Below are 56,866 nucleotides of genomic sequence, written 5' to 3'. Positions count from 1 at the left end.
ATGGTAATGCTATACCATATGTTAATTGCTTATGGTTGCTATATGTCTTATTTTTAAAAATCTTAGCTTAAAAAATGAAATCTTGGCTTAATCAGTCATAAAGATATTCTCCCACATTTTCCTCTAAAAGCTATATTTTTTAAACTTTAACAGATCTGTAATCTATGTAGAATTAATCTAATCTCTCTATATGACCAACCTAGGCAATGTATTAAAAAGCAGACATTATTTTGCCGACCAAGGTCCATCTAGTCAAAGCTATGGTTTTTCCAGTAGTCACGTATGTGAGAGTTGGACCATAAGGAATGCTGAGCACCGAAGAATTGATGCTTTTGAACTGTGGTGTTGGAGAAGACTCTTGAGTCCCTTGGACTGAAAGGAGATCCAATCAGTCAGTCCTAGAGGAGATCAGTCCTGAATGTTCATTGGAAGGACTGATGCTGAAGTTGAAGCTCCAATACTTTGGCCACCTGATACAAAGAATTGACTCATTTGAAAAGACCCTAATGCTGGGAAAGATTGAACACAGGCCGATAAGGGGATGACAGAGAATGACATTTTCTGTCGGGTCGGCATCACCAACTCGATGGACATGAGTCTGAGCAAGCTCTGGGAGTTGATGATGGACAGGGAAAACTGGCGTGCTATAGTCCATGGGGGTCACAAATAGCTGGACATGGCTGAGCGACCAAATTGAACTGAATATTAATGTAATCTATATTTTATAGTCTTTTATGGTTTTTATGCATGATGTAAGATAAAGTTAAACACTTTTTTCCATATGAGTATCCAGATGGTATTTTTTTTAATTGAAAACAGTCATTTGTCCCATTGCACTGCTGTGTCTTGTTTGGCCTAAATAATGCCAAAGTATGTGTGTGGGTCTTTTTCTGAACTCTGTTCTGTTGCATTGGTTGCCTTATCTATCTTTGTGTCATTTCCACTCTTTTATAATTACTATAGCTTTATAATAGATCTCCTACTGGGTAGTGCAAATCCTCCATTATTGTTCTTCAAGATTGCCTTTCCTGTTCTTAGATTTCTGCATCTCCATATGAATTTAAAATATCAACCTGTAATTTTCTACATTCACAAAACCTGTTGGATTTTTTTGTTGCAACTATAGATTGATTTGGGGATTGCTGACATCTTACTGAGTCTTCCAAATCATGAGCATGATATGTCTCTCCATTTATTTAGATCTTTAATCTCTTTCTATCATGTTTTAGAGTGTTTAATACTGATGTCTTTTTTAACTTATTTTTTAATTGTAGCATGTATTCATGTCTTAAACATCTTTTAATAGATTTATTCCTAGGTATGTTTTATGCTATTAGAGTTGGTATAATTTTTAAATTACCTTTTCTATTTGTTTTTGCTGATATTTAAATACAATCTTTTTATGTGATGATTTTGTATTCATAGTTTGCTAAACACGTCCTCTTTTAATTTCATATTTGCTTCTTCTCTCTGACTATATAAGTATCTATCATTTGAGACTTTCAGCCTCCTTTCTGTACATGACTGTAAAATATCACTCTCTCCTGTCATAATTATTGAGTCACAAATATTTTTACTCTTATATCTTAGGCTATTTTTCTCTATTATTCTTTTTTATCTCTGAAGAGTTTATACTCATTTCTGTTCGTGAATTGCTTTTTTCTTTGATTTTTTTTCCCTTTTGTCCTTCTGATTTCAACTTAGCAAAAATGATGCTGTATAAGAAGCATCTTGGTAAAATCGAAAAGGCTCTAGAATACGTCTTAGAGTCTGGGATTCTAGTCTGAGCTCGTCTATAATATTCTTCAGGCTAGATTAGCAGAGGGATTTCAAACCAGTGTTCACCAAATCCCTAATATAAGAATTACCAGAGATGCTTGTTAAAAATACAAGTTCTTAGCTACCCCTTTAGATCTGTGTGTGTGTGTGTGTGTGTGTGTGTGTGTGTGTATCACCCTGGAAATTTATATATTGGTACATAAGTACATGTACAAATATAAATATATATAAATATTCCTAAGTGATTTTTATCATCAGGGAAGTTTAGTTTACATATGACAAGATTAGGATTCCTTCCATCTCTGATATTATTTGATTCTATGACTGCTTAGCATTGTATTGCCATAATCAATGAAAAATTTCACCTAAGCAAACAAGTATCAGAGAACCAATGCCAATATGCTAAAGTTTGGTATTTAGGGCACCTATGAGCACGAATGAGTTGGTGCCTTGCATACAGGTGCTATTCCATCTGCTCTGCTATACCAAATGCTATTTCAGAGGTACAAGGCCAGAGCAGGAGGAGCCATCGATATAATTAGATCTTAAAGGCATCTATGCCTCTAGTGGTTAACTTGACTAGTAACTTCTGACTGTTCATTTGTTTTGTATCCAGAGTCATTAACCAAACTAGGTCAGAAAGGGCAGTACTTCCTGAAAGAATAACTACAGCTTAATCATTAATGTCACAAGCAGAAATGAAGCTGGACTCTTCTTTGGGTAAAGGTTGACAGGAGAGAAATAGGATGAGGAGTGTAACAGAAGCTGAGAAAAAAACATGGTCAAAGTCTGAGATAGAGTTTAGGGAGGAAAGAGTAGAGTTTATCCTGATCTTATTTGTCAATAAATTACTCAAGTAGGTAATGTAAGAATTTTATGAGGGATAGAATCATAGGTTCTCATATTCTAAAAAAAAAATAATAATAATGCATTCTCCTATTTCCTGACTTCTTTTTTGGTTTAATCCTTATTTTTCTTATTTCTCTCTAGCCATTCTTTTCCTTTTCCTTTTGACTGACAACTAAATGGGTACCCATACTGTTTTGTTCTTTTACCTCTTTGACTTTGCAAAAATAATAGTTATTTAATAGTCATGTCCAGAGAAGGCAATGGCACCCCACTCCAGTACTCTTGCCTAGAAAATCCCATGGACAGAGGAGCCTGGTGGGCTGCAGTCCATGCGGTCGCTACAAGTCAGACACAATTGAGCGACTTTACTTTCACTTTTCACTTTCACACATTGGAGAAGGAAATGGCAGCCTACTCCAGTGTTCTTGCCTGGAGAATCCCAGGGACGGGGGAGCCTGGTGGGTTGCCGTCTATGGGGTCGCACAGAGTCGGACACGACTGAAGCGACTTAGCAGCAGCAGCAGCAACAGTCATGTCTGATCCTGTTCCTCCTCTGATAAGAACTAAATGTATTCTGGAGTCATTTGGAAGTCCATTCACTAAATATTAAGAAAAATGGTGTTTGTAATAGTACCTAGAAAATAACTGGTTCACAATTTTTACACAAATCAAATTTTATTTACAAATGAAATGATAGGTTCATCTTGAAGTAAGAAAGTGACAACATAGAGAATGAATTTTAAAAGAAGAATGATTCCCAAATGTATATCACTGAACTTTTCCTTTTGTTTTCTTTAGCTCCACCTCTTTAATTGCTTATAAGACATTTCCAGTTGAACTTTACTATGTTGAAAACAAAAAATTAACATTTTTTTGTATCTCTCCAAATTCACTTTGTAGATAACTTCCCTTTTCAATGCGTTTCAATTCTCCTACATTCCTATGTTTCTATTTCCATAGCTTCCATTCCTAAGTAATAGCCATAGGCATTACTGATACAAATCTATCCATAATAGCACAGTGAAAATTCCAGATCTGCCACTTGATGGCCACATGACTTTGGAAAAATTGCAATCTCTTGAGATATTAGTTCCCGTAAAGTGAGGATGGTAGTAAGAATAAGAACATGAAGATAATATATGTGTGTATACACACACACACACACACACACACATATACACACAATGGGTGTGTGATAAATGGCAGCTATTATTATCCTGAAATCAGTGTTTAAATCTGTGCTCCAGGCTATGTTCTAGGCATTATATTTCTAACTACTTTTCACTCATGTGCAGTTCTCCAGCATTTTACAGTATTTCACTTCCCTGTGCTTTACCTTTTACATGAACATTCTTTTAAACTAGTCTCTGAGACCCAATAGTTTTGTTTTTTTTTTTTTCATATAGCTTTCTGATTCGCAGGAAGCTGCTTAAGCCCGACACCCACAGGGTTAAAACTAGTTGCTGAAGCCACCCCCTCTTCCCCTCCCAGTCCCCCTTTTCACAGTAGCCTGGCAGCTGTCCCAACTGCCTACCAAAGCCAAATGCTTGAAGAGAGAGAGAGGAGCCAGCCATGAATCCTTTCCAGAAAAATGATTCCAAGGAAACTCTTTTTTTACCTGTCTCCACTGAAGAGGTACCACCTCGACCCCCCAGCTTTCCAAAGCAGCCATCTCCGGTGAGTCCTGGGATTCATCTCTGCCTCTGTCAGGAACAGACTTACTCTATTGGTTCTCCTCCTTGGCCCCTGGAGCTTCAGGCTGAGCTGTATTAGAGTATTAAAAACTTTTCTCTCTTGGAGTTAGAATGAACCTGTAAACCAGATCTAAACAGGAGTTTCTTTCAACTTAGGAGAGGAAGCAGCAGGAGGCGGTGGTCAGAGTTCTTCAGTGGGTATCCAGGACTTGGCTGTATTTCATTGTATATTCTGAATCTCTCTGGGGTGGAAAAAAAAGCACTTTGCATGTCCAGGGAAACTTGGCAAGTACTCCTTTCTGGAGAACTGTGTGTGATTGTTCTTTCTTTACCAAAAAAACCTCCAAAACTTCAGCCTTTAGTTTCCCCTGTACACAGAATCTATGCTGGACACCAAGAGAAGTTTTAGAATAGATCTAGTCTCTGTTATTGTGTTTCAGTTTATAGTGGGTGAAAGGACAGGGAAACAGGGAAGTAATAATGTTTTACTTTATATATTAATACTTGTTCAAACATTTCCCAATTCTTTTTTAATCCTCATATCAAAATCCTGTAAGTAGAGAGGGTATAATAATACTAGCCAGTATTTACTTAGTTCTTAGTTCTTAACAAGCAAAGAAGTATTCTAGAGGTGGGTAGTTTCTTTGGAATAACAAAACTGAAGTATAAAATCAGGTTTATTGACATGGCCTGGATCAGTATGTTAGCACAGTCAGTGACAGTGTTACATAGCTAGTAGAAGCCGTGTTAACCAAACTTCAGGCTATATAATTCTCAAGCTGTGAGCCGGGAAGGTAAGAAGACTATTCACTGTGTCTTTTAAGAAAGTTTTTTTTTTTTTTTTTTTTTAAGAAAGTTTTTTTTTTTTTAAATCGTACATTAATACATATTAATACTTTGGAGGGTTGTTTATATATATCCATATATATCTATGTGGATAAAAAAATGAACACATTAATTTATCAATCATTTATTTAGTTGTATATCTTCTGGTCCCAAATAATTTGAGGCTACTTACAAAAATGCATGTATGTCTTATTTATGAATAAGGAAAGGTAATAAAAAAATCTCATGATTTGATTGAACCAAGGCCACGTATCTCCATCCCTTTCTCATGTTGGTTGGGCTATTGTAATGAGAGGGATTTGTAGCAAAACATGATATTCCTTTTATTCCAACTGATACAGTGCATGAAATAGCATAGTCCTTTTAATGCCCAAAAGGATTAGCATGAAAATATTATAGAATCTGTTTCATAGAACAAATGGACATTTAATTTGAGAAGGTTTAAGAAATCTCTGCCAAAGGTTAAGGTGATCAATCATCTTAATCTTTAACAATCTGTATTGGGCTCTGTTCCTGGCAGGAAGCCTTCATATTGCTAGGATTCCTCCCAGCACAGTGAATGGGGCAAGTGGGGACAGAAAGGTTAATCCACAGTGTAGAGCTAAGCAGGGTACTGACATTTGACTGTAACTACCTGGACATAAAGTGTTCCAGAGGCCAACTCTTTGTTATGTTCCTAGAAAAAAGGATGGTTATTCTCTTGCCCGGTGCCCCAGGCTTTCCATTAAGTACCTGTGGGAAGATGAACAGGTCCTAGTGTCTATATCAAGAAATGCCTGAGCAGCTCCATATTAAATGTTTGAGGGACAAAGGAATATTTAGAATAGCTTCTTTGATTGCTAAATCAGCAATGCAAGCACTTTTAGTAGGATACTGGCTGTTTCATGAAGAGTAGGGACCATTGCTTCGCATGACCTATCATGGTGACATAAATGGTTTTTTCTGTTGTGAGACAGTATAATGGTCTAAATATGGATATATTGTTCATGCTTGAACCAGTGTCTTTTTGTTTCCTAGAAAATCTGTGGCTCCAACTATCCACTGAGTATTGTCTTCATTGTGGTGAATGAATTCTGTGAGCGCTTTTCCTATTATGGCATGAAAGGTAATTTTGTGTCTCCCAGTCCTACTTTTCTCCACTCTTCTCACCCCATGTTTGTAACAATCTGTCTTATATGCATTTATTTCTCTTATCTACATTTTACCTTCATCTAGCTGGTCCTTTCCTTTGGCGAAGACTTCCAAAAAATGCCTGGTGGGATTTCACCTTCTAACTCATACAGGAAAAGAATAGAAAGGAGTAGTGGAAACCAGAACACAGCCTATGAGTACATAAGTAGAGAAACTCATTATCAGCATTCCATTCTTAATTTTTGTTCCTTAGGTCTATGGATTATATTGCTGCTGGGAAGGAGAAGGAAGGAATATTAGATATTAGATAAAGATAACATTAGGCCATGTTATCTTTCAGATTGACCTAAATGATGCTATGTGCATGATGACTGAAGGGAGGAATATTGCAGTGGCTCAGTCTATAAAGCATCTGCCTGCAATGCGGAGACCATGGTGCAATCCCTGGATCAGGAAGATACGCTGGAGAAGGAAATGGCAACCCATTCCAGTATTCCTGCCTGGAGAATTCCATGGACAGAGAAGCCTCATGGGCTTCAGTCCATGGAGTCACAAAGAGTTGGACATGACTGAGTAACTAACACACACACACTAAGCATAGCCTCTTTCACCCTCACAACTCCGAGGGACCCTACTTTTGCTGCTCAGAAGTTACTACTGATAGGAGTGCTGAAGATCAAGATAACCTGCAAAGACCCTATCAAATGCTCTTTTACTCCATAAATCATTTTAATGCATCTACCTTGTTTTGTCTCTCTTTTTTTGCTTTAGCTGTGCTGACCCTGTATTTCCTGTATTTCCTGCATTGGAGTGAAAACACTTCCACATCTGTGTACCATGCCTTCAGCAGCCTCTGTTACTTCACTCCCATCCTGGGAGCAGCCATTGCTGACTCATGGTTGGGAAAATTCAAGTAAGGATGATGGGAGGTCACATTTCCAAGAAGCTTCACAGATTAAACGTGCAGAGACTATCACTTCAAGCCTCTTGCTTCCAAGCAAGAATATACTTGTGTCATCCATGATAAATAAGAATCTCTCTCAGACTGAAATATAGAAAGGTTTTGTCTCTTCATTATCAGTTTTTCCAATATTTTTATACCCTTTTCAGTAAGGAGGGGTTTTTTCTTGTATCTAATTTTAATCTTCTGTTCTGAAGTTTAAAACCAATTCTTGTTCTGATCTCAGGTGATAAGATGGCTACCCACAAGAAAACATATAATTAAATGTAGTAACTTTATATACTATCCATCTCTCCTTCAGACTGAGTCATTTCAACTCTTTTAGTATCTTCTTATAAGCCTTTCTTTTCAGCTCTTTTACTATCTCTGATTCTCTTTTCTAATCTCCTTCTGTAGGTTCTTTCTTAAAACTATAATAAATATTTTCATGAGTTAGACTAATAGTCTATTCATTTCAATATCTTTTAAGTCCCTAAAAATAGCACCAAGAGATGTTTGGGGATAATGTTATAGTTGTCATCTATAACATCATTCTCATGGGACAGAGATGGATCTCAGGTATCAACCACTTAGGTATTTTCTGTGGAGTTGTCATCTATGGAATTGTCTAAATTAGCATTTCTCAAAGTGCATTCTGTTGAAAATTTGTTGTATAGGATCTAAAGAATGTTATGTAGGAACATAAAGCTCTCATAGTCAAATAAGTTTGGGAAAATGCTAGACTGAATAAAGCTAAAAAGGTATCTTTACTGCATGATTTCTTATAGCCTTTAACATGCTAATTAATATTATAAAATCACCTAGAGAAGGTTATGACATGTAGCATTTCCCAAACTTGTTTGACTGTGGAATATTTTTTCAGGGTATCTTGTAGACCAAGTGTTCCAAGGAATCCTCCAGTAAACACTGGTTTCTATCTCACTTTGGCCTAGATATATCCATTATCTAAAGTATTTATTCAGCATCTAATGTAGTGCTACAGCCATAACACAGTACTAAATAGTTTCTTGACTTGGGAGAGAGATGGCAGGTGCCTGAGGTCTATGTGGGCTCCTTATGTAGTAGTAGTCGCCGAGTCCATCCAGATAGAAGGATGGCACTATATGCAGAAAAAAGCATAAGCCATGGTATGGTCTTCATTCAGTTATAGAATAAAAGATTCATATTTATAGTATTTTGATTTATTTTTAAAATGACTGCCTTGTAAGAAGTATAGCTCTGGGATTTGGTGAACAATAGCTTCCTGACTATTTCAGAGGAAATTTGGCCATCTCTCCTTGTACCCTCAATCTCAATCCTTCATGAGGTAATTTTAATTATTTTGAATTTATTTTTATTGATGTATAACTTAAAGTATACAAATCTGAAAGGCTTAAGTGTACAACTGGATGAGTTTTTACATATATATCACCATCACCTAGGTCACTCTCGTTAGTATCTTTGTACCCTCAATATTTCCATCTCTTGCCTTCAATTTCTTCTTCAGAGATAGTCTTGTCCTAGAAATAATGGCAAATATCTTATGGCTGTAAACAAAAAAAATTATTATTAACCTTTCTTTTTCTATCTTCTTTGTCTTATTATCACTACCTGCAAAATTTTAAAACAATCACTTAATATTTGTTGCCTTCCTTTCTTACTCTTCATTATCACTCCTTAGGGCAGAGTAATATAATGCAGTGCAGTATAATCCAGTTAGATTCAATTTAATTTCATCGATTTTAATTCAATAAATGTTATTGAGCAGCTTCTGTTTGTCCAAAGAACCGTGAGGGATAAGCAGATAAGACATAATACCTGCTTCACATTGCTCATGGTCAACTAGCTTTAGTACAAAACAGATTATGGTAAGTGCAATAATAGTATAAGTCATCTTTTTATCCTATTGAAATTCCTCTCCCTAAGATCACTGGTAATGAAGCTATCAAATTGAGTGATCTTTTGTAAATTCTTATTCATGTTGAGAATTTTAGTCTGTTTATTGCTCCTATATTCTTGAAACTTCCTGGGCTTCTCTAACACTGTATTTTCTGGTTCTTTTACTTTTTTGGATTCTTCCAAATTTGGCTTTTTTTTTTCCTTTTTGTTTACTTCACTCTTTCCTGAATGTAGGCATTTCCCCAGTGTATACCTTTTACCCTTTTCCCTTTCTCCAGATTTTCCCTTAGCAAGTTCCGTGGTGTCAATTTTAGCTATATGCTGATGTCTCCTCAAACTCTGTAATCTTAACCTATCACTCAAGCCCCAAGTGTGCACTGTAACTGCACATTAGAATTCATCTCCTGGATAATCCACCTTATCCTCTCTCCTAGCTACCCTATACTTCTACAACCAATCAGTTTTTAAATTCTACCAATTCTGTTTCTATATTATCTCATATTCCTCCCACCTCAACACTGAGTCACTAGTTTTGGTTGTCTTTAGCCTCTGAACTGGACTATTGTAATGGACACATGTGACGTTTTCATTGTTTCCCATGATCTTTGTTCATAATTGAATCCTTGCACTACTGTCAAATTAATTTTCCTAAAAGAAATCTCCATTCACATTACTACTCTGCTCAAAATTTCTGCTAACATGTTGTCTACTAATCCATCCAACTTACCTTTCTGCTCTTATTGTCTTACTTGCTCCCTTTCAAGAATGTCCAATAGATGAACCAAATACTAATATTTACCTAATGATGGCCAGGAACATCTCTTTTCTATGTCTGTTTGCATCGTTTCTACTTCATGAAATCTCTTTCTTCCCCAGCCTTCCACATCCAAACTCTTTAAGGCTCAGTTCACATGCCACCAATGCAATAGAATATCCTTTGCCCCTTACTTTTTACCACTAGCCAGAATTAATCTAATATGCTCTGAACTCCCTATTTCTCACCCTCACATGACAAATTCTCTCTTATAATAACTATGTGTATATGAATCTAATATCTTCTTCTAAACAGAAGACAAAGCCTCATTTGTAGTTTTTTATGCACAGCACTTAAAACAGTGGCTGGTGCATAGGAGGCCCACAAAAAATATTTCAGTTAATAAATATATTCATCCTCAGATGAACATAGGCAGAAGACTGAGGGTAGGTGTGACTTTTATTTTGTTGTGGGTATTGTGGTTGCTTTTAAAATAACAAAATTCTTTGAGGGATGAATAGGTATCTCTTTCAGAGGAAAGTGGGTTGGAGAAAACACGAATAACTTGTTCTTTAGGGATGTGTGGGGGTGTGGTGAGCTCACATGTCCAAAGACAATGATGACAACAACATGAACAAACAAGTATTTCAAACTCCTTTCCTTTTCTTCAGAAGTTAGCTTCTGCATGAAAAATTTCCTGTAACATTAGAAACATTGCTCATACCTTCAAACCACAATTTTCTGAATTTAGTACACAGCATATATTAAAGGTACTTCCTCTATTTGAAGTCCCAGAATCCTAGCTTTGTTAAGAGAAAATGGGCACCCATGGCCCCTGACTTTTGTACAAGGAACTCACTGTGTCAGGAGAGAGGTGAAACTTCCTTCAGGGCTACATGTAGGAGAGAGTAGCCAGTAGATACACAATGGAAAACAATTTTTTAAACATGGATACTGGGTTTTTACTGTTTCTATAAGTATCTACTGAGAAGGTTAATTACATGCTCAGATGCTATTTTTGATGCCAAATTGCTTTTAAGAGAGAATAACATTTTTAGTCATAGTCCCTGGTGTTGGTTTATACCTTGTGACCTGTGCCTGTCAGTCTGGTCTCCTGATCATGGCAATCACTAAAAGCCACTCTCTTAAATATGTTTTGCCAAATATACTTTTGGATGTCTTTTCTACACTTCCTCTTTATCTGACTGGGTCTGTAGCATATCCTTCCCCCTATCTTTTTTGTCTGGTTAGAGCTGACCCTCTTTATGCTAGGTCTCTTCCTTTCTTACAGTAGGTCTCTGCCTATTGCACATACTCCTCAGTTCCTAAACTCTAATTTAAAATGTCTCTGGCTTTTGATATTCTTATGGTGAAATAAAATTTAAAACTTCTTTCTTTTCCCTTTCCTTTTTCCACATTAACTTGTTCATAAAACTGAAGGAATGCGGTCTGTAAGAAAGAAGTTCTAGACCTAATTCTAATCCTAATTAGCATGGCACTTTAAAAATGTCCTTTGACTTCTCTGCATTTCACTTTCCTCATTTGCAAATGGAAGACTGAAGTCTGTCTGAAGCAGATCTGTGTCCTGTGGTTAGGACTGTAATATCCCCAATGACAACTGCATTTCAAATGCAGAGTTTCCAAGTTTCTCTTGACTTCGCTCTCCTTCTGTTAAAGTTCTCTGCTGTTAGCTTCCTCACTTATATTCTTCATATTTCTGACTAATTTCTTGAATCTTTCACCTAGAAGGTAGCTTGTTTTTCTTTTGAGGCAATTACACTTCTATCATTTGTTTAGTCCAACAATCTGATATTGCCCTGATCTCCCAACACAGACTATCACTCCAGCTTAGATTCCTTTTGTTTTTTCTCAGTGATGATTTAGCATATATCATCTATTTTGTGTTCTTAATAGCTGTCCTTTTCTCAGTCACTTTTTATTCTGTTTCTTTCTATTTATTCTTTTTATTCCGGTGAAGAAAACTTTTCTCCAGAAGACACTACAAGGCCTTTTAGGAAAGCCTGTCCCTTCCCTTTTCTTATCTCCTATTTCCCATTATAAACCCTCTAAGATCCTTTCCCTGCTGATCCAACCTAGGAATATTAGGCATTTAGAATGAGAAATTCACATTCTGAGGTTTCTGGCATCTTCAGCCTCTCTTTGCCATCTTCATTCCATTTTTTTTGGTATTCCACTTTAGCACATGGTACTTTAAATTTGCAGAAGTAAGCTATATAATTTCTAAGGTTCCTTCTAGTAGTAATATTCTACTTATATGTAAAGAGAATTCTGGTGTCCCAATATACATAATACACATTGTGTATTTGATAGCGGGCCATGTTTCAGTGTGTGTATCTCAATGTAGGTTCCTACTAGAATTCCTCACTCTTACACTTACTAGGTATCATTGAGATCTTTTTTTGAAAAACAAATAACATTTGGGGGGAATGGATACATGTATATGTATGGCTGAGTCTCTTTCTTTGCTGTGTACCTGAAACAATGTTAGTTGGCTATACTCCAATATAAAATATAAAATATTCCAATATAATATACTCCAATATAAAATAAAAAGTTAAAAAGAAAGAAAAACAACATAACAATAAGTCCCTATCAACTGCATGAGCTATATAGCACTGAACATTCTGTTCAAAGGCCATGGCTCCTTTCTTACCCTTGCTAAATAGTCCATGAGGAAACCGTGGTGGGGATTACAACAACCCAAGTGTTCAGATTAAACCCTTTACCTCTTTATCCCAGTGACTGTGTTTAAAGAAAGTTCTTTGTTCCCTTATTTTCCTGTTTATGTGATTCTTTCTCGACCTTTATGGAGTTCTACAATCAAAGACATTCCTTGGGAAAAAACCTCAGGTCAAACATATCCTGTTCTTCTGGTTCTCCTTCCTTAAAACATTATCTCTCACTACAGATCAAACCTGTTCATGATATATCTGTGCAAGATCAAGGATTTTCTGTGTGGGGTAGGTAGGGAAAAACAGAAAGCATGAGAAAAGAATGCCCCTAATGCTATAGGATGAAGAGTTACTGTCCCTTTTTCTAGTCTGTTTGCTTCATTCACCATTAGTATTTCTATTTGCATTTCTCATATAATTCTTTCTTCGGCCAACCCTTCCTCCTCCTGCTCCATTTATCCTGGCACTGAGAACAGTATGAACCCTGAGTCTGTATTGCCCAAATCTCTGAATTCTGTTTGTAGACTGACTGATTTAACTTTCTCAACAGGACAATCATCTATCTCTCCTTGGTGTATGTGCTTGGCCATGTGATCAAGTCCATGGGTGCCTTACCAATACTGGGGGGACAAATGTTACACACGTGAGTAAAATCATGTAAATCATGTAGATATCATGTAAATCATGAACCTCCTCATTGGAAAAGGACCACTTTCCTCCATTGGACAGGTAAATGTTTCATGCATTCATTATAGATGTTTCTCTGTCTTCTTACTAGAGATGTCTTTTTATTTTACAACCTATTATTTTATTATACCAAATTGGTTAAGGAAAAACATTTGACTAGTTGAACTCTTTCCTGCTTTATCTGAGCTCATTTGTTTTTATTAAATATTTGGGGACTTATAGAAATCTCAGTTAGCATCCTTTTCACAGAAACTCTACATATGCTTGAAGACATGAAAATCTTCATGCCCTCCATATTCCTTCACATGTTCACCCATCCACACATTGTACTTTAAGAATTTTTTTAAATGTTTGTGGTACTTCTTTATTTTTTTGTGTGGTACTTCTTTATAGTATATTGTAGAATTCATATTCAAAGCTTGAATTATTTCCATTTATGTGTAGTCCCATATATTCCAATTTGTTGTTATTGATGTTTATGATGCCAGAGAATCTTGATAGGTTCTGACATTTGTTGGTTGAGTCAGAGAGGATTAGACTTGTTCATGAAGCAGGTTGTATACATTTGTGTTTATAATGTGGCCAGACACGTATTTTCCAGTGAGTTAAGAATTTTGTTTGAGATTTAATGGATATTAGATACCTTATTATTGTTGTCCTATCAGAAATCACTGATATTTCTTCCATTAGTTACGACTAACTTAAGATTTTATTTTGTGGTTACTAACAATGTGTGGAATAAAGGTTCACAAGGTCTTTCTATTGACGTGCCCCTTTGACTATGACGATATTGAGAACAGAGTCTTAACTCTGGAGTTCCTTGAGTATCAGCTTCTATATATTGTACACATGAGGTAAATGAAACTATCAGGGACAAAATCTTCCCATGTAATGATACTTTCTGGCAGAAACTCAAGGTTTATGAAGATTGTAAATGCTCCTGAGTCTCTCCTAGGAGACAATATAGAAATGTGAAGGAGGTCGTGCCCTTGTACACATATTTTTTCTCTTATAGCTCTATATTCCATTTCTACAGTTGTGTTTAGTATCAGTATGGTTAGTACTCTCACCTTTCCATTTCAGAGTCCTGTCAATGGTTGGCCTGAGTCTAATAGCTTTGGGGACAGGAGGTATCAAACCCTGTGTGGCAGCTTTTGGTGGAGACCAATTTGAAGAAAAACATGTAAGAGTTCTGTCATTTCTGTGTTTTCAAGAATTAGAGCAGGCATTAAATGACAGGTAGCCATTTGCCAAGATTGAAGTGATCCAGTAGTTAGAACATATCTGAGTAGTGTTCAGTGCTGGATACTGATCATTAATGAAGAGAAAAACTGAAACATTTCAAAGGAATATGACCAGGGTGACAGATGGACTAAAAAGAGGCAGCTTAGGAAGAAAAATGGATGGAAATGAAGATATTTAGACTGGATAAGGTAAGACCTAAAAGAGAATGTTATAACTATCCCTAGATGCTGGAAGTTGCTTGTTGTTTAGTCACTCAGTCGTGTCCAACTCTTTGCGACCCTATGGGCTGCAGCACGCCACGCATCCCTGTCCATGGGATTTTCCAGGCGAGAATACTGGAGTGGGTTGCCATTTCTTTCTCCAGAGGATCTTCCCAAATCAGAGATTGAACCTGGTTCTCCTGCATTGCAGGCAGATTCTTTACCTTCTGAGTTACTACTTTTATATAGATATTGGGAGGATGTCAGAAGTTAATCCAAAGATCAATGAGAGAAAGCTATAGGAAGTTAGCTTTTCACTTGGTGGAAGGAAAAACCTCAAATATTAGTGAGTTCACTCTCACTTGAGGTATTTAAGAAGATACATGGTCATCACTTTGGGAATGGGAGGTGATGAATAGTTTGGAGATGATGTAAGCATCTCTAGCTTTGGGATTCTATGAAGGAGAAAATGACCATTTGGAATAAAACAGAATGAATTTTTTTGGATGATCCTGTCTTGATGATCATTCCTTCTTTTCCTAGACACTCTCCACTGTCCATGGCGGGGGCGGGGGGGGGGGCAGTATGAATAAAGGTAAAAACATACCTGTTAAGGAAGCAGTGACAACTAGGCAAGGAAAATATTCTTAGATCAACCAACATTTCTAGCTTCCTCTTTTTACCTCTCAGTTTTCCTTTTTGACTGTCTTCATGTATTATTCCCTCTTCTATAGCTATTTATCATGTTTCATTTATCATGTTTGTTTTTTACTCTCTGTTCTTTCCCTGTATCATATCTTCCTGAATTTCGCTAACCTTTCAGACCATGTGGGTTAGTTTATATTCTTTATCTACCCAAGGGTTCGTAGATTGTAATTGCTTGCTAACCTTAGAGAAATCACCAACCTCTGGCAAGTGGGATTCTATGCACAATGAATTCTACACATAGATGAATGGAGCAGGTTTAAAGGGGGACCAGAAGAGGAAGCAGAACACACCATAAATGGAAAGTGGAGATTGTGCTGATGTGTCAGGGGAGTCAGAATGAAGCACAGACATGCATAAAGAATAAAGTATCAGCAACTTTATTTGAAAGCTGCTTCATTTTGTAAGTGTTCCACAAAGATATTTCAGTAATAGGACAAACCCACTTCCAAGTTTCCACTGGCCACTGCCCAGCCCACAGACTTTCTTTAATAGTCTCTGGCCGACTTCCCATGAGCATTAGGTAAATTATTCTGTTTGATCAACAATTTACTCAACTGTTCCATATTCTAGTTCTATTCCTACCACACATTCCACAAAATCTATTATTTAACTCAGTCACTCATTCACTAACTTAATTCAGTTAATAAACATTTACTGAGTATAATATAAAACAGGTGCTATGCTAGTGATGCTTGTGAGGATTACAGAAAATAATAAGATTTTTTTTCTGCCCTAAAGGAACTCTCAACCTACTGAAAGACACAGACATTTAATACAGAGACTAATACCAGAATAAACACGTATAGGACACAGTACATAGACAAAGTATACAAGATGATAATTTTTGCCAATATAAAAGGGTAAAAAAATGTTAAAGATGATTGTACTAGGATGTGAAAGAGAAATGTTTATTTGGGGTCAACAAGATATGTGTTAAAATATCTAATATGACATTCACATACTATGGAGGCAGTATTTGAATCTGTGTATGTACCTCTTAATTAGTCTGAAGAGGTGGCGGGGTGGACCAAGGAGGTACATTGAACTGATGATTTGTCCTGTTTTGACTTTTTTTTTTTTTTTCAGGCAGAGGAACGGACTAGATACTTCTCAGTCTTCTACCTCTCCATCAATGCAGGGAGCTTGATTTCTACATTTGTCACACCCATGCTGAGAGGTTGGGATCTTTTCTAAGGGCCTCTGTATAAGCTTTACTCTGCCCAGCCAGAAATCCATTCAAGGCTTCTTACTGTCCATCTTCTCCTTTTATATGAGTTTGAAAATCTGAGCGAATTTCTTTTAATCTTGATTTGTCTGGCCCAAAAGAAGGATTATGGATTAGGTGATGGGAGGAAAGAGGATGGCTATGTCTGTGACCTCAAAAACCTGAGTTTATAGAACAGAACATCAAAAACTTAAGATTCAGGATTAATTTGGTTTGGTTTTTTCCTGTAGGAGATGTACAGTGTTTTGGGAAGGACTGCTATGCATTGGCTTTTGGAGTTCCAGGATTGCTTATGCTGATAGCTCTTGGTAAGTGCAGTGGGGCAAAGGAAACTAATAACCACTGATGCCTCCCACATGGAAAGCATGAGTAAGCACTGTACACAAACTAGTTTATTCAGTCCTCACACAAACCTATTAGGTAAGTGTTATTGTAGGAGTTTTCCCTAGACATTGTAGATAAATTAACTGAATAAAGTTAGAAGCCTAAAAAAAAAAAATAGTGCCCATGGTTATGTAACTAATAAGTTTCCTGAGAGTTTTAAAAAGACTGATCCTTGGATGCCATGTAGGACCAATTAAATCAGGATCTCTGTGGGATACAGCCTTGGCATCTAAAATTTTTTAAGTATCTAGTTGATTCTAACTGTAGTCACAGTTGAGATGTACTGATCTACATTGCAATATATAGTGAAGCAAAGAAAATAATCCTTCCTCTTGAACCAGCCTATTTCATCTGATAACTATCTGGTCACTGGAAGACTTAAAAATTCTTGGGGCCTTTTAAAGCTTCTAGGGTCAGCTGTTTCTGCCCTGCTCTGCAATGCTTCCAAGAAGTTTGCTCCTGAGCAAAGAGAATAAGAGAAGTTGGATAAGCAGGGGAAAACTGATGCAACTTAGATCAAATGGCATTCTCTTTACCACTGAGAAACCAGCAATGGAAGAGGAAGAGGAATATATGTGTTGCTTAGTTTACACAGTCTAAGGGGAAACTTGGACATGATTGTTTGTAATCATTGACCTGGAAACCTGTTCTCACACTGAGCCTTTGGGTGACACCCCCCTGGAGGATATCCAGTTCAAACACATAAAGGGCCCAATTAAGGATAAAGAGCCCGAGGCTCACTGTTCTGATTATTTTCAAATAGAGTTGGGGGGCTAGTAATATTACTCAGGCAAGTTGCAATTCCAATTCCAAGGAAATTTATGTGTTAGTCTAGGGCCCAGTGATAATACATTCTGCTTCTTTCTCTCTTCAAAGCCAAATATATTCCTAGTTTTCCTGATTAGTATTATGTCTTTTTCTCTGGATCATCGCACAATATTATTTACATTTCAGAGTAATTATGAAGATCAAAAGAGATGCTTTTGAAATGTTTACAAATTATGAAATGTTAACTGAATGTCAAATGTTAAACAAGTGTTAGCTGTCATCATTAGTTATTTCAGTTTTCTGGGTACTAATAAATCAATTCTCTGATTTTTCACTATAATTTAATTTATTTGAGTTTTTCACTCATTAATTCATTCAACAAACATCTATTTAATGAACATTTAATGTGTCAGATTCTGTGCTAGGTACTGGGACCATGTTGGTGAATTAGGTAGCTACAGAATTCATGCTTTCAAAGGATTTATTTGGTCCAGCAGGAAGAGGGAGACAGACAAGTAAACAGGATCTTTTAATATAGTATCATCACTGTCACAACTAGAGAAATACAGAGGAAGCTTTAAGAACACAGAGGGATACCTAAGATTTTGAGTCTCAGAAAAGCTTTGCCTAAAGAAATGATAGGGAAGGTAAGACCTAAAGCATTAACAGCAGTTAATCAAAGAGATTGAAAGTGAAACAGAAATATGGTATCTATAAGACAAAGGGTTGAGAAATAGTATGACATATTTGAAGGCCTTGAAGGAACAGAGGATAAAGAGGAGAAACAGACAGAAACCAAATAATGAAAGACTTTTAATTTATTAAGGAATTAGAACTTTATCAGAAGAATAGTAGGGACCTTCAAAAGAGTTTTAAATAAAGGAATGATTGTTAGATGTTTATTTTTCAGTGGTATTTCTGACTGTAATGTGGAAAAAGAATGGATTAAGGGTGAGACAAAGGATACTCTGTCTTGATTACTGAATTTTTGGTACTTCCTTAAATTTTGTGCTCAAGATGAGTGCCTACCTTAGCTCACCTTCTTCAGCCCTGACAGAACTGACAAACTTGATATGATTAGATATGTGAAAGTAAGAGAGAAGATAAGCCAGTACTGAATGCAGCATTCTGACTTGAGCAAATGGGTGGATAGTAGGAGTATGGTCTAAGGGAGACTAGACTTGGGGCAATACTAATGAATTTAGTTTTGTACATGTAACATTTAGATGTTTTTGGAACATTTAATTGGGAGTACCAAACTTTTAAATCTGTATTTATTTGGAAATACAAGTTCAAAGTCCAGAATAAATATCTGAGTTATAGATATAGAGCCAGAGCTATTAGTATACGGATAGCAGTTAAGTCATGAAAATAGATGGAATGACTAAGAGTATGATAAAGGAGAACAAGGATAGGACCTTGAGGAATACCAATATTTAAAAGACAAACAAATGAGCTAAGCACCAGGCATCAGAAATAAACAAGTTATGGTAAGTATTTACAAGGAATTTTGTTGTCCTGGTGGAAGATTAAGTTCTCTTAACTGTGATAAGTGCAGAAATAAAGATATCTACAAGGATGTACAGCAAAGGCAATAATTAAGTTGCACTGAAGCCATTCAAATAAAGATTCACTAAAGAAAAGTTGGGGAAGGGCTCTCCAGGTAGGGAAAAAAACTGCAAATGGAGAGGTAGAAAACAGAATGTGGCATTTTGAGAACCAGGGTGATTTCAATAATGCCACAATCATATCTTTAGGGGACAATCTCCATGGCATAAAGCTTTAGAATAATGTGTCAAATTTGTATGGAATGAGTCTTATTGTAATGAAAACTTAATAGTAATTATTTTCTCCAATATATAGATTGTCAAGTCTTGATGCATTTATATTATTAATATTAAAAATCAGTGTTAAGCATACTTTTATACAAGCCAGCATTTACTTATAAGTTATTGTATTTCCTTTAAGATGAAAATATGTTGACTCAAATTTTGTATCTGAATTAGGTAAAGGATTTGGCAGTTAAACAAACAAAAAAAGACAGGTAACAAAGGGAAAGCCTACAGATGAGACTAAAAATGAAAGCCCAAAGTGATAGTAGTTCTACTTGGATACCAAGAGGATTTCAGGAAGGGGATCATTCGGAGTAACAAATATTACTGACTGGGAAAGCAAGATAAGGGTGAAAAATGTCCATTAAATATGGTGACACAAAAGTCATTGATTTGACGATATCAGTTATGGTAGACTGGTGGAGTTTCAAGAATAATTAGAGCAGACCGGGAAGTGAATAAGATGAATGAAAGAGAAAACAGTAAGAATTTATAGCTAAAAGGTGACATGGAGTCAGGAGAGGATATTAAGCATGCTTTATTATTATTAGGAACACTCCAGTAAAGAAAGATGTTGAAGATGTAAGGTAAGACAGTATAATCAATATGAAAGCAAACATGGTAGAATTGTATTTACACAAGAGGAGGAACATTACCTTCATGTAACTGGAGAGAAGAGGGGATGGGTATGATACAAATATTAATAGATTTGGTGGCAGGAGTTGAGGGAGTTTTCATTTGAAGCTTTCTATTTTCTTTGTGAAGTAAGAGGCAACAATGTCTACTAGTGGAAGTAGATGTTAGAGAAATTCAAGGTCCCTACCCATCTTCTTCAGTTGAGTGGCCTTCAAATTTAAGTGTGACCTTGTCAAGTTGATCACCTGACCTTCTTTATAGCACCCCATTGTCACATTTTAGACCAGAATTCATAAGAATTTCAGCCCCTTTCTAGGATCATTATTAGTTTCAAGAGCTGTCTATTTCCCATCCAAAATTTTCTGCTTGTCCAGATACCTTTTTTATCTACCCACTTGTCTCTCAGGATTAGCATTCTTTATCTGAACATTTTTTTTAATCAACAATAAGAAGGCCATAATAAGTAGTAAAGCATGCTATTTGGAGAAGTTTGGGAGAAACTCAGAGGATAATAAAGAAAAAGTGGTGGAGTGAACCTGACAGAGAAGAATGGAGAAAGTAGAAAGTTAAGCTAGAGAAAAGTAAGGTAATTCAGGAGTTCTGGATGTAAGGATATTGGAGATTGCTACTGGTCACTGAAGAAGGCATTTTTGGTAGAGGAGCTGCTAGAGGGACATCTTGCTGGAGCTGGAAAATCCATTGAAGAGGAGAGTATATTGGAGATGGTACCAAAATGGAGGTTTCCACAAATTTTAGTTAAATTTAATACACTTGGGGAAAAAAACCTACTATTTTATAATTGTAAAAGTAATATCTCATTGCTGGTATGTGGAAAATGAAGTAAAAATAAGAAAATTAGATTCACCTACAGATAACTGCAGAGATGTAGTTAAAAGATAAAGATATGCATTGAGAGAGAATGAGCTCAAGAACAGAAATAAAACAGAGAAGAATTGTTTTAGGGATAATAAATAATGGTTAGAAGATACAGTGCCAATACAGAGTAATGAAAGGAAAAGTGGGAAGCAGTTGGTTGTGGGGAACTCTGTTGCAGATAGGGGTCACGTCTTTTTTATCTTTATTCTCAGTAGTGTCAGGCAAAGTGTGTGATGCAAGAATCAATGAATGAGGTACTTTATGGAGTAGACAGGCCTCAGTTCAAGAAGGTAGTTTCTGATCTTACCACCAAGCTGTAAAAAGGAATTGAAAGAGGCATAACTTAGCAGAGGTGGGTTGAGTGTGGGGGTGTCAGTGCTGGAAGGGAACACTGGGATCTAGAATATGTTTCTTTATCTGGTCTTAGTTACATGGGTGTGTTCACTTGTAAAAATTCATTAAGTTATACATCTATTATTTACTTGTTCTTCTTATATTTTAATACAATTTATTTTCATATCATTTAAAAGATTATATGAAACAAAGTTTAGTGATATCAAAAATAAATAATGAAAAAGAGTGTAGTTTCTGGCAATTTCGATCTGTGCAATCTTGTACAACTTGCTTAACTCCTTAATCCTTGATTTTTTTATGTGTAAAATCCTTTTCAGGTTAAATCAGTACTATTATGTAAAATGCTTGACACTTTACATATAAAAATAAACCTCCAAGAGATCATTAATGGTAATAATAACCATCAGGATAATAATGAATTTGGGAAACTCCATTTCAGGAGTTAGGGCTTATAGGTAGGTCTTGGAAACAAGATTTTAATTTGGCAGCAGATAAGGAGAAATGAACAAGGATTAAGAAACTACTTGGTGACCATTTTGAAAATACAGGGTAGAAGTTGTGAGGTCCTATACAAGTCATAGCCCTGGTGATGCAAAGAGGGGACAGGCAAGAGACACACTGAAGGTATAGGATCAGTGAAAGTTGATAATATATAGATGTAGAGATGAGATAGAAAAGATGGAGAATTCAGAGATGACTTTCATTTCTGTGATTACAGGAAAGTCTACACATTGACCATTTTATTTTTCTATTGCTCCCATAGTTTTTATGACTCCAAAGTCAGGGAACATCAGTCAGTTTCCACCCTTTATGAGATGTGTCAATCATTCCTACATTTCAACAGTGTGTCCCTTCATGTTGACAACTAAATGTGCTAAATGAGAAGCTAAGAACTTTGTTTATCTACTGCAGTTGTGTTTGCAATGGGAAGTAAACTATACAGAAAACCACCTCCTGAAGGAAACATACTGAATCAAGTGGTCAAATGTATCTGGGTAAGTTCATGAATTGTTTGCCTGCCTTTTTCAATCACAAGAAAAGAAATGCTGTTCTGAGCCTATAGGCCTTCAAATATGGGTATACACTTTTCTCAGTGACCTCTGTGCTGCTTCTGTGACATTTGGAAAGTGGGATTGATCAAACATCACTCGATGCCTCTATTTAACCTTTAAGCTAAAAATAATATAATCATTTAAAAAAACTGGCAAAAGTTTTCTGAAATGTAGTCATATATGTTGAAATTATATTTCAAATATTCTGAAATTCAATGTGTGATGAAATCAAAAGGTAAGATTAAGTCACTCAAGAGTATGTGTGTCTAAGGGAAGTTATAGTGAAATGGAGAAAGCAGGGGATGGGTTTTTTGTTTGTTTTTTTCCTCTCTTCTGATATCTATGTTCTGTCCTAGTTTGCCATTTCCAGCCGTTTCAAGAACCATTCTGGGGACAATCCCAAGCAAGAGCACTGGCTGGACTGGGCAGCTGAGAAATACCCAGTAAGTTGAACTGCAGAAACATCTGATGCCTCCATAGAGTTTTTCCTAATAACCAAACTGATTCCCTCCTGCTGTATTTGACCTCCTCTCTTACTGTTCTGGGCCATTTCTACTCCAAGCAAGAAATCCTTAACTGCCAATTCAGCCTATTCCTTCTTCCTCCTCTTTGCAGAAGCAGCTCATTATGGATGTGAAGGCACTGACCAGGGTACTGTTCCTTTATATTCCATTGCCCATGTTCTGGGCACTTTTGGATCAGCAGGTAAGAATAGTTCTTTTGAAAACTACCTCTTTTTCCAGCCCCTTCTCTCTCAAAAGAAAAGGGCTTCCTCTAATAGCATCTGTTTGCCGTAGGGCTCACGATGGACCTTGCAAGCCACCAGGATGAATGGGAATTTGGTGAGTAGAAGAGATTTTTTCCAGAGAAGTCTATCATTTTCTTTTTAATCCACACTAAGGAAAAATTTTTTTGTGTTTTTTGCCTAAAAAGTGACATAAGATTATACCTTTAGCATGAAGTTACTGGGTAGGCAAAGTGAGTCTTAAAGACAGAATCTTATCCTTGAAAATCAGAAAGGTAAGGATGGAAAGGTTTCAGTGTATACAGGAAGCACTGAGACAATAGCAAATGAAGTGATAGGGAGTGGATAGTGATAGGGAGTGGATAGGGAGCAAATGAAGCCTGGGGAATGGATGTTTCCTTCCAACTATGCCCCACCAAAGCTCCCCTCTTAGCTCAGTCAGTAAAGAATCTGCCTTCAATGTAGGAGACCTGGGTTTGATTCCTGGGTCAGGAAGCTCCCCTGCAGAAGGAAATGGGCACCCAATCCAGTATTCTTTCCTGGAGAATTCCATGGACAGAGGAGCCCGGCAGGCTACAGTCCATGGACTCGCAAGAGTCGGACATGACTTAGCAACCAAACCACCACCCTCAGGCACCCCAGGGCACAACAGATTGCTGCCACAACACAATTGGCCCAACCTCTCAGGCAGGGTTCACAGCAGGGATCCAGAGGTGGGATATTTTGTTCATGGATACAGAAATAATGGAAAAATTTTAAACATAATTTTCTCTTTAAAATTTTCATTCATTGACAAACTCTTCTCTCATTTATTCCTGCTGCCTAGATTATTGTATGCTCTCCTGCCATCTCACTTGTGGAGAAGGCAGGGTGGAATGATGCCAGGATTTTATCAGCCAATCTGTTTGGAGCTTGCCTAATATAATTTCATCTTTTTCCTTCTTCTGGCTGTCCAGGATTTACCATGGTTGTCTTCCTTTTGACCCTCTGAAGGGTCAAACTTTAAAAACACTGTGTGTCGATGGGAGACTTTATCCTAACCATCATACCTTTTTGTCCTTCACATCTTTACCGCCACGACTACAGTTACTGAGATTAATAAAAACACACTGACTCTATTCTCTCTCAAGTTCAAAAAAGCATAGTGCACAGAAAATAAGGTTCTCCCTTAGGCCCATCTGCATTCAGGAGCCATGGTCTAAGCCATTCCAGCCTATTCGCCCACATACCCTTACAAGGATAATAGTGGTCCTGAACCAAAGACCTGATGGATATTATCTTATGCTTCTAACCTGCTAATTATCAAGATTGTTGATCTAGGCTTTTTTTGTCTTTATGCCAATATCTTAATGTGATTTGTTATTATGTTTCAGGGTTTCTTTGTGCTTCAGCCTGATCAGATGCAGGTAGGAGACTTCTCTATATTCTTGGGTACTTATTTTTTCCCTTATCTATAACTTTATATGTAGTAGGAGGATTACCAACCATAATTTGATGGGTTTTTTCCTTCTATGCTGGGGAGGGCTAAACATAGCGATGAAAATATTCTCTCTAAGCCTCACAATTCTCTTTCATATCTTCTCTTAAGCAAGTAGCTAATGCAAAAACTCCAGGGAGTTTTGAACTCACAGGGAAAGTGTAAGCGTTGGATTTTTTTTTCCTCATCAAGTATCATGTTGTCAAAGGAAGTGTAACGCTTTGTTGTGTGAGCAATGAATTCAGAAGCCCTGTTTATTGGTGACTTCCAGTTATTTTTAACTCTTTGTTTTGTTCAACAGTCCCCAATTCCTTCTTCTCTCCTTCCTTTCTCCTGACCGTGACATTTTTCCCTTGGTTGTGAAACTGGATAAGATTAGAGCAAATGGGAGGGAAGAACTCCTAATTAATTGACAAAAAAACCGGTGCAGAGTGAAACTGGTTCCTTGGGATATTTGGAAGCTAACGTGCTATGCAGGGGTAATACAGTCTTGGGTGTAAAGGGACTGAAAGATGCAGAATCACTCCGTACATTGTATGATGAAAGTTTGTTTGGATGTGAAAGAGTATGCACACATGCAAATGAAAGCACATGCTCACACTCATGATAGAACACGTGTAACTAATTCTTTTTACCATCGTTTTACAGGTGCTAAATCCCTTTTTGGTTCTTGTCTTCATTCCATTGTTTGACCTTGTCATTTATCGTCTGGTCTCTAAGTGTGGCATTAACTTCACGTAAGTGCTCACTATGAACTTCCCAGGTGGCGCTAGTGGTAAAGAATCTGCCTGCCAATGTAGGAGAAATAAGGGACATGGGTTCGATCCCTGGGCCAGGAAGATCCCCTCAAAGAGGGCATGGCAACCCACTCCAGTATTCTTGCTTGGAGAACCCCATGGACATAGGAGCCCAATGGGCTACAATCCACGGGGTTGCAAAGAGTCAGACATGACTGAAGCAACTTAGCATACATGCACACAAGTGTTCACTACGCCTATGTTACTCCAAACTGACTCAGAATTTGCCCAGTTTGATAAAGAGTCAGTATCTTTTCTGCTCAGTAATGATTTATTTTGGTTTATCATCTTTCTGCTACTGTTTATCTATATTAGATTAAATGCCTATTAATACTACAGGATGGGAATTAGATCTAATTAATTCTTAACTTAGAGAGTCCAAATCATTAGTGCAGACTTACATATGTGATGTTGAAAAGTTAGCAGTACACTTCATGGAAAGTCAAAAGTATGTGATTAGTCTCCTAAACCAACTTGTTGCTTTGTACTTAAAAGTTGCCTCTTCAAAGAAGTCCAAAGTCTTTGATGATTAACTAATCCCTTTAAATCTCTTACTGTCCCTATGAAACAAATGAAGGACCTCATAAGAGTGGAGATAGAAACTGTTTTCCCCCTTTCTAAATAGAAGTGTTATTCTTTGTAAAGTTTGACAGAGGAGGGTGTTAAGTCATCTACAATTTCTGATTTAATAGCAATTTCCTTTTGATAATCATTTTATATATTCAAATAACTTTTTGCCATTTACTCATTCATTGAGCACCAAGTGCTTTGTAAAAGCACAAATCTTGCTCCTAAGGACTTTATTCTTTAGTAAGGGAGCTAGAAAATATGCGAGGTTATTGCACAAGATGAGTTATGTTAAGATGTTAAGCCTAAGAAGGGAAACAAAGTGCCCGGAAATGCAGAGATCGAAGAGAGTGGCCAGCGTCAAGAAAAACTTATAAAGAAGAGGAAAAGAAGGTAATAATATATAGTAACTGGTATATGGTAAAAGTTCAATAATTCTGGCTGTGTTACTATTATTTTTGCTATTATGATATAATAGATAGAAAAACCATCATAAATAAAGGTGGAAAAAATGATGTGTTACAAAGAACAGTTCAGTGTGACTCAAGTAAAGGTAAAAAGAAGGATATATGAAGGGGAGTACTAACAAATACTTTGAAAGTAATTGAGAACAAATTAGGTAAGCTTAGGAGGTTTAGATTTTATTCTTTAGTACCTACAGTTTAGGTATAATTGCCCCTGTTTCCTCTACAGATCACTTAGGAAAATGGCTGTTGGCATGATCCTAGCATGCCTGGCTTTTGCAGTTGCTGCTGCTGTAGAGATAAAAATTAATGTGAGTACAGTAAATCTTAAGCTCCATGAGGGCAGGATCATATCTATTTTGTTCATTTTTCTGACTTGTTCAATCTTGATTCACTGGGCCCTACCATAGTAGCTGTTTTACAGAAGGTGCATAATAAGTATTTGTAGCAAATGAGTAGATAAAAGAGTAGAGCAGCAGTGTAAAATAAAGTCCACCTCCCACCTGAATGATGTAGGAATTTCCAAACACCAGTATCCAAGATATATAATCATCTCTTTGATACCTTACCAAACACTCAGATACCTTTTAGCAGATTGAATAGTCACTATTGGGGAATGATGTATGGGGCCACAGCCAAGTCAAAAAGAATGGAATTTGTTACTTGGCATCAGTGCTTACGGGGGATTCCCTGATAGCTCAGTTGATAAAGAAACCACCTGCTATGCAGGAGACGTGGGTTCAATTCTGAGTTGGGAAGATCCCCTGGAGAAGGGAAAGACTACAGAAGCAGAAGATATTAAGAAGAGGTGGCAAAAATACACAGAGGAGCCATACAGAAAAAAAATCTTCATGACCCTGATAACCACGATGGTGTGATCACTCACCTAGAGCCAGACATCCTGGAATGTGAAGTCAAGTGGGCCTTAGGAAGCATCACTACAAGCGAAGCTAGTGGGGGCGATGGAATTCCAGTTGAGCTATTTCAAAAACCTAAGAGATGATGCTGTGAAAGTGCTGCACTCAAGATGCCAGCAAATTTGGAAAACTCAGCAGTGGCCACAGGACTGGAAAAGGTCAGTTTTCATTCCAATCCCAAAGAAAGGCAATGCTAAAGAATGCTCAAACTACTGCACAATTGCACTCATCTCACATGCTAGTAAAGTAATGCTCAAAATTATCCAAGCCAGGCTTCAATAGTACATGAACTGAGAACTTCCAGATGTTCAAGCTGGATTTAGAAAAGGCAGAGGAACCAGAGATCAAATTGCCAACATTGGTTGGATCATTGAAAAAGCATGAGAGTTCTAGAAAACCATCTATTTCTGCTTTATTGACTATGCCAAAGTCTTTGACTGTGTGGATCACAACAAACTGTGGAAAATTCTTCAAGAGATAGGAGTACCAGATCACCTTACCTGCCTCCAGATAAATCTATATGCAGATCAAGAGAAGCCACAGTTAGAACTGGACATTGAACAGTGGACTGGTTCCAAATCAGGAAAGGAGTACATCAAGGCTGTATAGTACATCATGTGAAATGCCAGGCTGGATGAAGCACAAGCTGGAATCAAGATTGCCGGGAGAAATATCAATAACCTCAGATATGCAGATGACACCACCCTTATGGCAGAAAGTGAAGAGGAACTAAAGAGCTTTTTGATGAAAGAGGAGAGTGGAAAAGCTGCCTTAAAACTCAACATTCAGAAAACTAAGATCATGGCATCCAGTCCCATCACTACATGGCAAATAGATGGGGAAACAGTGAGAGATCTTATTTTCTTGGGCTCCAAAATCACTGCAGATGTTGACTGCAATGATGAAATTAAAAGATGATTGCTCCTTGGAAGAAAAGCTATGACAAATCTAGATAGCATACTAAAAAGCAGAGACATTACTTTGCCAACAAAGGTATATCTAATCAAAACTATGGTTTTTCCAGTAGTCATGTATGTATGTGAGAGTTGGACCAGAAAGAAAGCTGAGTGTCAAAGAACTGATGCTTTTGAACTGTGGTGTTGGAGAAAACTCTTAAGAGTCCTTTGGGCTGCAAAGAGACAAACCAGTCAATCCTAAAGGAAATCAATCTTGAATATTCATTGGAAGGACTGATTCTGAAGCTGAAACTCCAATACTTTGGCCACCTGCTGCAAAGAACTGATTCATTGGAAAAGACCCTGATGCTGGGAAAGTCTGAAACAGGAGAAGGGGACAACAGCGGATGAGAAGGTTGGATGGCATCACTGACTCGATGGACATGAGTTTGAGCAAGCTTCAGGAGGTGGTGATGGACAGGGAAACTGGCGTGCTACAGTTCATGGGGTTGCAAAGAGTCAGACATGACTAAGCGACTGAACTGCTCTGATCAGTGCTTACTACAGTGAGGTGGAGATTCCTGCTCCAAACTGCCTTCAGAATTTTCAAAGCCAAATGCTCTTTAGAGGTAGAAAACTGTATCCTCTTGACTAGATAAACTTGGCTATCAAGATAGTACTGCAGTATATGATCTCATTGTATCTCAAGGGTGATTTGTTGGTAATTCTAACATGTGTTCTCTGTCCTAAGGAAATGGCCCCACACCAGCCAGATTCCCAAGAGATTTTCCTACAAGTCTTAAATCTGGCAGATGATGAGGTGAAGGTAACAGTGCTCGGCGATGAAAATAATACTCTGTTGGCAGAGTCCATCAAATCTTTTCAGGTGACGTATGGACTTAAGTGAGTTAGAAACATTCAGATTATGTGCCAAGGCAGCAGCATAATACAGTGGTTTATAGCATGCATTTGTTGAGTCGAAGTGCCCCAATCCAATTCCTGGTTCTGCCACTCTGTAGTTATAAGACCTTTAACAAGTTATTTGTATCTCTAAGCCTCAGTTTTATCATCTGTAAAATGGCAGTAATTTTTATGTCATAAGCTGTTGTAAGGATAAATATTATGTGTAAAGTGCTTAGCATAATGTCTGAGACATTGTAAGCTCTCAATAGGTGGTAATTTGTTTTAGCATTTCAAACTGCTTCCTACACACACCCTGTGGAAGAGTTTGGCTTGCATATTTTCACTACTATATTATACATATTCTGAAATATTCATTTAAAAATACTTTAATAAAATATGTTTATTATTGAAAATTGGGGAATGTGTCAACAGATATAAAATTCACCTATAAATCCATCACACAGATTAATTATAGATAGCAGTTTTGTATAAATGAATAAACAGATTTTTTAAAAGTGTTGAAACACTATATGCTGTATTGACTTTGAATTTTTCTTAAGATAAACTGCATGAAAAGCATTTTCCTGTGTCCTTAGATAAACTTTGAGTATGTGGTGTTAATGGATACATAATATTCCATTCTGTGGAAATATTACAGTTTAGTAAAATATTTCCTTATCAGTATTTTAATTATTATAAGTAATCCTGTAATGAACATCCTTACTCATAAATCTTTATTCGTGCCTATAATTTATCCTATGGTATCTTCCCAGAAATGGAATTATGAAGTTAAAGAGTAATGTTGAAAATATTTGATGAGGTCAACTGCCCTGGTTTACTATGAGACTCAGTGTTCAAGGTGGGGTAGAAGATGAATGTAACAGGCTCTTCATTCTCCAGAATATGCCACACTATTCCAAACTCCACTTGAAGACAAAAAGCCAGAATTTCCACTTCCAATTGAAATATCACAATGTGTCTGTCTACACTGAGCATTCTGTGGAGGAGAAAATATGGTACACCCTCATCATTCGAGAAGATGGTGAAAGTATTTCTAGCATGATGGTAAGTGAGGAATGGGCTAATTTCCAAATTATCTTAGAGTATGATGACTGGCTCATCAATATCTTACCAAGGATATATCTGATGATCAAATTTTATGATTTGATTATGATATGATTTTATGATTTGATTTTATGATCAAATTTTATGATTATCACTTCCTTCTAGTCACTGGTAACTGATTTTTACTTCCCTCTATTGTAGGTGAAGGATGAAGAAAACAAAACAACCAATGGGATGATAGCCATGAGGTTTGGATGTCAAGGAGACCCAGGCCTCTCTGTTCTCTTGAATCTGGGGTCTCTTCTGGGCTGTGGGGCTTCAGAAGAGACCCCATATTCTTCATTCTGCGGAATATGCCACACTATTCCAGATTCCACTTGAAGACAAAAAACCAGAATTTCCACTTCCAATTGAAAGATCACAATGTGTCTGTCTACAGAACTTCACATTCTGATTGTCTTGTATTAGGATGCGTTTTCCTAGAATGTCAGGAGGATTGGTGTCAAGGCATTTCCCCAGGGAATTGAGAGGCACAGATTCAAAACCAAGTCTTTTGGCTTGCTTTCTCAATGATAATCAAAAATGACCCTGTATCTATGAACACCCCTCTGTGCTCTGTCACATGGATTACTTCTACTGAATTTTATGCACTTATCTTGCTCTTAAGAAAAAAAAATTAAGCACTTCACTAAGTGATCCTCAGAGAGAAATTTAGAAGTAAATATTTCTCCCTTCATTACTGGAAGTTGAATATCTTTTATAGTTACTATGTTTTCAAGGTAAAATTTAAAATGAACCTATAGAGGCATCATGGTTTAGTAAAGGTAACATACTTGGTTTTGAATCTAGCAAAGGTTGAAGGTCTTGTTAGACACTCTGGCACAGTTACAAAGATGAAGCCCTGAAGAGGTCACTTGCTCACAGGGGCAGGAAATAGACAGATGCATGTGCCTATGGCCATGAAGATTAGATGGTTGCTATAGAGAATAGCATTTTAGAGGAGAACTTTTAATGAAAAATTTGAATTTCACTGAAGGCTGGAACAGTCATAATAATCTGCCTTTGCATGATTTTCAGAAAAAGTAAACAGATCAAAATATGTCTTCCCTGGGTCAGAGAGCAATGGAAACCTCCAGTAAAGGATGAAAGGGAGCAATTTCTAGGTTAGTGCAGGATGATCTAAAGTCCAGGAATCAACATCAACGGTTTTAGAGGGAACTGCCCTTCTAATCCCATGAGCCAGGGACTAACACAAATGCTATGAAAAATTGAAACGGAACGATTTAGGGGCTCAGGTTCAAAAAATTAAAAAGATGGTTCTGGAAGAGTTCAAGTTTGTCTGAAGACCCAAAACAATGGTAGCTTAACCTACTGTGGGTTGGGAGTCTGAGTTTTGTATAAAGCAAATCAGACTTCATTTATAAGATAAAGCATAAGTTTTATATAAATACTAATCTGTATTTATATATACATAATTATTTTCCTTTTTGGAGCTTCAGTTGATGAATTCCATCATTAAAAAACAGAAAGAAATTGGGTGCACCTAAGCTGGGTTACTGAGGAGGCTCAAACTGCCATGGGTGATCATGATAGTGTCATCCCAGTTGAGATCAGGTGATGATGTGGCAGACAAAAAGCTAATACCTGAGAAAAGAAAAAGATAGGGACAGCTAAGACTACTAATTACTTATGTGTGAGTTCATTTATTCATTCAGTTAACAATATATATCATGTACCTTTTACGTGCTAGCCTCTGTTCTAGGCACTAGGCATATAGCAATAAACAAAACAGAAAAGGCCCCTGACCATTTATCAGGTGGGAGAGTTTGTCTAATCTCTAACAATGTCTCTACCCTTAGGTTTGTTAACACTTTGCATGAAGAGGTCAATGTCTCCCTGGGTACAGATGCATCCCTCATTGTTGATGAAGACTATGGTGTGTCTGCTTACAGAACTGTGCAAAGAGGAGAGTAAGAGCACTACCCTGTGGACGTTTTACTTTCATCAACAACTGACTTTTAAATACTTTCTTTGTGTATAAGTGGGCAGATTAGGTATAGAAGTTATACCTAATTATATACCTAATATACCTCAGCTAATTGTAAATATACACAGACTCCTCTTTTGCAACCTTTCACTCCTTTCCTCAGTCTCATGTTGTTCTGCACAGACATATTGAGACCATGCTTGTTGTGAAGGCTGTCTCTTGGAGGTTTGCCGGTTTATTATTGGCTCCCATTCCTGCCCTTTTGTAACTCCTATTAACACCTTGTTACTTTGAGCTTATCCTTTCAGATTCAGTTTTAGGCTGTTCCACTAGTTCATAAGATTCAGAAAAGAAAAATTCATAAGATTTAGATGAGAAGACTTAGAATCTGAAGTTCACAACAGAAAGCAATTTGTACCTTCTGCATTCAGGTTTAAGGTTAAAAAAAAAATACCCAACAGGCAATGAAATCTCAGATCAGAGGTGGAAAAAGCCTTGCAAGACAATAATTTACTCTAAGACTCCTCAAAGAGAAATGGTTGCTTTGCTGCTTGATTCACTATCAGTAGAGAGATGAAATCACTCTTTCCACCAGAGATGGAAGTGCTTTTCTAAATTGTCATGTTTATTCTAACCTAAATTTGTCCTGTTGCAGATATCCTGCAGTGCATTGTAGAACAAAGAATGAAGATTTTTCGCTGAATTTGGGCCTACTAGACTTTGGTGCAATTTATCTGTTTGTTATTACTAATGTAAGTATCCCATGGCCATCCTCACTCTTTCCTTCCATATATCTGTATCTATATAACTATATCATATCTAAACTTATATATAATATATATCTATATGTATCTATATCTATATGTGTCTATATATATATCCTGGATCCAAAGAAGACTCTGTGGCAAGATGGTATCACATACTTATCTCTAGTGTAAGGTGATAGCTTCTATAGTGACTTTAGAAAAGCTACTAAGGTCTCCAGAGAGGACTTAAAATAGATAACATTGGCAGCAGGCATAGGATCTTGGGGAATGGTAGACATAATTTATCTTGAGTCATTGCTGTGAGGTGACATGGTCTGCTCCAGTCTCATTATGGCACCAAGAAAACAAAAATTATTTTGGTCTTCTTGACTGACTTCACATGTGGTTCTCCTAGCTCCTTGGAAATTGATCTGCTAGTATATCACAGTCTGAAATACCAAGACTTGTAGCAAATGTCAATCTTTACACAAAGTTTGGGGGATCAATTAACTGTGGCCCATCAAAAGCAGTTGTTCAGCCATCAGGGTATTAGACCTCTGATGTCAATTTTGATTCTAATTTTATTCCATTACTTTTGGCATTGTATTAAATATAAAAAGTACATAGTGAATAAGAAAAAGATGGAACATTTCTAGAAGGGTGATAATAATCTGCAACATTTTATTTATTGTAATTAATTTAATTAGCATGACATTTTTGGTATGCCATTTTTTATTACAGCCTTATTGAGATATAATTCATATACCATACAATTCACCCACTTCAAGTATATAATGGTTTAAAATGTATTAACATATTCAATACGCATTGTATGTTCAAAACACATGTAGGATATATTTTCAATAATATGTATTCAGTAGTGCTTAAAAATTCAGAGTTGTGTAATTTTAGAACATTTTCCTCATTCCAAAAAGAAGCCCCATACTCATCAGCAGTCACTCACCATTTCCTCCCAAATCGCTTACCCCTAGACAACTACTTGTTTACTTTCCTTATACACTGGCCTGTTGTGGACATTTAGTATAAATGGAGTGATATACTATGTGGTCTTTTGTGTCTGGATTCTTTCATTTAGCTTATTTTTAAGGTTCATTCATATTGCAGTATATAACAGTTCAGTTCAGTTCAGTTCAGTCGCTCAGTCATGTCCAACTCTTTGCGACCCCATGAACTGCAGCACACCAGGCCTCCCTGTCCATCACCAACTCCCAGAGCCTACCCAAACTCATGTCCATTGAGTTGGTGATGCCATCCAACCATCTCATCCTTTGTCATTCCCTTCTCCTTCTGCCCTCAATCTTCCCCAGCATCAGAGTCTTTTCAGGGCATATAACAGTACTTCACTTCTTTTTATTGCCCAATTATATCCCATTGCATGGATATAACACATACTGTTTATGTATTCATCAGTATATGGACATTTGGTGTTTTCACCTTTTGACTGATATAAATAATGTTGCTATGAATATTCATGTACAAGTGTTTGTGTGGGCATATATTTTCACTTCTCTTGGGTATATAACCAGGAGTGGAATTGTTGAGTCACATGGTAATTCTGTGTTTAACCATTTGAGTAACTGCCATGTGCTTAGTCGCTCAGTCATGTCCGACTCTTTGTGACCCTTTGGATTGTAGCCTGCCAGGCTCCTCTGTACATGGGGATTCTCCACGCAAGAATACTGGAGGGGGTTGCTATGTCCTCCTCCTGGGGAATCTTCCCAACCCAGGGATCAGACCCAGGTTACCTGCATTGCAGGCAGATTCTTTACCATCTGAGCCACCAGGGAAGCCCTTTTGCAAAGTGAATGCACATTTATCATTCCCATGAGTAGAAAGTGGCAATATTCTCACATCTTTGCAGCACTTATTTTTCTGTCTTATTAATTATAGCCATTCCAGTAGGTGTGAAATGGTATCTCATTGTGGTTTTGATTTGTATTTTCCTGATGACTAATGATGTTGAGTACCTTTTAATGTACTTATTGGCCATTTGTAATCAGGTTTGGAGAAATGTCTATTCAGATTCTTTATGCAATTTCTAATTGAGTTGTCTTTTAATTATTGACTTGTAAGGGCTTTCCAGGTGATGCTAGTGGTAAAGAACCTGCCTGTCAATGCAGGAGACATAAGAGACATAGGTTCGATCCCTGGTTGGGGAAGATCCCCTGGAGGAGGGTATGGCAACCCACTCCAGTATTCTTGCCTGGAGGATCATGGACAGAGGAGCCTGGCAGTCTACATTCCATAGGGTTCACAAAGAGTTAGACAAGACTGAAGCAACTTAGCATACAAGTATTCTTTATGTATTTTAAATATAAGTCCATTATTAGATATATAATTTGCAAATATTTTCTCCCATTCATAAAATTGTCTCTTTAACTTTCTTGATGGTGTCCACTGAAGTACAAACACTTTTAATCTATATGATGTTCAATTTATCAACTTTTTCTTTGGTTGCATATACTTTAAGTATTACATCTAAGAAACCATTGCCATATCTAAGCTCATGAGGATTTATGCCTATATTTACCTCTAAGTTTTATTGTTTTTACCTCTTACATTTCAGTTCAGTTCAGTTCAGTAGCTCAGTCATGTCCGACTCTTTGCAACCTGCAACCCCATGAACCGCAGCACACCAGGCCTCTCTGTCCATCACCAACTCCTGGAGTTTACCCAAACTCAAGTCCATTGAGTTGGTGATGCCATCCAGCCATCTCATCCTTTGTCATCCCCTTCTCCTCCTGCCCTCAATCTTTCCCAGCATCAGGGTCTTTTCAAATGAGTCAGCTCTTCCCATCAGGTGGCCAAAGTATTGGAGTTTCAGCTTCAACATCAGTCCTTCCAATGAACACCCAGGACTGATCTCCTTTAGGATGGACTGGTTGGATCTCCTTGCAGTCCAGGGGACTCTCAAGAATCTTCTCCAACACCACAGTTCAAAAGCATCAGTTCTTCAGTGCTCAGCTTCCTTTATAATACAACTCTCACATCCATACATGACTACTGGAAAAACCACAGCTTGACTAGACGGACCTCTTACATTTAGGACTTCTATATGTAGCTCAGTTGGTAAAGAATCTGCCTGCAATGCAGGAGACCTGGGTTCGATCCCTGGGTTGGGAAGATCCCCTGGAGAAGGAAATGGCAACCCACTCCAGTATTCTTGCCTGAAGAATCCCCATGGACAGAGAAGCCTGGTGGGTTATAGTACATGGGATTGCAAAGAGTCAGACATGACTTAGCAACTAAATCGCCATTTAGGACTTTAATCTATCTTGAGTTAATTTTTGTATATAGTATGAGCTTGGAGGTTAACTTTATTCTTTTGTATGTGAACATCCAGTTGTTCAGCACAATCTGTTGAAGATTCTTCTTTTCCCACTAAATGGTCTTGATATTTTTGTCAAAAGTCAACTGACCAAAAATGTGAGGGTTATTTCTGGAGTCAATTCTATTTCATTTACCTATATATTTACTCTTGTGCCTACACCACAATCTCTTAATTACTGTTACTTTGTAGTCAATTTAAAAATCAGGAAGTAGGAGTCTTTCAGTTTTGCTCATTCTTCCCTTTCAAGACTGGTTTGGCTATTATGGGTTCCCTGAATTTTCATATAATCTTAGGATCAGCTTGGGATCAGCAGCCAGCTGAGATTTTTTTTATAAAGATTGCATTGAATTTATGAGGTGATTATGAGGAGTTTTGCTACCTTAACAATATTGTCTCCTGGCCAGTGAACGTGAAGTGTCTTTCCATTTATCTTAGGTCTTCTTCAAGATGTAAATATTTTCAACAATGCTTTTGTACTTTTTAGAATATAGGTTTTACATTTGTTTTGTTATATTTATTCCTAAGTATTTTGTTCTTTATTTTGCTGTTACTTATGGAATCATTTCCCTAATTTCATTTTTAAATTGCTCATTGGAAATATGTAGAAATACAACTGACACTGATCTTATGTCCTGCAACCTTACTGAACTCATTTGTTAGTTTTAATAGATTTTTAGTGGATCCCTTAGGACTTTATACATACAAGATTATGTTATCTGCATAAAGAAGCTTTACTTCTTTCAGTAGATGACTTTTACTTCTTTCTTTTTTAGTGAAGTGCTCTTGCTTGAACCACCAAGAAAATATTGAATAGAAGAGGTGAGAGTAGACATCCACTTGGGGGAAAGCATTCAGTCTTTTATCACTGAGTATGTTAGCTGTGGGGTTTTTATAGGTGTCATTGACTGGGTATCAGGTTAAGTTCCCTTCCATTCCTAGTCTGTTGTGGTTTTTGTTTGTATGTTTTTTACTAGGAAAGTGGGAGGATCTGTGTCTACTGAAAATCATGTGATTTTCTATTGATATGGTGCATTAATTGATTTTCTGCTGTTAAAGCAACCTACCTGTATTAGTTTTCTAGGGCCATGGTAACAAAGTACCACAGGCTGAATGGCTTAAAGAACAGAAATTTATTGTCTTACAGTCATGAAGGCTAGAAGTCCAAGACCAAGGTGTTGGTAGAGTAGTTTCCTTCTGAGAGCTGTGAAAAAGAATCCATTTCATTTAGCTTCCTTTAGCTTTTAGTGGTTTTCTGGCAATGTTTGGTGTTGCTTGGTATATAGAAGAATCACCCCAGTCTTCACTTTCATCTTCTCATGGAATTCTCCCTGTATGTTTGTCTATGTCCAAATTTCTCTTATGAAGACACCGGTCATATTGGATTAGGGCCCACCCGAGTGACCTCATTATAATTTGACTAATTATATCTACAACAACTAACTCTATTTCCAAATAAGGTCACATTCTCAGGTGGGTAATGGGGGTTTGAATTCAACATATGAGTTTTAGGGGGCCACAACTCAATTCATAACACTTGCATTCCTGGTGTTATTTCAGTTTTTCTCTGTTCTGTCTATAGTATACTGCTCAAGTTAGAGGCTGTATATATTGTTTCTGAATGTGAGGATCTAATAAGCATCTAAAGTAGAGATCAAAAAAAAAAAATAAAATAAAAATAAAGTAGAGATCATAAATTAGAGGTTCTGAGGGCCCAGTTCCTCATGTAGTTCTGTTTTGTCTGGTTGCAGTCTTGACAAAAATGATAATAATTATTAATTGACAATATTTAAAATGCAAGCAATTTCACCAAAGAAACTGATTTCTTAACATTTCTTTGTTATTCAATCAGAAAAATTTGTAACAAGTATTACCATGTCACTTGGCTGGTGCTATAGTGGCTGTATGCTTTAGACAGTTTACCATAGTCTGTATCACTCCCATTCAGTCTACTTTGTTTACTTAATTATTATACTGTCTGTGAGTATTTAAGAATGTGACTTTTATTTACAAGCTAAGGTCATGGTCTTCTCTGAGGCTAAGAAAACCCAAATATATGCCCAGTATTATTCACAATATCAATGAAAGCAACACTTCCCTTACTACATTTTGAATGCAGTGACTCTGACTCTTATGAAGACATCAGTCATATTAGATTAGGGCCCACCCCAATGATTTAATTATAATTTGACTAATTATATCTGCAACAACTCTATTTCCAAATAAGAAAATCAAAGGCATTTCAACATCAAGAACTTTTTATTTCAGGGCTTTTGAACTTCATATTTTATCTCTATTTTTAATCTCATGATATATCCATGTATTACGTCTACTATTTAATAACACCTGCTACCTAAAACTTGGTTTTATCCCTATAAAAATATTTAATTTCAGAAATTTCATTCCATTTATTGTACAGTAAAACCAAATACAGCTGAGAACCTGCATACAGTAAAAGTAGTTTTGGGGAAAAAAGACTGTAGAATCATGTATATTTGGTAACATTGATAACAAAAAATTGACCCTGAAGATTCTTTTTGACCAAAATTTTATAGAATTATAGCATCTTTTTGACAAAATCTTTATGTATACATTTGAGTTTAAAAATAATGGCCAGAAAATAAAAGAAAAAATAGCAGGTGGTATTTGATATTGGTATTTAAAAATTGATCGGGAAAATCTTTAATGTAAAGGTTACCAAGAAAATAATTTATTCTGATAAAGTAATTTTAGTAAGATATTTAAATGGAAAATGTTAGAAATATTTTAATTGTACTTAACTTTTTAAAGTACATGCTTTTCTGATAATTGTTCATATATCAGATGCCATTTTACATTTAAAATATTGACCAGGATCAAAATATGCAGTAGGTCAAAATGTTGGGACTTCAAACTACAATATTAAAATAGTCTGCCATTTAAGGACTCTGTTATAATGGTATCTGATTGACTGAAGCCAGGCAAGTGAGTGGAGTGTTACCAAAAGGAATTTCAAAAACCTGAAATTGTGTAGAAATTGCTCAATCTCTTCATGGTACAACAAGAATGACAATAGTCAGGAGATGGATGTAAGATCATAAATGCTATAGGCCAGGAATATTTACTCGAGATTCCTAACAAGCCCATTTCTTGTTTCCCTCACTAAGAGAACCAATCAGGGTCCTCAGGCCTGGAAGATGGAATACATCCCAGCCAACAAAATGTCCATCGCATGGCAGCTACCACAATATGCTCTTGTTACAGCTGGGGAGGTCATGTTCTCTGTCACAGGACTTGAATTTTCTTATTCTCAGGTAGGTTTTTGCAAGTGGAAAGTGGAGATGGAACTACTGCTCAGAGGATGGAGTTTTAATCCTGACACTGCCTCACTTGGGGCTTCCCTGGTGGCTCAGATGGTAAAGAATCTGCCTATAATGCAGCAGGCCCAGGTTCAATCCCTGGGTTGGGAAGATCCCCTGGAGAAGGGATTGGCTACTCACTCCAGTATTCTTGCCTGGAGAATTCCATGGACAGAGGAGCCTGGCAGGATACAGTCACTGGGGTCACAAAGAGTTGGACACAACTGAGCAACCAACACTTTGACTGCCTTAATTAGGTATGTGACCATGGCCAAGACCTCTATAGTTTTTGGCTTTAGATTTCTTATGACCCTGAACAGAGTATCAACTTGACTCCCAGGAACAATGCAGGCTGGATCCCTATGCTGTTTGGGATCCAGAAAAGGATACTGAAACATTAAGAATAAGGACTATGGAATCAAACTGCCTATGTTCAAATTTTGGCTGAAAATCTATTGTGTAACCTTCAGCAAGTGAATTATCATCTGTCTAATGCTATTTTTGTGTAAAATAAGAATAGTAATAGAAATTATCCCTTAGGGTTTTAATGAAGATTATATGACACAATGATTTAAAAGTTTCAGTTAAGAGCTTCATCTTGTTGTTACTATGAACATTATTACCATTCCCTGAACTGATGTGATAGCTGAACTTGTGGGGGAAGTTCAAATCTGGAAGTTGGGGTGGGAGAAGTTTTCTGGGTAGATGCATGGTATAGGAGGGTGGTATAGAGAGTTTCTTTACTCACAGATTTGTGTCTTCTCTAGGCTCCCTCTAGCATGAAGTCTGTACTCCAGGCGGCCTGGTTGTTGACAGTTGCATTTGGGAATATCATTGTGCTTATTGTGGCACAGTTCAGTGGCCTGGCTCAGGTATGTACCTAGGAGAAACAGGAGCACGTGTCTACCCAAGGATTTCCCTCCATCTTCCTCTGCTGCCCTTCCCCGACCCCTCTGTCTCCCACTTAGCCCTCTGACCTGAGATGAATTAGACACAGATTTTGCCAGGAAAAGAGACATGTAAGTTGCAATAATGACCACATAGGTCCATGTGAGTTGAGGACAGTGAGCCCTGTCTTCTCCTACCAAAGCTCTTCCTACACTGCTGACACTGGGTCAGTCTGCTCCTCGGTCTTCATCTTAGAAAGATCAGTTTAGTATCAGGTTCTTCATATTTTTCTCTTATATGTATTTCTTCCTACAGTGGGCCGAATTCATTTTGTTTTCCTGCCTCTTGCTGGTGGTCTGCCTGATCTTCTCCATCATGGGATACTACTATGTTCCTTTAAAGCCAGGGGATGTTCAGGGGTCAACAGATAAGCAGACCCCCCAAATCCAAGGAAATATGATCAACCTGGAAACCAAGAAGACAAGGCTCTAATGGTTCCCTACACTCTGCCCAGACCCCAGTTCCTGACTCTGGTCTTGGCCATCACCATCTTCAAGCATTTTTCACTCCAGCTTGGTTGGAAGAGAGAAATAGCATCATATCCGAGTTGATTGCCTCTACTTTTCTCCCATGATAGAGGCAGGACTAGGTTTTTCAGTGCATTACAGGAAGGCCTCTGAAACTCTATGTCTTCCCATCTGTCAGTGAACTCAGTAAACAGTGTGTAGCGTTGCTGAAGCTGACCTGCTGTCTCCAAAAACACAAATGTATAATTGAGATTGGTCTCTGTGGTTATCAAAGTTATGTAGGAATTCTTTTACCTGCTATTTAGAACTGATTGTCCCACTCTCTAAAGTGCTGATTCAGGGGCAAAATTGCAGAATTAACAGAGAAATGGTATTTTAATGTTCTTCATTAGCAGTGTAATTGTACTGTTTACAAGGACTTCAAGAATTGGTATGTCTAGTGTGATCTGGTCCAGGACCTGCTTTGTCAGCTACCTAGGTCTGATAAGACCTTAGTAAATTTTTCAGTATAGATAGTAGGAGAAAAATTAAATTTTACTAACACACAGGAGATGATATATCTTTCTGATAATTAGTCTTTTACCTACTAACCCAAATGCCCTTTCTCAGTACTGATACATCCTTGGAAACCAAATTAAAGAGAATAAACATGGTTCTGGAAAACAGAACAAGTATAAACTGTGGAAGTCCTGATAAGCCAGTGTTGTTGTGTACACTCTTCTTAGGGACTACGTTGTTTCAGCCCTACATCATACCGTTCTGTGGACAACTGTATAGAAGACACTAATTATAACTTTCCAACTCTGTCTTTTCAATGTTGTTAGGCGAGGTTTTTCTTATTATCACATTGTCTTGCTTATTGCAACAAGTATTTAATAACAACAATATTTGGCTCAGCTGGTAAAGAATCCACCTGCAATGTGGGAGACCTGGGTTCAATCCCTGGAAGATCCCCTTGAGAAGGTAAGACTACCCACTCCAGTATTCTAGCCTGGAGAATTCCATGAACTGTATAGTCCACGGGGTTGCAAAGAGTCAGACACAACTGAGTGACTTTCACTTTCACTTCCATTTTATTAGTACTTCCTTTGGCCTCAAAGCAGTGGATCAGTTTTGATAACTTTTACTGTTTTGACAAATTTTAAATGACTTGTTTATTTTTTTTTAAAAAAGTTATCTTAACACTCTACGTTTGAGCTTCTAGAATGGCAATGAAGGGCATGGTCGCATATCAGAATTCTAACAAAATCTGGGGGTTAGAGTGGTAGAACATGACAGGGTTTTGTTTGCTTGTTGCTGTGTTGGTGAAAAAAGTTGAGAAATATTACCTTACACACAATGAATGACTCAGTGGACAGACATGGGAATATCATGATTCTACTGTGTATTGCTGGGGGACAAGTTCAAACATTTCCATTAGTTTTGCTCCATTATTCTCATCTAGAATTGTTTTGAGTCAGTCACATTGTAAACAAAACAAAGCAAGTTGCTCCAGTTTCCCATGCTTTAATACTCTAGTTTCAGTTACCAAGTTTTCAGAAATACCGAAGTGAAAGCAACACTATCCATTTTCGACAGGTACCTTAATATGAACTTGACTGTGCTTCTTCAGAAGATAATCTGTTCATTTTTGAAGTAGCTTTAACTCCACCTATTCTATGAACTACTGTCTCAAAAGATATTAACAGTGCTCTGTGAATAAAAGTTTCTATGGTTAAATAAATTTTGGAAATGAAGCATATGATATCCTCTTCTTAAGACTTATTAAAGACTATATTAAAGATTCTAAGAAATGCTTCAGTAAAGACATAAAACACCTCATTTAGCCTCACATGGTATAGTGTTCTGCAGAACATGGACTTGGGAAAAACTGGCAGGCAATTCTTCCTTATGCTGAAGTAAAAGCTTCTTTCTTTGAAACCCATTACCATTGGTTCTTTCCTTTATGGCTAACAAGAATAAGCATAAACCCCTCTTTTATGCAGCAGACTTTTTGCTATTTGGGGAGAATTTTCATGTCATCTCCACAGTCATTAAGTATTCATCAAACTGAAGATTTTTAGTTTATTTCATGGCTCTTCACAGAGCCTAGTTTCACAGTTTCACAACTGTTTATCCAATTCTGAAAAATATTCTTTGCTTGAAATTCAATGGTAGATAAGAATCCCTCTTAATATGTGTTATCTGAAGCCAAATATGTACAACATTCCAGAAGAGGTTGGACCAGAAGAACTAGAACCTGCCTTTCTCCCAACAATACACTTCTGTTTTATGCAGCCTTAGGTAACATTAGATGTTTTAGGCAACTATATTACAATATAGGTTTATGCTTTAAACACATGTTGGTTAAACCTTTAAAATTTAGAGTTTTTTAAAATTCATTTTTGAGTTTGACTTATTCTATTCATCTAGGTGTTAGGGAAAAAAAGATGAATAATCTGCTATACCTGTGTGCAAGCTTACCTCACTTATCTTGACTGGCTGTCTTAGAGACTACATGGGGCTTGAGAAAGTCATGAGTATTGAGGAAGAGCAATATGGACAGTACGACAGGACTGGAGTAAGTCAGTCAAGTATGAACTGAAGCTTTGTGGCCATGGTAAGACATTATGATGCTATTCTAAGTCCCATATGAAACCATTGGAGGTTCAGAACACGGGAGTGACATAATCTGATTCTCTCAGTTCACTGGTTGCTAAGCACAGAATTGTCTGTAAGTAGGAAATAGTGGAAACAAAGAGTCTAAGTAAAACATGATTGTCATTTGGACAAGGTGGTAGCAGTGGAGGTGGAGAGAAGTGGTTTGACTTGGAATTTATCATTAAGGAAGGACAGACATGAATTGAGTATGGTCTACATACATGATTTGAAAGAGAGAAAGAAATTCTGACAGATTTGAAGGCTCAAGTAATGAGGATGAATGATGGTGCAATTTTCTGAGACTAGGGAAGACTAGGGTAAAAACTCATTTGGGGTATTAAGTAACTACGAGTTTTGTGCATGTTGAACTTCAGATCCCAATAGGGTATCCAACTGGGGCTGGGTATGTAAACTTGAAAGTCATTAGCATATAAATGGTATTTAAATACATGCCATGGGAGGAGATAGCCTAAATGTCATAGAGAATGTTATAATAAATGTTATACAGAAGGGCTTCAAGGAGTACCCCTGGAGTTTCACAACATTAGAGATCTAGAAGAGGAGGATCCAGAAGATTATGAGAATGGGTGATTTATTAAGTAAAAGGAAAACCAGGAGAGTGTGATTTAATTATACATTCTTCATTACAATTAGATAAAACTAAAATGAAAAAAGAATTTTTTTACCTAAAGGAAGCACATGGAAACTTGGGTTCTGATAATTTCTATGTAAGTTTTCCTGAATCCTTTTGCTTCCATGGCTTAATTCAATGTAATGGGCCTTTTTTTTTTTTTTTTTTTTTTAAACCTGAGAGACATAATATCAAAAGCTATGGGAGAACTAAATGGGAATAGAGTCCTTACTCTTAAGGAGCCTGCAGAAGGAAGAGAAGGCATATACATAAATAGCTATCATGTAAATAAAAACTAGTGTAATAAATTTCATTTGTTTAGCAATTTACTTTTCATGTGCAGTATTTCAGTCCTGTTTACTGAAGACAAAATGTCACCTATGCCAAGGAAATTACAAAATGTTACAAAAATTCATAAGGAGAGTTTACTTCTGGCCACAGGAATTGAGGAAGGATTCATGGAATAGATATTGTTTTAGGCTTCACTTTGAAGGTGACTAGAATTTGGACATGGAAATGAGGGATAAGAGAGCATTCCAGGTAACAAGGTTCCAACACAAGCAGAGGTGAAGAGGCAGGAAAACACAACATTTGGAAAATGATGAGTAGCCTAATTTGTGTGGAGCAGAGTGTGTGCATGGAAGTAGTGGGAGATAAGGCTATAGAAGTATGTATGTTGGGAGTCTTCCACATCCATAGACATAAACATTAACACCAATTCTTTGACACCTTTTTAAAGTGACAAATATCTCCATTTTATTTTAGCTGGGGTAACTCAGTCATCCTCAAACTCAACTATATCTTAAAGCTTCCTTTGGTCATCATTTCCTCTCTGTTTACAGAACTTCTGAGTCATTCACTACTGGTGAGTCTGCTGGTGACAAATTTTCTTAGTTTTTCTTCATTTAAGAATGCCTTTATTTGCTCTTCATTCCTGAAGTATATTTTCCCTATATATAGATGTAAGATATACAGTTTCTTTGTTTTTCAGCACTTCGAAAATGTTGTACTACTTTATTTTTGGTTTCAGGTTAAAAAAAAACCTGCTATCCAGGGAGTAGACGCTGCGGTCATGAGGTTTCAGCTGCACAGCCTGGGTAGAATCACTTCGCATAACCAACTTAACATGTCAAAAGATCTGCTGTCATTTGAACCATTTTTCCATTATAGACAATGTGTCATTTTCTCTGCAACTGCTTTCAAGATTTGTTTTTTTTCTTTTTCTTTTTTCTGGTTTTTTGAAGTTTGGTTAATGATGTGTCGTGGCTTGAATTTTTTCTTTTAGTTTATCCTTTTTGTGATTCCCTAATCTTTTTGAATCTGTAGATTAGTGTCTTTCATTGAACTTGAAATTTTTTCATCCTTTGACTATTTCTTTCAATAATTTTTCAGCCCCACTCTCTCTCTCCTCTGCTTCTGGGGCTCTCATGACATAAATGTTAGATCTTTTTTTTTCTTGTCCCACATGCCCCTGAGTCTCTGTTCATTTGCTGTTGTTGACAGGATAGCTAAGATTAATCTGTTTTTCAGTTTGCTGATTCTTTACTCTGTCATCTCTAGTCTACTGTTGAGCACATCTAGTGAGTTTTGTGTCATTTACTGTAATTTTCAGTTTCATAATTTCATTTTTATAGCTTTATTTCTTTGCTGACGGTTTCTACTTTTTGTTTCAAGAATGTGTGTAATTGCTAGTTAAAATATTTTTACAACTGCTGTTTTACAGTCATTGTCAGAGAATTCCAACATCTGAATCATCTCATTGTTCAGTTCAGTTCAGACAATCAGTCGTGTCTGACTCTTTGCGACCCCATGAACCACAGCATGCCAGGCCTCCCTGTCCATCACAAACTCCCGTAGTCCACCCAAACCCATGTCCATTGTGTCGGTGATGCCATCCAACCATCTCATCCTCTGTCATCCCCTTCTCCTGCCCCCAATCTTTCCCAGCATCAGGGTCTTTTAAAATGAGTCAGCTCTCTGCATCACGTGGCCAAAGTATTAGAGTTTCAGCTTCAACATCAGTCATTCCAATGAACACCCAGGACTGATCTCCTTTAGCATGAACTGGTTGGATCTCCTTGCAGTCCAAGGGACTCTCAAGAGTCTTCTCCAACACCACAGTTCAAAAAGCATCAATTCTTTGGCACTCAGCTTTCTTTATAGTCCAACTCTCACATCCATACATGACTACTGGAAAAACCATAGCTTTGACTAGACTTTTGTTGGCAAAGTAATGTCTCTGTTTTTTAATATGCTATCTAGGTTGGTCATAACTTTCCTTCCAAGGAGTAAGCATCTTTTAATTTCATGGCTGCAGTCACCATCTGCAGTGATTTTGGAGCCCAGAAAAATAAAGTCAGCCACTGTTTCCATTGTTTCCCCATCTATTTGCCATGAAGTGATGGGACTGGATGCCATGATCTTAGTTTTCTGAATGTTGAGCTTTAAGCCAACTTTTTCACTCTCCTCTTTCACTTTCATCAAGAGGCTTTTTGGTTCCTCTTCACTCTCTGCCATAAGGGTGGTGTCATCTGCATATCTGAGGTCATTGATATTTCTCCTGGCAATCTTGATTCCAGCTTGTGCTTCCTCCAGCCCAGTATCTCTCATGATATACTCTGCATATAAGTAAAATAAGCAGAGTGACAATATACAGCCTTGATGTACTCCTTTTCCTATCTGGAGCCAGTCTGTTGTTCCATGTCCAGTTCTAACTGTTGTTTCCTGACCTGCATACAGTTTTCTCAAGAGGCAGGTCAGGTGGTCTGGTATTCCCATCTCTTTCAGAATTTTCCACAGTTTATTGTGATCCTCATTGTTGGCATCTGCTAATTGTCTTTTCTCATGAAAGCTGTGATTTTCCTGGTTCTTAGATTGGTGAGTTATTTTCAATTATATCTTGTACATTTTTGTTGTTAGACTCTGCATGCTACTTAACCTTTTTCTTTTTTGACAAGAATTCACCTTTTTTAGGTGTACTGCTCAGGTCAGGTAGGGGGTGGATTTTCGGCTCCCCAATGGTCCTATGACAACCCTGGCTCCTATGATACCAATGAGTACTATCTCATTGCTGCTAGGTTTAAAGTTCAGCCCCCTTCTGGGCCCCATGGCAGCAGAGTGGGGACTAGAGTGCCACTAACACCACCCTTTTCACCTCTTGCTACTGGGTGGGTGTTGAACTTCTGTTCTCTGATGAGCTCTACTTAAACTAGGGATGGAAAGGTGGTAAGAATGGAGAAAGTGGACAGCCAATATGCCCACTTCATTCCATCTATTTGCGGCCTGGTAGAGGAAGCAGTTCAGCAAACCTCTGGGCTTTCCAACACAAGGGCAAAAAGGAAAAAAAGTGCTGACTTGTATCAGCTTCAACCACTTCCTTTTGCTTCCTAGCTTATAAGGGGTGGAAGCTCTCAGCTCCTTGCTTGGTCATGCTGACACTACCCTAGCGGTAGTGGAATTAGAATACTGCTTGCTACCACCGACCTTGCGAACACCACGCTAGTGGGAGAATCAGATTCCAGCATTGGTTCAGAGATCAAAGTTTAACTCCCTACTCAGTCCCATAGACACCATAATGCAGGTGTTTGGCTGCAGTAGGGTTGGTATTGCAAAAAACTTTTTCTATTCTGCTATCTTGTTCTTTTTCTAGTTCCTTGGCTGTGTGAACACTCATTATGGAGGTCTTTTTTGGCTGCACCATTGGTGGTTCCAGTTTGTAAGTTCTCCAGGATCCTGGCTGAGATATATAGGAAACAAAAGAAAACCTAGGGATTCCTGTGAGTTTACTTTCTAAAAACTCAAATACAATGTGATTGTCCTTTTGTTGACCTTTCCTTTCTTCAACAGTCTATACTAGAGGTCTTAGTAACAATGAGATTAATGCTTGGCATCTAGGAAGGGTTTATAAGGTCTTGTGCAGTCCCTGAGAAATTAGGAGTCCTGTATGGTGGTACGTAGATTGTGCTGCAACATGTAACCTAAGTGGCGGCATGAGTACTCCTTCCTAGGTTATGCCATACCAAAGAAAGCCAGAACATTTGCCTTTAACATGTCAGGTTTCTGCATTGCTCTAGTGCCCTTAGAGGTGCCAGGACTCGAGATGGACTTAGTTCTAACTAAAGGTAAATTTCTTATTGCTCTGGTTAGGGAGACAGCTTTGTATTATTACTACAAAAAACATGGACTCCGGATTAGTAAACTCTACTTTGAATCTCTATTTACTACTGTGGGTATTTTGCAAGGTTTCTTAATATGTCAGAGACTAAAGTAAATGGTCATAATAACTGTCAATAGAGTTTCTCAGTGAAGAGACTAAAACAAAATGTGTGCAAAGCATTAAGAATACACAAAGTACTCCATAAATACTACAATCCACTATGTTAAGTTTTAATCTGTAAGAAAGTTCAGGTCTTCAGTAAGTCAGAACCTTACTGGTGTAAACCTGCAATGGGCTAACTTCATCTATATTTTCTGCAGTATTCAATTACAGAAACTCAAAAGGAGTCAGAATTCTATTAATGAGGCCCAGCAGGCTCTGAGTCTTTGATATTAAGTTCCCTAAAGACTAGGATCATATCTTTTATTTCCTTTATATTCTCCACAAAATTCTCCCTGCCCAAACCTCTCTCTTAGAGAACCTGACCAACAACAACCCAGAAGAGGGAAAGCCCTGGTAATAAGTGACTCTACTATCCTTGGAGTTTGGACCAAGGGTGAACATTGCCCAAGAAGGGCTCATCAAAACCTTTCAAGAATTTAGAATGGAGACAAAGGTTCAGGGAGTCAGATGGTGTAGGACACTCAGACTGAATGATGTGTAGGCTTTAGGGGGTCAGTGGTGGTGGCAGTATGGCAAATTTTGTGTGAGCAAAAATTACACAGGGGCAAGATTAGAATCCTGTAAAAGAATGTGGTCAGCTGAGAGGACAGATGAGCAAATATAGAGAGAAAAGTTCAAACATGAGGACACACAGCTTAGAAGTGAAACAAAAAGAGCAACAGAGACAAGAACAGAAAAGAGGATAGACATCCAGGGGCAAGTGAGAATGAAAAGGGAACAGGATAGCAGGAACACAGGAATTGGAATGGTCATTCTAGGAGAATTCAGATGACTCTGGGATCTGTTAACTGCAGATACCAATGAACTCTGCTGCCAGAAGTCTAGTCCCTTTACCGTTGACTGATGGTGCCAGCCTCGCTTGAAGATCCTGAAATGACCCCACTTGAGGTGATTACCAGGAAAATGAGGCCAGTTCATTCCCTGCCCAACTCTCCTTTATTGCCTCCACATCTTCAGTGAGAGGCAGATCCTAAAATGCTTGTGGTGCCAACTACCCAGTCAATTTTGGGAGCAAGAGCCTTGCATGTCAGAAGAGTTATCAAATTGCATTATTGCTTATCAGCAAAACCCTGGTGGAATATACATGGAACTCAATTATGAGGGCATTACACTAGAAATAGAGGGAAAGAATTTCAATTAGGCTAAAAATATATACTGGAGTGGGTAGTAACCCCTCTCCAGGAGATCTTCCCAACCCAGGAATTGAACTGGGGTCTCCTCCATTGCAGGCAGATTCTTTACCAACTGAGCTATCAGGGAAGCCAAAAAATTATTATATAGGTGAACTTACCAGAGATTCTGCATTCAATGTACTATCAAAAGCAGTTGGTAGAGTTCTAATTATTTTATCATTTTGTAGATTGAAAATTACATTTACTTCTCACCTAGGCTGAGCTGAGATGCCAGGAATCCACAATAGAGGAAGGAATAGAAAGATTTAAGGAGATGAGAATGCCAGAGTGGATTTGTTATGTATTACCCTCTCAGTTATCCCTACCCCAAGGACCTGGTATTCATAAGAACATTGAGAAATACATTAATGAAGGTAATGCCAACGTATTTGAAACTTACCACAGTGGCTGTCTTCTGTAGATCAGAGATGAAGGTGGAAAATAATGATATTGAAATAGATTCTATGATTTAAATAAGGATGATGACAGCATGTAGTGGCATAGATGATACAGAGCATCAAATTACCAGAAAAAAAAAATTGCCCTGGTTATTTTAATAGGCAGAAGGGCTGGTATGTGTAATCATAACAGTTTGACCCATAGGAATTCTTGGTGCTGAATAACTGATCACAGGTTCCCTAGATCTGAAATAAGGAGAGTCATCTTTGTTTATCTGGGTAAACAAGTTTCTCTGAAGTAAAGGCTCTTTGGTGAGCATTTACATAGGACCTATCTCACAATCTGAGTTCATTCTGAGAAATCCCTTCACATATCTCCTTCTCCAGATCAAACTGTTACTAGTCATCAGTATCTTGTTCATGTCCCTGACTATCCTGCCAAGTCATTTGTCCCTGTCCATGCTTTAGTATAAGAGCTGCTCCATAGGCCAGCTTTCCTGCAGGCAAAACGAGCAATGAGATGTCCTACTTAAAATTCTGTCCATTGGATGGAATTTCCTATTCTTTTACTGAAGGGCTGCTCTTTGGTGGGCCTGCTGCATTGCAGAAGTCATCTCCAGCTTTCATGCAAACCTGTGTATAAATCAGGCTCAGATTTTTTTATTCTTCAATTAACTGGCCTTGGAGAACACTCCACGTGGCTTAAGCATAGAGTGAGGGCAGGATGGCAATGCAATGGGAGTAGCACACCAGGAGTGAGAGCTACCTGCTCATCCAATTTACACTTGCTCAAGCCCAGTCTCAAATATACCACATGATTCAGGAGTGTTATTGGGCATGCCTGACTCTATGGCTTGGTAGATCAGACACAATTCATGTGGGGCAGCTGGTGTTCTACAGTCAAATGAGGATTCAGTCTCTACCACAGCCCTCTAGCAAGTCAAGAGTTCTCTCTCAAAATGAGGATAATTACCGTTCAAAATAGGCACGATTTTGCTCAAAACCCCTATGAGCCTCTACTCTGAATCTCCTATCAGGGCTTTCACAGAATTCATACAGCATCTTTATCAGTCACAGGTATTTTGCAAACTATTGGTCTCACTGATCACAAATGATCATCTATCATTCAAACTAGGACAGTCTTGAGAGTAAAAGTGGACACTAGTAATAAACATATTGGTATAACAGGCATAAATTAAAACTATCTTGAGATATATGACCATCCAGTCATAAAAGCCAAGTAATTAATTTGTTTACTAGATATTTGTGACCAGCCAGAGTACACACTGAAAGATGAATCCAGGAAATTTTGATACCTTTCAATTCTAAGATATCTGGGATTAGCCTATTGAACTTCAAGGTAAGAAATTTTCAAGTATTCAGGCAAAAAAAGGAAATAACTAGTTCCTGAACTTGGATGATGTGTTATAACAGATTACTTGGTTTTATACACCAAGTTCCCAATTCAGTTACTATAAAACAGGGCCTGAAAATTTGTATTTTAACATATTCCCATGTGATGTTAATGCTGCTGGTCCAGGGACCATACATTAAGAACCAGTGATCTTAATAAGAACAAGAAAAAAAAAATCCCAAATTGTCATGCTTTTCCACAGCAACACTCAATACCAGAAGACAATGCAGCAGTTGCTAACATATTCTAAAGAAAAAATTATACCAAAATATGGTTGAAATTTTAAGACCACTGATAGCTTTCATAAACTTAAGACTGCCTGTTTGAGAGAGAACCTCTTGCAAAAGCTGTGTGATGATGAAATCCAGATAAGAAATGATGAATAAAAACAAAGAACTCAGGAATGGAGAAGCTCACTAATTATGAGAATGATGATTGTAGAGAAGATTATAAACTTTGATAAAATAATACTTACTTAAATACAGATAGAATAACATATCTCATCTCTAAGTGTTGAAATATATAAACCAAAATTTGAGCCTCTCCTTAGGAAGGGCACCACTTTTAGTTTAAAAGGAAACTAAACAAGATCAATAAAATGTCCTAAAAGTACTTTCTTTATTCAGACACTATGTTGTAATTCACTTTTTATTCTGATAAAGGAATCTAGAGAGTATAGTATATTTAGGACCTGACAGTCTAAAGAACAGTTGTATTTACTAACTAACTGAGGTTCAGATGAGGTTTTCATGAATACAAAACCTGACTAAGCTCTACCTTACCTACAATTTCTCAGCAGTATTTACCTGCTAGTCAAGGTAAGAAATTACTCTTGTGCTGTCAAACTGTCTTAATGTCTCATCTGAAATGTAAATCTTTATGTGTGTCAAGAATTGTGAAATATGTTTGAGATAATGAAAAGAAGTATGAACACCTGACTAGTTCCTGTCTTGATGTATCAGATCTTAAAATGAACACTAAGAACTCTGTGTCCATGACACTATCCCAAGAAAAGTGCATCATTTTACTCTACAGTTATTAAAGACCAGAATAGCTTTTGATTTTTTAAGATTTTAATATTTCAAAGTATATTTCCAAAATATTATATATAGATTTTTAAAAAATAAAATATAGCCATTATCTAACTAAATAATCATGATTCCCTGATTTTATCAAACATCCAGTCAGTGCTCCCATTTCCAATTTTTTTTAACTTTTAAAACTTTATTTGAATTAAGATCCAAATAAAAGCCACAAGTTATAATTGGTTACCTTTTAAATTTCTTTTCATCTATGGGTTTCTACTTTACCTTTTCTCCCCTTCACAATTTATTGGTTGATGAAACTATGTCAATTGTCCTATGAACTTTCCATAGTCTAGCTTTGCTAACTTCATTCATGGGGTGGAGTTTAAAGTTCTTCTGAGTTTCTACAAATTGGTAGTTGGTGATCCAGGGTCAAAATGATTCTTGCTTGAATTTTTGGCATATACATGTAATATGTGAGGTTATGATGAGCCATTATGATAAGGTACTTAATATCTAGCTGTCTCTCCTTTTGATATGTTTACAGTGATGGATAATCTACTAAAGGTTCCAAAACAGCATCATTCTATCATACCCTTTTCATTTATTAGTTGGAATATGTTTATAAAGAAAAATTTGCAGCTTCTACTCTATGACTGCATGAGGGGAGAGACCATGTTATTTAGCTCTCCACCACACACTCAGTGTCTAAAATAGTGCTGAAGCACAGTAAATGTTCAATTAGTACTTATCTGATAAATAAATGACAATTTCTCTGCTTCTTTACTTCTGGAAAGTAGGGTGAAAAATTATTCTAGATAAGAGTGTGTGTCACAATAGGAAATAAGAAATGGATTACATTCATAATTCTTTTACTAGCTATGTAATTTTTTATAAAGGCCATTAATTTTATCCATGTTCTGAATATACTGTGGTATAAAAGTAATGACAACAGCAAAAAGTTGATTGCTACAGTTACTTTTCATAATGATGAAAGTATTTTCTTCCTATTATTCTAGCATATCATTAGACAGGTGCTTAAATAGACATGAACAAACAAATATAACTATAATCAAAAAAGAAATGTGTCACATTAGATCAAAAGAATCCCTTTAGTCCAAAAAACTACCTTAGCCAGTTTCACTGAAAGAAAGGGCATGTAATCTTCATTGCTCCAACCTCAAAGGATAGTGCTCCACTCCTATACTTATTACTTTCTTTTAAAAGCCCATTAGATAATGTCACCCATAAATTCATGGCCTCTGAGACTGGTGAAGAAAATTTACCTTTAAGTCACTACAAAATTCTGGCATACGTGTTTTTCTATTCTTACATATAAAATATGTGTGTGTGTGTGTGTGTACACATATATATACACATGACTCTTGAGAGTCCCTTAGACAAAAATAAGATCAAACCAGTCAATACTAAAGGAAATCCACCCTGAATACTCACTGGAAGGACTGATGCTGAAACTGAAGTTGAAACTCCAACACTCTGGCCACCTGATGCAAACAGCCGACTCAGTGGAAAAGACCTTGACGGTGGGAAAGATTGAAGGCAGAAGGAGAAGAGGGAGACAGAGGATGAGATGATTAGATGGCATCACTGATTCAATGGACATGAACTTGGACAAACTCTGGGAGATGATGAGGAATAGGGAGGCCTGACATGCTGCAGTCCATGGGGTTGCAAAGAGTTGGACATGACTTGGCGACTGAACAACATGGATGTGTGTACATATACATACATTTCAACAAGTCTTCAGTTTAGGCCATAATATCTTCTGTATAGTTTTACCATACTTTCGTGACTTTTATGTAGTCAAGCATAATAATCTTTCCCTCTATGACTTCTGCCTTTGATGTCATACTTAGAAAGGTCTTCCCTACCCTAAGAGCTAAAATATAATCTCCTAAATTTTTATATTTTTTATGATTTTATTTTACTTGTATCTTCATTTACTTACAACTTATCTTCAATACATATGTAAGTTATTTTTCTGAATGGTATATGATAGGAAGCTATAGAGTGAGATATGGTTACAGATTGGTGAAAAAAGGACAAATGCACATTCAGTTCAGTTCAGTTCAGTTGCTCAGTCATGTCCGACTCTTTGCAACCCCACGAATTGCAGCACGCCAGGCCTCCCTGTCCATCACCAACTCCTGGAGTTTACTCAAACCCATGTCCATCGAGTCGGTGATGCCATTCAACCATCTCATCCTCTGTTGTCCCCTTCCTCTACTGCCCCCAATCCGTCACAGAATCAGGGTCTTTTCCAATGAGTCAACTCTTCGCATGAGGTGGCCAAAATACTGGAGTTTCAGCTTCAGCATCAGTCCTTCCAATGAACACCCAGGACTGATCTCCTTTAGGATGGACTGGTTGGATCTCCTTGCAGTCCAAGGGACTCTCAAGAGTCTTCTCCAACACCACAGTTCAAAAGCACCAATTTTTCAGCCCTCAGCTTTCTTCACAGCCCAAATCTCACATCCATACATGACCACTGGAAAAACCATAGCCTTGACCAGATGGACCTTCGTTGGCAAAGTAATGTCTCTGCTTTTTAATATGCTATCTAGGTTGGTCATAACTTTCCTTCCAAGGAGTAAGCGTCTTTTGATTTCATGGCTGCAATCACCATCTGCAGTGATTATGGAGCCCAAAGAATTAAAGTCTGACACTGTTTCCACTGTCTCCCCATCTATTTCCCATGAGGTGATGGGACCAGATGCCATGATCTTCGTTTTCTGAATGTTAAGCTTTAAGCCAACTTTTTCACTCTCCTCTTTCACTTTCATCAAGAGGCTTTTTAGTTCCTCTTCACTCTCTGCCATAAGGGTGGTGTCATCTGCATATCTGAGGTTATTGATATTTCTCCCGGCAATCTTGATTCCAGCTTGTGCTTCTTCCAGCCCAGCGTTTCTTATGATGTACTCTGCATATAAGTTAAATAAGCAGGGTAACAATATACAGCCTTGACGTACTCCTTTTCCTATTTGGAACCAGTCTGTTGTTCCATGTCCAGTTCTAACTGTTGCTTCCTGACCTGCATACAGGTTTCTCAAGAGGCAGGTTAGGTGGTCTGGTATTCCCATCTCCTTCAGAATTTTCCACAGTTTATTGTGATCCACACAAAGACTTTGGTGTGGTCAATAAAGCAGAAATAGATGTTTCTCTGGAACTCTCCTGCTTTTTTGATGATCCAGCAGATGTTGGCAATTTGATCTCTGGTTCCTTGCCTTTTCTAAAACCAGCTTGAACATCTGGAAGTTCATGGTTCACATATTGCTGAAGCCTGGCTTGGAGAATTTTGAGCATTACTTTACTAGGGTGTGCACATAGAGCTGAAGAGCTGAAGTCGCTCAGTCATGTCCGACTCTTTGCGACCCCATAGACTGTAGCCCCCCAGGCTCCTCAGTCCATGGGATTTTCTGGGCATGAATACTGGAGTGGGTTGCCATTTCCTTCTCCAGGAGATCTTCCCAACCCAGGGATTGAACCCGAGTCTCCCACATTGTAGGCAGATGCTTTACCATCTTAGGTACCAGGGAAGCCCTAGCTGTCATAAATTCCCTAGGTAATTTATCATGACTGGATACAAGAGAAGCAACCTGAAACATCACTTCAATGTATTTTGAATTTTATTTAGTTCATTAATCTATTTGTTTCTTCCTGGGCTAAAACAATATAGTTCATTTAAATATATGTTTAGAGAAAACTCACATTAGAAGGTAAGCTTCACAAGGGCAAAACTCATACCATTCCTGGTGGCTGCCTTCTTACCTCTTTGGTTCACTGCTATATTCCCAGAGGTTAGCCTAGTGCTTGGAATGTGGTATGTAGGGGGAGGGGCCAAGATGGCGGAGGAGTAGGACGGGGAGACCACTTTCTCTCCTACAAATTCATCAAAAGAATAACTGGACGCAGAGCAAACTTCACAAAACAACTTCTGATCGATAGCTGAGGTCATCAGGCGCCCAGAAAAGCAGCCCATTGTCTTCAAAAGGAGGTAGGACAAAATAT

General features: G+C 37.5%; 1 protein-coding gene across 1 annotated transcript; it reads left to right on the top strand.

Moving 5' to 3' along the window:
- Positions 1 to 4,157: 4,157 nt before the first annotated feature.
- On the top strand, positions 4,158 to 41,883 carry LOC122675632 (solute carrier family 15 member 2). Its single transcript, XM_043874602.1, has 22 exons — positions 4,158 to 4,305; positions 6,186 to 6,273; positions 7,071 to 7,212; positions 13,136 to 13,228; positions 14,356 to 14,455; positions 16,512 to 16,602; positions 16,881 to 16,958; positions 22,413 to 22,495; positions 22,909 to 22,995; positions 23,168 to 23,257; positions 23,350 to 23,394; positions 24,671 to 24,703; positions 25,423 to 25,511; positions 26,832 to 26,913; positions 29,167 to 29,301; positions 30,219 to 30,383; positions 30,585 to 30,631; positions 32,243 to 32,353; positions 33,026 to 33,122; positions 39,612 to 39,758; positions 40,571 to 40,675; positions 41,007 to 41,883. The coding sequence occupies exons 1-22, from the start codon at positions 4,201 to 4,203 to the stop codon at positions 41,181 to 41,183; spliced, it is 2,190 nt and encodes a 729-aa protein (XP_043730537.1). The 5' UTR covers positions 4,158 to 4,200; the 3' UTR covers positions 41,184 to 41,883.
- The last annotated feature ends 14,983 nt before the right edge of the window (positions 41,884 to 56,866 follow it).

The sequence above is a fragment of the Cervus elaphus genome, chromosome 19 (assembly GCF_910594005.1).
Source record: "Cervus elaphus chromosome 19, mCerEla1.1, whole genome shotgun sequence".
Classification (NCBI taxonomy): domain Eukaryota; kingdom Metazoa; phylum Chordata; class Mammalia; order Artiodactyla; family Cervidae; genus Cervus; species Cervus elaphus.
The sequence above is the reverse complement of the archived record's forward strand: the minus strand, read 5'-3'. Positions and strand labels throughout refer to the sequence as shown.

Bases quoted from the DNA above. Each gene is read 5' to 3' on its own strand.
- LOC122675632 (XM_043874602.1), top strand. From the start codon at position 4,201: ATGAATCCTTTCCAGAAAAATGATTCCAAGGAAACTCTTTTTTTACCT. The intron at 23,395-24,670 runs GTGAGTAGAAGA...ATTATGTTTCAG, and splicing joins CCAGGATGAATGGGAATTTG to GGTTTCTTTGTGCTTCAGCC. The intron at 25,512-26,831 runs GTAAGTGCTCAC...TTTCCTCTACAG, and splicing joins AAGTGTGGCATTAACTTCAC to ATCACTTAGGAAAATGGCTG.